The sequence below is a fragment of the Diadema antillarum genome, unplaced genomic scaffold (genome assembly GCF_040938485.1).
Source record: "Diadema antillarum isolate AM-2024a unplaced genomic scaffold, OU_Dant_1.0 seq00000715_RagTag, whole genome shotgun sequence".
Classification (NCBI taxonomy): Eukaryota; Metazoa; Echinodermata; class Echinoidea; order Diadematoida; family Diadematidae; genus Diadema; species Diadema antillarum.
Genome location: NW_027271619.1, coordinates 761,165 through 833,253, shown reverse-complemented (window position 1 = coordinate 833,253; position 72,089 = coordinate 761,165). Strand labels below are relative to the sequence as shown.

At 38.7% G+C, this 72,089-nt stretch overlaps 2 protein-coding genes across 2 annotated transcripts; one reads left to right on the top strand and one right to left on the bottom strand.

Moving 5' to 3' along the window:
* The first annotated feature begins 6,392 nt into the window (after positions 1 to 6,392).
* Positions 6,393 to 12,503, top strand: LOC139737918 (monocarboxylate transporter 13-like). Its single transcript, XM_071648585.1, has 4 exons — positions 6,393 to 6,627; positions 8,457 to 8,597; positions 9,982 to 10,962; positions 12,292 to 12,503. Exons 1-4 carry the CDS (start codon positions 6,393 to 6,395, stop codon positions 12,501 to 12,503), a joined length of 1,569 nt encoding a protein of 522 aa, XP_071504686.1.
* Positions 12,504 to 32,699: 20,196 nt separating this feature from the next.
* LOC139737928 (glycoprotein hormone beta-5-like) lies at positions 32,700 to 51,086 on the bottom strand. Its single transcript, XM_071648596.1, has 3 exons — positions 50,659 to 51,086; positions 34,099 to 34,358; positions 32,700 to 33,033 (listed from the first exon to the last, which is right to left on the bottom strand). Exons 1-3 carry the CDS (start codon positions 50,693 to 50,695, stop codon positions 32,839 to 32,841), a joined length of 492 nt encoding a protein of 163 aa, XP_071504697.1. The 5' UTR covers positions 50,696 to 51,086; the 3' UTR covers positions 32,700 to 32,838.
* Between the last annotated feature and the right edge of the window lie 21,003 nt (positions 51,087 to 72,089).

The following is a 72,089-nucleotide window of genomic DNA, read 5'->3' as shown; positions in this document are numbered from 1 at the left end:
TCACTTTTATGCTAAGACCTTTCTACAGGGAACATTACCTAAGCTAAGGCCCTTCTGCAGGGCAACCGACGAACTGTGCCCGTCTCATTTAAAGTGCTCATTCAGAGCATACATGCTTTTCTTAGACAACATAAAAAAATGACAGCATCTATGACCACCAAAGACAGGAGATTTCTCATTGGCATTTGATTATATTAAACTCATTTCCACTAAAGATATATTATTACCTTTCACTTTCTAGCAATATCAGGATGGAACTTCACTAATGCAATTCAACTGTGTGAACATTTGGCCCAATAATCATTCTCATGAAATTTCATAGTCATTTAAATGCCCACTCACCTCAAAATTATTGTGCCATAACTGAGCAAGAACCAAGACGCAAACTAATGCGGTGTACTCAAAGCACTTTGTTGGAAACTTGAAAGGATATCTTCTTATCAGTCCACCAATCTACTCTCTTTATACCAATACCCAACCCTAGTTCCGACACCTCTGGATCAAAAATATGCGTCTGTCGTTTCCTGGCGGTCGAGAGCAGCATACGTGACGCCGATACCTTTACTAGCACTTGCGTTTGATATTCTTTCAATAAATAAAGCGAGCATCGGAGCCTATAGGAATATTAGTGTGCAAATGTGAAAGGCACAATGGATCTCGTTTTACACTATACAGTAGACGGTGAGCGAGACAAAGGTAATGTCATGTAATGCATGACGTCAGAAATCACTGACGGTAACCATGGCTGCAGGGTTACCAAAATGCAACGAGGCTCCACAAGTGTCGAAACTCGGAGGGAGGGTTAGGGGGTTTACCCCCCCCCCCCCCCCCCCCTTACCAATTGGGCTGTAATGCGGTGATTTGTCGGTAGAACGATTTGCTTTTTCAGCCGGTTTGTAGAGAGAAGGGGCAGTAAACTATATGAAGTCAAAGAATTTAACTAAGTCAATCTTAACTTTTAAGTTGGACTTAAATTATTCGTGAAACACCCCAGGTCGCGAATTGTCGAACTCGACAATATAGTCCTTTATAACATTTAGGGCCTAAGTTTTGCGCTTACATTGTCGTTAGACCAGATACTGCCTAAGTAATTGAAGAATGAAGCCAAATTTGAATGATTATCTTTTATTTCATACGAATAGTATGTCCTCAGTACTCAGCAGTATAAGTAACACTCGGCTAACCTTCGTTCTGGCCACAAAAACGGAATTAAATCGAACATCGACCAAGTAACACTTACCTATAACACTGGCATTCCCTATCGATGAGGGCACATCTTTCTGTTGTTTCTATTCTTCATACGCATAATGACATACAGCACTCCATATTCATTTTCTCCCGTGGAAAGTATAAATGTAACCATTTTTAATGCGCAATTCTGATCATTCATTCATATTTGTTTTATTTTATCATTATCATTTTTTTTTTTTTTTGTGGGGGTAAAAACCTTAGCAGAGGCTTTCGCCGTCTTGTTTTTCCCACAATAAAGCTCGTCATCTGTAGGATACTGCTTGCATTATGTCCAAAGTTTGATTTTCTTATAGGGCGTATAGGTCTAATATAGCTAACCCTACAACTTTGTTTGTTTGACTTGAGTACATGTACTTTAAATTGAGTAATAGAATCTTTGATCGACAATAATCTGGACCAGTTAAAGTTTAGTCTGAAAAGAACAGTAAATTATAGAATCACAATGGTGAAAGTTTAATCAAAATTGGATGAAAATTAAGAAAGTTAAAAAATTGAAATTTGCTGTGAAGCTTCGCTAATTGTCACAAGACAGTTTTGGACAACAATAATTATGAATGTGCAAATAATAAGTTGATGATGTCATTGGCATCGCCTCACAACTCAGGCCCGTAACTAGGATTTTTTATGGGGGGGGGGGGTTCAAGATTTGAAATAGTGGACCTTTCTGAGGGAGTTAAGCAACCAAGCGGGATAGGGTCTCACTCTGGGAGGGGTATATTTTTCAAACGTAAAAACAATCAATTCTTCACCTTTAATAGTTCGGTTTGACACATGTATCAGCTATGAAAGAAAAGTTCTCTGATCATCTCCGTGCCTATATACTGCGTTATCTAATACCAAGTTCAGCATCATCCTTCTTGGATTTGTGTTGCTGAAGATATCAACCACCTCTTCCAGGTTGATCACTAAAATCTTTGTGGTAGTGAAAATGGAGAGAAGCGCAAGAGACGTTAGTCGAGTTTGGGTCATGATGGCTCTCAAGTATGTGCAAGCGCGCCGGAACACTTTTTAGTTTTTGTGTTTTTTGCTGCTTGTTTGTTTGTTTTGTTTTGTTTTCTTTTCTTTTCTTTTCTTTTTCTTTTTTTTTTTTTTTGGGGGGGGGCGGGCAAAATCTCGACGGGGGGCACACTTATGTGATGGTATGATATCATTGGTGAGGGAGCGAAGCGACCGAGCGGGGGGGTACCACGGGTAGGGACTTTTTGTAAAAAACAGAGTACAAAAAGTCGCATTTATAGAGCATTTAAAAGCAAATTTCTAGGAAATTCCACATAGTGGAAAAATTTTAGTGCGAAGGACTATGATTATAACATACGAGGTTACATTTATGTGACGGTGTGTAAGATCCTCGGCGAGGGAGTGAAGCGACCGAGCAGGGGGGACTCCTCCTACGGTGTATGGATTTTTGTAAAAAACAGTACAAAAAATCGCGTTTATAGAGCATTCAGAGCAAATTTCTTGGAAATTAAACATAGTGAAAAAAATAGTGCGAAGGACTATGTTTGTAACATACGAGGGTACATTTACGTGACGGTGTGTGAGATCCTCGGCGAGGGTTGTGGGAGGGCGCGATACCCCCCTCCCCGGTAGGGACTTTTTGTAAAAACAGAGTACAAAAGTCGCGTTTATAGAGCATTTACAAGCAAATTTCTAGGGAATTAAACATGGTGAAAAAATGGTGTGAAGGACTACGATTATGACATACTGGGGTACATTAGGCGGTGTGAGATCCTCGGCGAGGGTGTTGGAGGGCGGTATCATGGTAGGGACTTTTGGTAAAAACAGAATGTAAAAGTCGCATTTTACAGAACATTTTCATTCAAATTTCCAGGGAATTAAACGTAAAACAAACATCACTGCGAAAGACTATCATCATAACCCACGAAAACTGTTCATTTTGTTATATAGTATTGGCAGAGCGAGGGAGCCACTTTCACTTTGCCATTCGTCTGGAATGTATTAACGTGATCGCATTACATTGTTTCGAGCAATAAAAATTATTCTTATATTGCTAGAAAGCATAGAATAAAGGGAAAATGTAAGGATTACTAAAGATATGATTCAAGGGGCACACGAGGACGCGAGGCTACAATCTATACACTAAATTTACTTATTAGTAAATACTAGTGTATAGATATCATAATGTATATTAATAATGCATTATTATTTTCGCCCGTCCCGTTAGGGGCGAAAATTTTGAATTTTCAGTTATGAAATTGACAACTTTTAGACAAGTTCTGTTTTATCTTTCTAAAAATCATTCTTCTGTCGTATTTGGAGCTTTGGGAAGAAGTTTTCACCTTTTTTTTTCGTTCAAGCGGACCCTGCTCACTAGCGGGGGGAGGGGGGGGGGGGAGGGATTCGTTCGAACTCCCTGAACACCCCCCTAGTTACGGGCGTGGGTCCATCCGTTTTAGCAAAAGCGCGATGAGGGGACTATGCGTGACAATAGCACACGAACGATAAACGAACGATTACAGCAGACTAAATAAGAGATGCAAATTCAAGCAAAATGACAGACGATTTTTCAATTCGTCGGGAAATTTTAAACATGTTCAAAAATCCCGTGCGAATTGGAATAATCGCAACTGTTAATTCAGAAGGTGTACGAACCCTTACATGAAGGGTAAATATGATTTACTATCAATTACCGTTGAAAACGATTTTTCAAAAAATGCCTTTCGCCAGCCATAGCAAGTCATATTTTCAGGCAAATTTGCTCAGGTGTTGAGGGGGCCTTTAGCGATGCTGCAGCCACATGTCCACGCGCTTCCGCAATAGCGAGTCTTCCGTCGACTAATGAATGGCACATTACGATTTGCATGTGTGTAGAAAAAAAAAATCGGAATCGCCTCAGCACAGACAGACGGACACTAACCACAAACAGGGGCACGCGCGCACACACACACACACACACATACAAAGAGAGCACACAGGCATATACGTGCTCACTATAACACATCCACTGATACACATAATTCATCTTTTCATGAAAAAGAGCCATCTCACTATTAAAAGGGAGAATCCAATCCAAATTAAAAAGTTATTCTGATAACAGACAGTAAAATATGGGTTTCAAAATATTTTCTTGCTCAAAAATTCTGGTGGAAAAAATAAGGAGGTCATGACATTTGAAGTTTCGCAAAGTTTTTCAGGAAACCAGTTCATGATCGGTCACTATGAATATGCAAATAGCAAAGTGAGCATGTCATGCCCCTCACAAATTGTCATATAGTTTGTACATACACGTTTGAATTTTTTAATTTTTCATTCAAACGCAATTATGCCCGAGGCTCAAATTCTGGTATATCCACCAATCACTATTCTGAGGTTATTCAACCAGGAATAACATCATTTTCAGACTTCAATGACAAAAGCATTTTGAATTTTTGCCATTTTTTCGTACACGATCACTGGGAAATTGTGAGGTTTTGACAGGGTTAGCTCACTCATTTGCATAGTCATATCCACTGTACAAGAACTGTTTTGCAGAAATTAGCAAAACTTCCAAAGTGTCTTAACTTCCTTATTTTTCAGTTTTCAGTCAATTTTTTTTTTTTTTTGCCATTGGATTCGTAAGATTTTTTTTTCTAATCAAACTAACTTACATTCGGACTGCATTTTCCCCATTAAGAATCTTTTCGTGGCGAAACTTCTCACTTAAACTAGGAAAATTACCCAAATCTCCACCAATCTCGAAGTCTGTGGAGTCTGAACACTCGCAACTGAAAATACGCGAAGTTTGCAACGTGACCACCACCTGTTTGCGGCGCACTCGGTACCTCCGAAGCGCGCAGTCATTGGGATACTGTACCCTGTGCTCATTGTTACGTCACAATCGATCGTCAGCTGTCAGACGACGCGCGCTGCCTTACGTGAAATTGCGCGTGCGCTCCAGTGACCCAAACTTCGCGAATTGAAACTTCGAGAAGTTTGGCCGCCATTGTGAACGGACGAGCAAACTCCACGACATTGCTAGTGTGTTGCTATAGTATGACCGCCGCCAGAGAGAATGTCATATGCATGATGTCATAAATCACTGATGGTTACCATTTACAATATAAGCAAAAATAAAATCCGGTACAATGCCAATAAATGAAACCAGCATCGAAGCGTAGAAATAATATTAGACTGGCAAGTTCTTTTGTGCTCAGAGAAACCAATATCACACGTACTGGCAGATAGCCAAGGTCACATCGACGTATTGGTGAAACGTACTTAGTGTTTAAACAGAGGAAAGAAAGAAAGATCACGAAACAAATATGAGAATTAACGTCTTGGAATGATAGTACAGTTTCGGTTGAGATGGGACTTCAGGTTCCCAATGTTTTTTGATAATGATTTTTTTTTTAAAGATAATGAGAAACCTGTCGTGAAATATAAAAGAGCATATATTCATTGTAAAAGGAATTCAAAGTTTGTGTTTGATGAAAATTGGTTTTGAAATAGCTGAGATATCCCAAACTAATAAAAGTTGGGACCCACCTTTTACTATAGGATTGCTTTGTTTTACTTTGTTTTGGGATATCTCGGTCATTTCAAAACTGATTTTCATCAAAAAAAAAAGTGTGAATTTCTCTAAGAATTGTAAGCGCTTTAACATTCATGAAGTGTATGGTTTCTAAACATCTCGCAAAAAGTTAAAAGCTGCTGAATCCGCACCATCCCTTTAAGCACAATGGATCTCATTTTACGTCAGAAGGTGAGCGAGACAGAAAAAAAAAATGTCATGTAATTCATAGTGACAAAAATTACTGACGGTTTACATTGCAGAGTTACCTTTTAATGCAACGGGGCTCTTATATTCACGAAGCCCGGTCACGAGGGTCACGAGGTTAATTTATGAATCCGGCAACACGCACACAATACAAATTTGTACTCGCACAGACAAAAAGACTACCCGGGCCGGTACCCTACGCAATACGTACGCTCAAGGGTTCACCCGACCGACTCTCAAGACTGAGAAGTCGATGTTCTGCTGTAACATATAACGACGACATCAAACGTCGGTTTCATACGTAGTACTTGTAGTTCCCATAGAGAAAAAAGTGCACATTTTTTTTTTCTTTTAGATCAATGCAAACTGTAACTTCTCGAGTGACTTGTCGGAAGAACACGGTGTCTCTACTATTAGAGGTGCAATGGAAGCACACAGGCCAGGAACCGAATGTACATCAGATACGGCTGAAGTCGTCTCCCAGCATGGTGCCCGAAAGTACTTCGTTCTGGCCGCGGCCTTCCTCGTTCTCCTGCTCGTTGCTGGATTCCTAAAAGGTATGGGAATCTTCATCTTGGAATGGCAGCAGTATTTCGACGTTGATGCTACCACTGCGAGCGGCATCACTGTTGGCATTTCCTTCGTTTTACCTTTCACGTGTAAGTAAAGACAAGATTGTGTTGTGTATTTATCTGCTTCGATGATAATTTTGAATTAATTTGGGCTTGTAATGATTTTGCTTCTCTGCTGCAAAACTTACTTTGTATTAAAAGCTAGCTAGCACATAAATTAATTTGAAATCACCATGTCGCCTAACATATTTTTATTACGACTTCAGAACCTGTCGATTTTCACATAAGAAATATGTGAAATAACACTATATATGATAACATGATTTCAGAGAGGGTAAAATGACAAAAAAAAAAACGCGAAATATTACCCGAAAAGGTACACCGGTTGCAGTCGCAGTTTCATAGCATTCCTGATCGTGGTTAACGACATGTTTTATAGTCGATTACATCGATTACAATGTATCGGACCACATATAGCAGCAGCAGTATCCGTTGCGAGAGAATGAATTGCATTTCACGCAGCTGGTTAGTTGCATGCGATTCAATACTTTATACATTGTAGCACGTTTTGATACCATGGTTGCGGGAACGAAACGTCGATCTTCCTATCCACATCTGAACGGGAATGGCGCTTTACAAATAAAAGTTGGGTGCACCGACTTTTATCGTTTCACAATTGTTATCTCAAAATACTCTAGAACGACCGGGCTCATTATCCTTGCAAAGGCCGTAAGCCATCGTCAAGCTTCTCTTTTATTTGAAGCGAATTCTAAATGTTGGAAGATGGTTTTGATGCCCTTTTGAGATTTATGGTTTAGCTCATTCTTTTATTTCATTAAAAGATGGTTTCTTTTCCTTTTGTTTTCAGATGTATTAACTTCGTTTTAAGACAGGCTGTCGCTCGCTTGTGTTTCGCGACGATATGCATGAATACATCATTGATTATAATCTTAATTATTGCAAAATTGTTCGGTTTTATAGACCAATCCACTGCTACTGCGGTGTCCCACTCGGGCAGTATTTTTTTTTTGACAAGATATTGAAAAAAAAAAAACGTTTTGCCATTAACAGTCAGCAGTCATAATCATGTAGGCTCCTAATTCTAGTTAGATACCAATCACAGAACCAACTCTGTTGCGTTTTGAAATCATAAGGTCGCTTTTAATCAAACACTTGAATACTGTCGAAGTTAACTGTAATTCTACTTTTTCTATGCAATCTGCATAAAACACTGTGACGTCAGAATTCTTGTTGATCTATATATGCGTATTGAAGAGGATTAAATGGAGCGTAGGCCTATAGTTTTGGTTGAGACCTAACTTCAGGTTTCTAATATTTTTGGTGAGATAATGAGAAATCTCTCATGAAATATGAAAAAAAAAAAGAAAAAGCATGTAATTCCGAGAGGGATTCAATGTTTATTTGACGAAAATTGGTTTTGAATTGGCTGAGATATCCCCCCCCCAAAAAAAAAGAGTCTTCCTAATAAAAAGCGGGACCCATGTTTTATTAGGATTGCTTTGTTTTACTTTGTTTTTGGATGTCTCAGCAATTCCAAAACCGATTTTCATCTAATAAACTTTGAATTCCTCTTCAAATGGTATGGTCTGTACTATTTCATAGGTGGTTTCTTGGTATCTCACAAAAAGTTAAAAGCCCAAATCGCATCTCCACCAATACTGTACAATCCCTTTAAACTTGAAAGTATCGTCTTAACTAGCAGTGATCACAGTACACAGTATAAGCAATTAGCCTACCAAATGACACAGACTGGATCCCAATCTGAGTTTGGCTTCCTTTCCACAAATTATGTGATGTATAGATGTAAACCTTCAAAAAACGAAACACTGTACAAAAGTGTGGTGTAGTGCATACATTGATTACATTTACGTCCATCCATTGGTCTTGCTTTCCAGCACCTATGGCCGGCGCGCTAACACATCGTTTTGGATGCCGGTGCATCGCCATTACTGGGGGCCTCATAACAGCAGTCACCATGCTCACAGCGTCTTTTATTTCCAGTATTGGAGTTCTTCTTCTCTTCCTTTGTATTATAGGTAAGTCCAGCTTTAATAATTTCACATTCCCGGCCAGGGTTTAGCGGGAAGAATGCTATTCAGCTCTTGGATCACAACGGAACGGAGCATAACATGACTAGAGAGTATAACTCTCTCATCATTTCTAATCTTCTGCTCTCCCGCTCCAGCTTGAATTTCGCCCTTTGTAGCTGTGTGTCTCCCGCTTAAGATGTACGTTTCCACTTAAAATTTACCTTTCTCCCCCGCCCAACTTGAGTTTGTCATAAGAGTACATGTTCAAAAAAGTTTTGGGCGGTTTAAAAAATATCTGCGATCAACGCAATCGCCACGACTGATGTCAAGATCTGATAAGATCTGATTAGATCACCATGATTACCATACGATCAAGACCACAAAATTCTACCATCAGCTTCTAAGGGCCGATAGTGGCTGTGTGGCGGATCGCACGACAATGGGAAGCCTGCATAATGTTGGAGATGTAGAAAAGAAAATCAAACCTGAAGGCATGGTATAGTATTGACTGAGATGAGGATTGAGCTTCTAACCGTTTTCCGAGATACCGAGAAACCACGTATGAAATATTACTGAGCATACAATTCTTAGCGGAATTAAAAGTTTATTTGATGAAAATCGGTTTTTTAATTACTAAAATATCTTAAAACAACGCGATCCTGACAAGAGGTGCGTCTTACCTTTTATTAGGATCCCTTTGTTTTGGATATCTCAGCCAATTCAAAACCCATTTTCATCAAATAAACTTTGAATCCCTCTTAGAATTAAACCCTCTTTCATATTTCTTTAGAACTTTCTCATTATCTCACAAAAGATGGAAACCTGAAGTCCCATGTCAACCAGACCATGATATTATAATCCCTTTAAACTTGAACTTGAATGCTTTTTTTTTCTTTCCATTGTCCTTTGAAGTGCCAGAGGAAAAGTCTATATATCACTCTACTTGTGTAAAGATTCTTCTTTTTTCTTTTCTTTTTTTTTTTTTTTTTGGAGGGGGGGGGGGGAGGGGACATTGGAGGGAGATTTCGATGAGACGTGTTTTCATAATGTGTCATCCAGACAGTCGAAACTACTCTAGAATTTTGTTCAGTTTCTAAGGTGACAGTCGGGACACATGGTGTATATTAGGACAGGTATCTTTAGAGTGCCACGTTAGATTGATTTCGAATTGTTGACTAATTTCCAGCGTGTAATTCAGTCACGAACTTGGTTACCTTTACGTCATTATACCAATGCGTATACAAGAAAGCTGTCAGTGCAGCAGCAGTAGAATATCAAAAGGGTGTGATTCTTCTTTGAATATTTATCCGGCATCCCAATGTTCCGTCCAGTGCGATCAACATATTTCCCTGACAGTCTTTTGTCCATCTGTTTTTTTATTCTCACGCAGGATTTGGACAGAGCCTTGCCTTCTCTCCTTGCGTTGTAATCGTTGGCTACTTCTTCGACCGCCATCTGTCTTTCGCCAGTGGCTTCGTAATGTCCGGTATTGGAGCGGGGATTCTAGTGATGCCACCACTGAGCCAGTGGTTGTGCGGCTTATACGGCTGGAGAGGCGCCTTTCTGGTATTGTCCGCTCTCTTCTCCAACGTGATCGTTTGTGGCATGATATTTGTACCCACACCTGCTGAGTTGGCGGCTATTGGTAGACGAAAGTCTGAACTTTCGACGGGTGCGCGGACAACGAGTGGACGCGATGGGAGTCCTTGTGAGCGAGTTGGCGACGACGATGCTCGCGCAACCTTCATAGGTGGCAGTACCCTGAAACGTCACGAGGAGCATACTCTAACAGACCGGCCGACAACGTCCCGCGACTCGAATAGTGAAAATCTGCAAGTCGTGAATGCCACATCAACTCTAACGCGCATATGCGATGTAATCAAGTCAGTAGTTCTTTTCTTAAATCTTCGCCTGATCTGGACAAACAGGCGGATGGGCTGCATGTGCGTGGTAGGCACTTTTCAGGCATTGGGCTATTATTCAACACTACTGTATATCCCATCACGTGCTTTCCATGATCTTGGACTACCGAAGCAGACTGCGTCATTCATCATGTCAACAGTTGGCATCAGCAGCATGTTTGGCCGTGCTGTTCATGGACCGTTGATAGACAGTGGTATTATATCGGTCTTCACACTGGCACCCATTGCCTTAGTCATCAGCTCAGCCAGCTCACTGCTAAACCCACTTGCCAACACCTTTGTCCTCCAGGAAATTCTCGCTGTGACCTTTGGCTTTAGCACTGGGGTGTTCTTCGGGTTGCTTCCAATTAGCTGTAGGAAAATAGTGGGTGCAGACCTTGTAGCCTGTGGCTATGGACTCTTTGGCACGTTCTGCAGTTTTGGGCATCTCATCGGAGCGTTCCTGCTCGGTAATGTCGTAGCATCCGAACTGTTAAGACTATGAATGTTATAAAGATTATACAGTATGTGATATATCGGACACGAAATTGAGGTGTTAACGACGGCCATCAATATAGTATTCATGACTTCCAGCTAAAAGTGTAAATAAGTTCGATCGTAGTTTTGTTCTAGTGGCGACCTATCCCTTCAGCAGTTGGTTGATAGAATGTTAGTAGTAAAGTATGTGATGATTGAATCGTGTCCAAGCAATAGTATTGAACCGCATGAAGCTTAATAAGGCTACCTTACGCTATACAACATTCGGTCGCATAACTGACCAACTTCGGATCCGAAAGAAATCACAATAGCCTCAGAATAAACACACGTTTATTTCAGATCCAACGTCTGTCAGTCATTCGACGGAAATTCGTATAGTGTGCGGCGGCCCTCATGCGCCAGCTGCATGAGATTCAACCTAGCGCCTCGATAGTTACTGCTATAAGGTTCGACATTAGCGATGGACCGGGGGCCACTAAAACTTGATGTGGAGCCACCAAATTTCAAAAATGGTGATCTTTTGATGGCCCGATTTGTCAACTATAATTGAAACATCAAAGTGGATTTTTCACGTTTGCTTTTATTTTGGGCCTCTATATTTCTTCCGCGGGCCACCAAAATTTCAGAACTAAAGATTTTAGTGGCCCGAACAGAAAAAAAAAGATAGTGTCAAGCCCTACCTATATTATGGCCCGATGTATTGTAATTGTTGTAATCGAATATTAACATCACGAAGCAACCTTGATCGGGTATTCTCTAGGATAAAAATACTTGGGGTGTACCTTTTTGAGTAATATTTTCCATTTTCGTCATAACCAAACTGAAATCGTGTTATCACAGCATTATTCCACACATTGCGTATGCATATGTTTCAAGATAAGAGTGAAATTCAATGGTTTCTCCGGACTTACGAGAAGTGTGTTTTGCCTTTAAATTAGTCTTACTCTATGCATAACAACGAAAGGTTGTGGTACATTTCTTTTGTCTCCCTCTACTGAACTTTGGCCCCATTTCATTAAAAAAAAAAAGTTGATGTGATAACAACTCTTGCTGGAATAGCAGTTGTCATGGTAATTACAAGAATCCAGCTGCCTGGTTGGCTGTTGCTATGAGAAGTACAATGTAACTATTCCAGGAAAAGTTGCTAAACATCCTAGCATCTTTTATGAAATGAAGCCATCCACAACATGTTGAATTTGCCATGATACATACTCATTCGTTGACAAAGTGTGTATACGTGTGTTCTTAATGCGTTTTCCTCAAGCTTGCTTCTTATTTTTTTTTTCATGACTGGCTTTCAGGCGCCCTCTACGATTCCACGGGAGATTATTCAGCGTCCTTCTTTGTTGCTGGGTCCTCAACTTTCGTCGGTGTTGTTGTGACTGGTATCATGGCCTTCTTTCCACCCCGAACGCCCCCACGCGGTCATCTGGAAGAAGTCGGTTGTGATGAAGAACTAGCGAATCTGCGCGGTTTGGAAACACCGGGTTCTTCAAGAGGAAACCCATCCTAAAAATCAATAAGCCTAAACCCCAAAAGAAAGAGGAAAAAATTCCCTAGAAAGCGTTCCACAAATGGCAAAAATCGGACAAGAAATAAGGAAAATATGACATTTTTTTGAAAAACCATTTCTTGACCAATATTATGAACATTCAACTGAGCGAGTTGATAATGTCATGCCCTTACAATTTTTCATGTATATTATTTATGAAATTCGGAAAAACTGGCATTTTTAGCTCGTACAGGCAAAAGCATACTCCCATTACACCAAAATATATCAGAGTTAACATTTGTTTGTTTGTTTTTATTTTGGGTGGGTTTTAAGGGAAGTTCTATATTTACACAGCTGAAATACCAGATTTTTGTCATTTCTGTACATGAAATGAATAAGAAATTGTGAGAGCAGGACACCATCAACTTACTAATTTGAAAATTCATAACGACTGGTCAAGAAGTGAATAAAGTTATTTATGAACTTATTTGGAGAGGCCCATATAGAACAAGGCGCGATGTTTAAGTAATAGATTATGAGGAGGGAGGTTTGAAAATGCGCTGTTTAAAGTCCATGATGCAAGCTCAAAAAAATAAAATGGGGGCAGAGGCCATTTGCGTCATGTTCAAAAGGGTGGAAATGCATTCGTTAGAATTTTTTAGCATCTGTAGGAGCAGAATTTTTGTTCTTCTGCAACTTTGATGTTTCAAAGTTAATGATTGATGTTTCATGCTGGTTATTAGAGGTATTACAAACGTGGTCCTTCCTTCAGAGAATTAAGCATACCCAATCAAATAATTTGGAATAATCAGTATATTTTGTTTCATGGGAAGTCTATATTTAATACACATGATAGTAGAAAAGGTTTTTTTGAAGGTAATCGATATAGGCCATGGGCTGGTAGGGGTCAACGTGCATCCCCTCTGCACCTAACAATCATTGTTGTTTCCATGTAGCCCTTGGTCTGGAGAGTCAGAAAAGTGATGTGAGCAAAAAAAAAAGTTGGGTCCCAAGACCCGCCCCGTGACGTTTTGTGACGTCACTTCCGGAAAGACCTCTTCGCGAATATGGGGGGAATAGCATTTGGGTATTATCGTAATAAAGTGGTTCCCATGCCTTTATTTTTTAATGATAACCAAAGAGTTTGGTATTTCCAGATTCCTTAGAAGATGGGAAATATAATGCAAAGCAAAGTTTGGCAATATAAGCCCTCAGTTTGTCGTCATCGACAACGAAATGGGCAACGATGTCGACTACAAAATTTGTGCAATTTTTCAAGTTTCACCCTTTAAGTTTGTATATTTTTGTGAAAAACTTGTTAAATGACTTGAAATTTGGTCTGGATATTGAATGAATATCCCTTTTTACGAAAACAAAAGATTTTGGCCTAATTGTAATCCGATCTTCTTCTGTAGACATTCAAGTGCGCATGCGCGGTGTCTGGAAATCAGCCTTCGAAATGCCTTTTTTTTATGTCCAGTATAAAAAATGAGTTACAACGAATCTTTTTATCATGTAAATTCACAACTTTAATTAATTTTTGCAATCAGCAATCACCTGATTGAAGAAAAAAGTTGCCTTAAAATGAGAAATCAAAGGTGACCATGGTTCTTTTTGATTATGACGTTGGTCACGACATCGAAGATGAAGACGACGTCAAAGACTAGAATTACGACATAGCAGAGATTATTTTAGATATCTTTTAATCTCTTTTAAAATTTCGTAAAATATTGTAAGTCATGTTTGGAATTGGGTCAGTCAAATATGTACATTTGCTCGTTGGTAATGATTTTATCAACGTCAATATCTGATTGTTTGTTTATTCCGTTGATTTCACTGAATTGATATTCATTTGATTAATACGCGGTATGACCTAAACTATTTTGATTTTTTTTTTTACTATTTTCTTTCGAAAATTTGGCAATAGAGACTTGCAGGTCATCAACAACGAAATGGGCGTTAGTGAGGTCGACAAACTAAGTCAGCACAAGTTCTTATGCTAATTTAGAAATTCATTACTTTGTGGTTAATTCACTATGTTAATTGGAATTTAGTCTGGATGTTAAAGGATAAGTACAGTTTCGTGTACATGTAGGTGAAGTAAATGCGGCAATATTCCACATCAGTAAATGTTTGGGGAAAGCGGACAATCCATTCAAAAGTTTTGAATTTTTAAAGTATCTGCACTGTCACTGCTGGATGAGAAGACTACTACAGTGTGTAATGTCACATGCGTAGAACGATATATACAATGTAAGGAAAATATAAAGAGAATTATACAAAATCTTATTTTTTGAAAAACGTGCATATTTCTTCGACATGTCAGTGACTTATATTAAGGATATTATTCTTCCTGCCTTCTGACAGAGACAAGTCAAGTGTCCTTTATTTTGTAAGAAAAGTGAAAATATGTTGAATTTAATTTTTATTTTATTTATATCGTTCTACACATGACAGTGACATCACAAGCTGTATTAGTCTTCTCATCCAGCAGTGAGCGAGCAGAAACTTAAAAAATTCATAACTTTTGAACAGATTGTCTGATTTTCCTCAAACTCTCACTGATGTGTTCTACTAATATTGCTGTATTCACTCAATCCACATGTCACATGTATGTCAAGTTGAACTTGTCTTTTACATGAACAGACATCTTTCATTAAAAAAAGAACAAATGAGCCATTATTGTAATCCTGGCCTCTTCTGTAGACTTTCAAGAGGGCAGGAGGAGTGCGAAATAAGAACCAACGAAATGTCCCCTTTGGTGACCAGTAAATTGATATATTAACTCGTATATTTCACGTAAAATCGGAACTTTAATCATTTACACCTGCTGAAATACATTTGACTTCAGTGATGACGGCAAAGACAGCGGCGTCGATGACAAAATTCACATTGGAGTTTCGTCTTAATACCAAATTCAACTGAATTTAGCAATTACTTTAAGACGACCCTTAAAGATTAACACCATTAGCTATGAGGAAAAGAAGATTTTGATTACATCTGCATTTTGCCTTCTCAACAAACTCGAATCCTTTAAAGAGAATGTAGTATTTTTTTATAATCCTGAAGTCTTTAAGATGTTTAGTGTGCATGCAAGGTGTGTGAAACAAGCCGCCGTAAGTTCTTTTCTGCTGTCTAGCAATCAGTTTCTCGTCAAAGATCAGAAATTTCAAGTATTGTAATTTGTATTAAAGAAAATATAAAAGAAAATAACTAAGAGAAATTTGGCTTAAAATGAGAAATTGGAGGCAAATATACAGTTCTCTTGTCGCCATTTCTGATGATCACAATGACAACATAATTCTATCATAATTTACCACGACAAATCATTTAATGTGACTGTAAAGGCATGTTTATCATAAGCAATTCCCCAATTCATGGGATATTATCTGAAATGGTTATTAGACAATGATAGTTCAGTAAAAAGAGTTTGATTTCAGATCATATGAGGCGTATAATACATTCATTCTTTGCTAAAAGTTGGTTGCTGTTAGATACTCAAATTCCAATAGCCTTTTTTTCAAGAGTATTTTTTTTAGTCAGGTTTCAATTCAATTTAATTCAATTCAATTCAATTTTATTGTCCGTTTCTGGAAATTTGTTTTGTTTGCATGCATATCCGATTACATCGATACCTTACACATATACAAAGCACACTATGCATTGTAACATAGATACATAGACATGATAGACGTACAAAAGATATACATCAATACAATATCACTATCATTGTCATAAATATATAACATCAACGAAGTATTAATCTGTATAAGTCAACATTGTATTGGATGTGGTGTGCATGATTGATATATACTGGTGTATAAATAATATGTGTCAATTGATAATTGGTATGTTTGCATGCATATCCGGTTACATCGATACATTATACATATTATACAAAGCACACACATACATTGTATAGCATAGATACATAGACATGATAGACGTACAAAAGATATACAGCGATACAATATCACTATCATTGTCATAGATATATAACATCAAAGAAGTACTAATCTGTATGAGTCAACATTGTATTGGATGTGGTGTGCACATAATATATGCGGGTGTATGAATATGTGTCAATTAGTAATAACTATATAAGAAATATAAACAATACAAATGAATGCATGTTTATATGTAAATAATGATTGTATAAAGATCTTGAAGGTTACATACGTGTGTGTGTGTGTGTGTGTGTGTGCATGTGTGTGAAGGTACACAAATATGGATCTATGTGTTTTTGACCCCCCCCCCCCCCAAAAAAAAAAAAAAAAAAAAAAAATACACACATCACACCACGGTCATAATCATTCTATACTCCTGAATTAATATTTTCACTTGACTTTAACCTTTGGCCTTTGACCAAATAGACCAGAACTTGCCCTGCAAAATTTTTGTCGAATGACAAGATTATACACTGAATTTAAAACATAAGAGCAAACAAGCCACCCTTGGGGCAATTGATAAACACAGCTTCATCCACTCATACATAATAATGATACACATATATCTGATGTTTGATATGATACAGATTTGATTATAACACAAAACTACACAATCAAAATATTAAAATCTGAGCAATGTCCCTCCGTTCAACATTCTAATGGAGCTAGGCACAAAGGAGTCCAGGAACCTACTTTTTCTACATCGAAGCGATCTCAGCCTGTTCCCTGACCTCAACACTACATAATTATCATTTAGAGGATGAAGCCCATTATCCATGATTGATTTGGCCTTTTCAACAATTTTACTCCTACAAAGATCTTCGAAATGTAATTGTACCCCTAGGATCTTCTCCGCCTGTCTGACTATCTTTTTGATCAAAGAGAAATCTACCTTTCGGCAGGAGGTTTCGTAACTTATGCTTTGAAAATATCATTAGCATTCATATACTTAGTCAACACTAACCAATATATTTGTGATACCTCTTTTAAAATTTTTTTTTATTCCATCTGAAAGTATAAAGAAACTTTTTAAATGTATTTATTGTTCAGAGTAGAATTGGTTATATGATGTTTCATGAAAATAATTTGCTAATTATCATATATTTTTTCCAGCATGATTTACTTCCGATGAAATTATTGAGGGTCCAACATCGGAATGCTTCAAATGATTACCACTGGCTTAATACCGATATGTCGAAATTGATGGAGTCATCTACCAGCTCTAAGTTATCCTTTCAAAGTCTGACACTCGTTTGCCCATGAACATTGTAAAATTCCGATGTCACTATCATTGTAACTCTGTGATTCTATTGGTTAAATGAATTCATTTTCACTACTTTCACTGTCACTATCAGTATCGGGCTACGATTCATAAGTCATGGTGCCTAATAAGATGTCCCCAAGCTGATGCGGAATCATCTCCCCATCCTGTCAGTGTCTGATATTCATTTGCGCATGAGCTCTTAACCAAATCAAATTCCAATGTCCATAATGGTCATTTTGTGAGTGCGGTATAAGTTGAATTAATCTATTTTTACTCATGTCACTGTTGCCATACCAGTATCTGCTCCGATTCATCAGCCACAGTGACTTCCAGGATGCATGTCCCCAGGCTGACGCGGCAGCACCTCCCTTGAGGTCCACAGAGGTCGCATTAGATCTTCATCCTTTGTCCATCCATGTCTTTCGTTTGGGTTTGTTGCTAGCTTTCATATTCTTGTTTGATAATTGCATAGGACATGCTGCTCTAAAACCTTTCAGCAGGGCGGTATCATAGCCAGATCAAATTTTTTTTTGCCTTTGTGACATTAGCCATTTCACCGCACTTGGACTGTAAAGAGTTTGGAGGGCATTCACCTTCCTAATTCTTCTGTTACCATACAAGGCACAGGTAAATCGTTCCAGTTCATCATCTCAGCTATAACATTTCAAGATTCACCATGCTTCGGAAATACAGCATGAAATGACTCATCAGCCTCGACATTGTTTTTTACCTTCCCCTTACCTATAAGGCACTAGTGGTATTGCAGTCAGTAAATACGTGGAGTCCTAGAAATTATGTACATACAAGGGCTGAATCATGAAATGGGACAGCTGAGGTGATGGATGAACTGAAAATATTTTGCTGTGCTTTGCATGGTAACAGAAGAATTCGGAGGTGAATGCTCTGCGATTCTTGACAATACAGTCTAAGTGCGGTAAAATGATTTATGTCACAAAGGCAAAAACTTTTGATCTGGCTTCTCAGAGACGTCTCTGAACAGCATGTCCTCCGTAGCAATTATCAAACTAAGAATATCGTGAATATGGAAGCTAGCAACGGACCAAAGATCATGGATAGACGAAGGATGAAGATCTAATGCGACCTCTATTGGTTTCACCTCAGGGGAGGTGATGCCGTATCAGTTTGTTGACGTTCTGAAGGCACCATGGCTGATGTATCAAAGCCCGATACTGGCATAGAAGCAGTGACAGGAGCAAAAATGAATTCATTAAACCTATACACTCAGAAAATGACAATGATGGTGAGATTGGAATTCGATTCAGAGCTCAAAACAATTTCAGACTTTGAAAGGATGGCAAAGTGATTCGTTGTCATCCCACGAGTTCGACATCCACAAATTATACAACAAACGAGTCGTACAGCCCATGACTTCGACAGCAGGCAAATAAGGCCCAGGAGTCCGACAGTATACAAACAAGGCCCGCAAGTTTGACACTAGGCAAACAAGGTCCACGAGTTTGACACTTTTCTAAGCAACAACCCCCAAACAAAAAACAAAAAACAAACAAACAAACAAACAAACCTCACCAGTTAAAAACGATCCACGAGTTCGATATTACATCGCAGGGCCGTAAATATATTTTTTTCTCGTGGGTCTTGTTTATTACGTGTCAAACTCGTGGGCCTGGCTTGCCTGGTGTCAGACTCAAGGGTGTCGAACTCATGGGCTGTAGGACTCACAGGCAGTGTTGCCAGATGGTGATTTCGGTAACCAAAAAGGGTGAAATTTGGTGATTTTTGAAGTTGTTTGGTGACAAAATTTTAGCCTGGTAACCAAATCAAAATTTTGTGATTTTTGGTAATTTTTGGTGATTTTTTAGACCAATGGAAAACAATCACTCCAATTGAAAACGAAAATGCATTTTGCCCAAAGGTTTTCCATTATTTCCTGTAGAAGCAGAACATGTGCCCCCTTTTTGTCACTCAGCACCACTGACCACACACAGATACTCATCCATACACATCGTGCACATTTTGCATTTAGTGTGTGTGACTACGGCACGCCGTAAATTGCACCGAGACTAGCGCAGAGTGTTTGATAAAGGTTTATTTACATCATTGAAACCTTACCTGGCGTTTCTGAATTTGGTGATCTTTTTATGGTTTTGGTGATTTTTCACAAGCCTTTTGGTGATTTTGCTCTGTTGGGACCTGGCAACGCTGCTCACAGGCTGTATATTTCGCGGGCTCTATGACTCATGGGTTGTATGATTCGTGGGTGTGGAACTCGTGAAGTGTACCCGGTGAATCAGCGTCAGCTTCTTGACATCCATAGGGCACCATGGCTGATCTAACAAAAGTGTTGACTTTAAGTTAAATGTCTACAGAAGATGCCTGAATTAAGATAATGCCTTATTTGTTTTTTGTTTTTGTTGAATATGGTTATTTATCTAATATCCAGACTAGATTTAATTTCATTCAATGATATTACCACAAATAATGGATATTTAGATGTTTTAGCGTGAGAACTTGCAAAAAACTGCGTGGACTTTTAAGTTTGTCAACCTCATGTATGCCAACTTCATTGTCGATGACCTGCAAGTCCATATTCCCAAATTTTCGAAATAAAATGAAAATGATGTTAATATAATCATTACCATCGAGAAATTGTACATCGTGATTGATTCGTGTCTCGAACTCGGGTCCTCCGATCGGGAGTCGAAAGTTTTACCCACTATGCCACAGAACCGCCGAGAACCCACAAGTTAGCATTCCCCTGTTAAAAAAACAAACAAACATCAAAGTAATTTAGGCCTCTAAAAGTCCATTGTCTCGATTATGCATCATGTATAGTGTCATTTCAGTGACAAGTTCAATGTAGATGCAATTTCTGAAGAAAATAGAGGAAATATCATGTCAAAATATTATCCATGCCTGATACAGTATTATAGAAATGTGCCAGTGAATGCAGCGTAGTTGAGATAAGTGTTTTAATTGTGAAACTAGTTATAAGCCTTTATCTAAAGGAGAAATCCAGTCCAAATAAAAGTTAGTCCGATAAGAAAAAGTAAAATATTACTAGTTCAATGGTAAAATTGTGATCGAAATTGCATGAAAAATATGGAAGTTATATGACATTTTGAAGTTTCGCAATTTTTTTGAGGAAATAGCTCTTGAACGGTCAATATGAAATGACATGGTGAGCATGTCATCCCCTCACATCTTGCCATATAGTTTGTACATACAATTTTGACATTTCCAGTTTTTCATTCAAACGCAATTATGCTCGAGGCTCAAATCATGATATATGTAACATCACCATTACCAAGTTATGCAACCAGGAATTACATCATTTGTCAGACTTCAATGACTGAAACATTGATTTTTTTTTGTTATTTTTTGTACACGATCAATGGAAAATTGTGAGATTATGACATGGTCAGGTTACTCATTTGCATATTCTTATCCACTGTACAAGAAATGTTTTTGCAGAAATTAGCAAAAAATAGTAACTTCCTTATTTTTCATCAGATTACAGCCAAATTCTTACCGTTGATTTCGTAAGATTTTACTCTTTTTTTATCAGACTAACTTATTTTTAGACTGGATTTCCCCTTTAAGCAGGATTTGAGTTTATTGCAAAAAAAAATGCCAGTAAAATTGAGAATTCATTATCTTGATTTCCTTTACTGTAAATTTATCACTAAAATCAATCAATTGAAAAGGAGATTTGTAAACGAATCCCTGCTATGTCGTATTTCTAGTCTTTGACGTCGTCTTCATCTTCGATGTCGTGACCAACGTCATCATCAAAAAGAACCATAGTCATCTTTGATTTCTCATTTTAAGGCAACTTTTATTCAATCAGGTGATTGCTGATTACAAAAATTGATTAAAGTTGTGAATTTACATGATAAAAAGATTCGTTGTAACTCATTTTTGATACTGGACATCAAAAAAAGGCATTTCGGAGGCTAATTTCCAGACACCGCGCATGCGCACTCGAATGTCTACAGAAGAAGATCGGGTTACAATTAGGCCAAAATCTTTTGCTTTTGTTTTCGTAAAAAGAGATATTCATTTAATATCCAGACCAAATTTCAAGTCATTTAACAAATTTTTCACAAAAATATACAGACTGCAGCATGTCGTTTCCCAGGTTTTGATGAAGTATCAGAGCAAGAGGTACTTCAGATTCTTTCAAAATCCCCAGGAAAGTGTTGAGATTTAGGCCCAGTTCCTGCATCATTGATGAAGAAGTGCGCCACTGCAGTAGTTCCAGCTATGACATCTATCATCAATAACTCTCTGAAATTGGGTGAGGTTCCTCCTGTGCTAAAGGTTGCTAAGATCTGCCCTGTGCTGAAGAAGGCAAATTTGGATTCAAATGTGATGAGCAATTTCCGTCCTGTGTCAAACCTCTGTTTTCTGAGCAAAACCTTAGAGAGAGTAGTATCCAAGCAGCTCACAACATTCTTACAAGAAAACAGCTTATATGATGATTTCCAGTCGGCTTATCGTGCTCACCACAGTGTGGAGACTGCTGTACTTAGAATTCAGAATGATCTCCTTCAAGCTATGAATGTTGGGAAAATATCTCTCCTGGTCCTTTTGGACATGTCTGCAGCCTTTGATACTGTAGATCATGGAGTTCTTCTTACTCGCTTGGAAAGCCTCTTTGGTGTAACTGAAATTGCGCTTCACTGGTTCCGTTCTTATCTCACTCAGAGAACACACTTTGTGAGCATGCATGGTGCTAGCTCTGACAGATTGCCTTTGCAATATGGACTTCCTCAAGGATCTGTCCTGGGCCCAGTGCTCTTCTGCATGTACTGCTTGCCACTTGGAGATATCATCAAGAGTCATGGCCTTAGTTATCATTGCTACGCTGATGATATCCAGATATATTTATCAGTGAATCCTGTCCATTCTGAAGTAATCCAAGCAATACAGCGTATTGAGGCTTGTGTTGATGAGTTGCATAAGTGGATGATTTCAAACTTTCTGAAGCTTAATGAAGGGAAGACGGAGTTTATGATCATTGGGTCTAAGCATCAAAGACCAAAGGTAGGCCCTAAACGTCACTGGGATCAGAGTGGGTGGAAAATTCATCCCTCCTTCAGATACTGCCAGGAATCTTGGAATCATTTTTGACTCTAATCTTTCCATGGAAAGCCACATCTTGGCTGTATCCAGAGCAGCTTTCTTAGCTCTCAGAAACATTGGCTTGATCCACAAGTACATCAATAACCATGTTGCAGAACTTCTGGTGCATGCATACATCACATCGAGGCTTGACATGGGAAATTCAGTATTGTATTATCTGAATAAATCACAAATACACAAACTTCAGCGCCTGCAGAATAGCGCAGCTAGAGTTGTCACCATGTCCAGGAAGAGTACAAGCATCAACTCTCTTCTGAAAAAGCTACATTGGCTATGTGTTGAACAGAGGATTGAGTATAAGATCAGTTTGGTTGTGTACAAGGCACTGAATGGCAGTTCTGCATCATATATATGTGATCTACTAGAGCCATATGTCCCAGCAAGAGAAAATCTACGTTCTGCAGACAAGTACCTGCTGGTGGAACACAGAGCACACAACTCTTGGGGAGCTCGTTCATTCCGCGAGGCTGCTGCAAAGATATGGAATGGCCTTCCACAGTCTATCCGCAGAGCTCTTACCACAGAATCTTTTAAAACAGCCCTCAAGACCCATCTCTTCAAATTGGAAAACTAGCCAATGTTTAAGAATGTATGTTTACACATTTGGAGACAATTGCTTCCTGGAACTATTTCTTTTTATTTTAACTGTCATATCACAAGCGGTGCACCCATGAAATCTAAGCTGAATTATGTATTTATTTTGGAGCAAGCGCTATGAGCGCCTGATTTGGCGGATACCGGCGCTATACAAGACTTCATCATTATCATTTACTTAAAGGGTGGAACTTGAAAAATTTCACAAATTTTGTAAAATTTTGTTGAATTTTGTCGACATCGTTGCCCATTTCGTTGTCGATGACAACAAACTGAGGGCTTATATTGCCAAACTTTGCCTTGCATCATATTTCCCAGCTTCTGAGGAAACTAGAAATACCAAAATCTTTGGTTATCAATGAAAAATAAAGGCATGGGGACCACTTTATGAGGATAATACCCAAATGCTATTCCCCCGTATTCGTGAAAAGGTCGTTCCGGAAGTGACGTCACAAAACGTCACGGGGCGGGTCTTTGGACCCAACTTTTTTTTTGTTAACATCACTTTTCTGACTCTCCAGACCAAGGGCTACATAGAAACAACAATGAATGTTAGGTGCAGAGGGGGTGCACGTTGACCCCCACTAGCCCATGGCCTAATATGTTAGATGAGTATGGCCGACCTCTGCCTTGGAAGGATTGTAAGGATAACGGTTTGCAGTTTACGCAGTATTTTATTCTTCTTGATTGCTTCAAGAAGATGCCAAGTGAATGGAAGCTTTTTTTTTTCTTCGTCAAGATTATCACCCTTTTATTAAACCCCTGAGTACATAACGTAACTACAAAGCAGTTATATGATATATATGTGCATATAAATGTTATTCTTATCACTGCTGCAATACATGCATACTGTATATTAAATTTCTGTTGTTTATGCAAGTCAAAAGACTGTGTTAAATTTACTTTACATATGTGTATGATTATGTACTTAGTATGTATCGTGGTTTATGCAAGTATTTGCGTTTAATGTATATTTCCTGCATTTTCATGATTATGTAACATGTATATTGATTTGCAGAAAATTATCTATCAAACAAACATATATGTGCATTGGAATCACCCTGATCTAGTGTATTGATCGTTTTGATGTTATGTATGGCATTTTTGACGATGTTCAATCTTTTTTCAAATTACCTGCCAGCCTGAGAATTGATACAAAATTAAGAATAACGCAATATAAGATATTGAATAATTTGATTCCCGTTAATTCGTGGCTTGTTCGAATACGGAAAAAAGATGACTCAAGATGTTCCTTTTTGTAAAAGTGAACCGGAAACAACATAACATTTATTTTTTGATTACCGGAGGGTGTCAGTATTCTGGGAGTCATTGTTTAACGAGGAAAAAAGGAAAATTGATTCCTTGCAATTGCTTTCGTGTAAAAAGGTGTTATTGTCCCCGCCGAACGAGTTCGAGCAGGGGACTATGAAACGGGCTCCGTACGTGTGTGTGTCCGTGTGTGTGTGTGTGTGTGTGTGCGTCTGTGTGTTATCAAAATGTTCAATTTGCTACTTCTCTGTCATTTATGAGTCAATCTTGATTCTGTTAGCTTTATATGATAGCACTACATGGGAGCTTGAAACATCTACACAGAATTTCAGTTGTGACCTTTGACCTTGACCTTTGACCTATATTGTACATTTTGCTACAAAATGCTACTCCTTCGCCATTTCTAACCCGATTTTGATTCCGTTTACTTTATATGATGGCACTAGGTGAGGGCTTCAAAACTTCTACACAGAATTTTGACCTTTGACTTCTTTGACCTTTGACCTTGATTTTTGACCTGTATTTTACATTTGCTACAAAATGCTACTCCTTCGCCATTTCTAACCCGATTTCGATTCCGTTTGCTTTATGTGATGGCACTAGATGAGGGCTTCAAAACCTCTACGCAGAATTTTGACCTTTGACTTCTTTGACCTTTGACCTTGATTTTTGACCAATATTGTACATATTGCTACAAAATGTTACTTCCGGCGGGGACATATATTACGCACCGCGTAATTTCTTCTTTTCCTTGTATTATGGTGTTATACATCCGAGGAACGGTTTTGTGTTTTCGTGCAATTAAGCTATAATTATATATATATATAACTATATAACTATATATAATCAAGTATAAAAGTTTATGTGCTCAACGGCAACATTTTGTGCAATATGTAAAAAAAAAATACAGTTTGATTGATGAAGAAATAGCTAAAAGCAAGAATAAATTTGATTTGTATGAGGCAAAGTGGAGGAAAATAGAACACATATCTCTATAGAAAATCAACTGCCCTTTCTCTCTCCTTTTCCTTGCTCAGATGGTCTTTTCTTCCTCACCGCGGATTATACTCTTTTTTTTTCTAATTACCTCCCTCTCTCTTTCTCTCTCTCTCTCTGTTATAACGTTTCTTACATTTTATGTTTATGAAACAATTGTTCTGTTCTGCATTATTATCCCAAAGACTGTAGCATCGAATACCATCCCCCCCCCCCCGGGGGGGGGGGGGGGGGCAGGAGAGGGGACGTGAGACTTGGCATCTTCAGCCCAGGTTTGGGTGTATATATCATTGTAGAGTGAAAGTTACGGAGAGTGCATGAATGAGCTAGGTGAATAATACCTTTGATTTTTTGATTTTTTGATTTATTGGTTTTCTCAGATTGTAGTGTGTGTTCTTGTGCCTTTGGTTTGTTTTGTCTTGTCTTGGGTGATATTTAGTGTTTCCATTAAAGGCTATTTTTTCCTTTTTTTTTTCTTTCCCTACTTTTCTGTGTATACGATTCTAGAGTTATTGGTGTTAACGTGTGATAGAGAGTATAGCCCAAAAAAGGATCAGACGCCGAGTAATTTTACTATCATTGGATGCTATTAAAATGTGTGTCTTGTGATGTTCAAAATGTATATGTCATATGATTTATTAAGTGATAATAATAATAATAGTAATAACCAACATTTATATAGCGCTTTTTCTACACATACACGAAGCGCTTAAACATAATGTGTAACAAAATAAAAAAAAGATCAACAGTATTGTAAAAAAGGACAATGTTTCTGTTCTGATCAATGAAATCAAGAAGTACCCCCAAAAAATGTTTTTTGAAAAAAAAAATGACATTTCAAAACTGTGATAACTTTCTTATTTCCTATCCGATTTTGATCTTTCTTGCACTGTTTTGCAAGGATTTTTTTCTTTTTCTTATGAAATTGATAAAGTTTTTGGATTTTTTTCATCCAATGGACATTGGATGAGGCATCCAAGAACACACATACAATGTACCTATCTTCCTTGCTACAAGACACCATCACACATCATGCCATATCCCTCTCATGGATAAAGTTCTTGTTTTCATCTGATTTTGAGTTTTATATTTTGTGTTCTCTTGTTGTTGTTCTCTTTATCAGTATTGTTTAACTTTTTTGACTGGCATGTCTTTCGCACATATTGTTATTTGTTTGCTGTTTCATTTGATTTACGCTTTTCTTGTTCAGTTGTTTTTCAACTCTCCCCCCACCTAATGTTTGTTTTTGTTTTGTTTTGTTTTATGTGTCTGTTGGACTGCTTCTAAAAATAGCAATTTGCTAAGAGAGCTGTCCGTTCCATGAGTGGTGTATAAGTAAATTCAAATACAAATTCATGCTGAATGCGATGTTTCTGGGGATCATAAACCTCTCTTATTCCCGGTACTTACAATGTATTGCAAGGGTGTATCGATAATAGAGTGTATCATAATCAATGATGGAGTCGCAAATAACAATTAGTAATCATGAACGAAATCTAATTATATCCCCAGCTGAATGTACTTACAATGTATACTGCAAGGGTGTATCGATAATGGAGTATATAATCAATGATGGCGTCGCAAATAACAATCAGTAATCATGAACGAAATCTAATTATATCCCCAGCCGAATGTACTTACAATGTATACTGCAAGGGTGTATCGATAGTGGAGTATAATCAACGATGGCGTCGCAAATAGCAATCAGTAATCATGGTCGAAATCTGATTATATCCCCAGCCGAAATAGTAAAACGAGCTTTGATATCTATTTTGTCATGAAACAGCTGACGTATCGATATACTTGTAGTAAGGCGTGGTCTTCTAGTCGGTTTCACACACAAAAGAAAATGGATGCCTGTCAGCTTGTGTTTTAACCAAGGAGTTACTGTGTACAGCGATTGTAACTTCTTAATTATGCAACATAATCATCATACTTAATAGCCATGTAGCGCATTGCAGTATGCACGTGTATTTCAATTTGATTCCTTGGGCAAAAACCATGCTCGTTGTGACCAATACTGTTGGCTGGTCGCAGAGAGAAGTATTACTTCGTGAAAATACAGAGATAGTGTAGCCTCTGTGGGATAACGTTCATCATGTTTAAAGATTATGATTTAAAGTCCTAAGTATAGATACACCGGGTACCTTTGACGTTTCTGTTCCACGGCTACATCATCGCAAATTTCGGCAAAATTAACTTGGGTGGAGACGTTTATGATGTCATCTTCCCTATGATAGTTTTAGAATTGCTGACTAAAATGACCAACGCAGAACGATTGTCTCATGTGTGTACTTTACCTGACAGTGATTTTATGTGCAATGCTTGTAAAGCTTCAGAGGCGAAATTAGAGATTACAAGCTGTACAAGCCGTTTATAATTATTTGCAGCATAATTTTTCTCCTTCAAAGGTTTGCTGAAAGGACGCGATCTCAGTACAAGGACACGTTGCTCTCGCTTCTCTCTCTGGTTTAATGTATACTTCAAAATTCTACAAAACTGCATGTATGAGCACCTTCCGCGGAACGTTTGTTTGCCACTTTCTATATGTTTTTCTTCCGTTTAGTGCTGTTTACTGTCAACGTGAAATTGTGGAAATACATGTATTGTGCTGAGCTGTTCAAACAGGAAAAGATGAAATAATAAGATTCATTTCATTTTTTCTTGTTGCCCTTTGCACCGTTCAAAGTTGGTCAACTTGAATGTATGTATGTATATGTATATATATATATATATATATATATATATATATATATATATATATCATTAACATACATACATACAAACATTTATGGGTGTGTGTGTGTGTGTGTGTACATAAGTGTTAATGAATGTATATGTCTGCTGTCTATCAGAAAATTATTTGCACCGCAACGGTGAATCAAATACCGAAAAACGTATTTCTACTGAAAGGCACACGCAAAGTAACATGCACGATTCACTTTTGATGAAGATTTTTCTCCAAAAGCGCCTTAACGTACATGTACTAATGGAATGAAGTTCACATGGAGCTAGTATCATTTACTTCAAAATTCATAAATAGGATTTATTTCCTTTTAGACACAAACGAAGGTAATGAGATGTAAGAATACACAAGGTACAATGTGACATAAAGAGCAAAAACAAAATGATACGTTTGTTTCACGAAAAAAGGCTAAAAAATATTCAAAAGCCAAAATTCGGGATAAGCTTTATTTGAATCGTAGCACTGACTGGCTACTATTAGCAGGATAAGGATGTACTTATAATTATATTCTTTCTGACCAATGTGAAAACACACTCATCGAAGAAACCTTTCGCACTTTTATTCAGAGTAGTGTCTACTATCGATGTACTAACATGAAAGACAACAGATTACATAAAAACAGTCGTCATGCGCGTGTATACGATGTATTTTGCTCTTTTTTTCAAGACTCGAGACATGCAAGCTGCAACAGTCGCTCGTGATGAACTACAAACTGCGAACACAACGAACTTGTATTGCGGATGGGCCAACTAATATATATAGCTGCGAAGTGTAAAGTAGGTATTTTTATATTTTCATAATGATAAATACGATTGCATGTTGTTCATTACGAGTTTGGAATTTTGTTCTAACCGACTGCCGACGATGTTCACATCCGGCTAAAGATATCGAGAGATGAAAAAAAGAAATCAAAATATAAACAGCATTAGTCTGCTTACTGGAGTTATAACAGGAGACGCATATTGTGTTATAACATTCTTCTATCAATTCGGTCAAAACGAAGCATTAAATATGACACACGGTGCCATGAGGAAAGAATTGTATTTCGTTATTGTATATGTGAGGGAGGGGATAGGGGCTGACATCTAATTCATCTAAAAGCGCCTGTCAGTCGACTTATCCTCTTTTTTTCTATAAGATATTGTCTGAACTATCCATGTAATACACGTGTATAGATATATGAAAGTTGATAAACACCAATCAACCTGCGTTAACCCGTTCGTATTAAAAACGGGAAACTCGAACACAGAGGGAGAATCACGTAAAAGAAGAGGCCAATTTGAATACGGATAGATCGCCTGTTTCTGAACATTTTTTAAATCTACTATTAAACTCTCCTAAGCAAATGCTAAAAAGTGGGAGTGTACACACTAGCTATCAACATAGTACATGCGAATGGATTTGACTGCCATTCTCCATATTGTACCAATGAATATTGAAATGAAACTATAGGAAAGGGCGTTCAAAATTGCAGGAATTAATCAAAAAGAGACCGATAAAATACACAATGGCCAATGTCTGTTCAAGACACGTCCGTGATGTCTAGTGCTTTCGCACTGCTATATCACCACTAACAACCGATGACGTCATACATGACATCACGAACATTGTGACACATCATTATGATCCCATTTTCAGCAGTGTTGCCTTGATAGCAGAGAATGACTTCTGGCATATTATGGAATATAGAGTAAAAGACAATTTAACCCATCGACTCCTCATGAATTTTGCTGCTGCATTAACTATCATTTTGCCCTCCTTAAATTGGCAATTAATAGCCTTGATAAGACCAAAGACTGGATAGCACTGGTTAAATTTATTAGCTCTACACAAAATCATATCAAAGTCTAAAGATTGCAAATTTGAGGCAGAAAATGTATTTTAATCTTCTAATAGTGCGTTGTCGTTGAGGGATCAGTTTTGAATTTAATACTTTTGAAAGTCTCTGCAACTGAAGCAAACATTCCATACGAACGAATAAAATAAGACCTTTTAAACAAAACGACTCTACACGATGAGACATTAACAATAAATAGTCAAGATTATAATAAACACAGCCCAAAATCACAGAAACGTGGGTTTTGTGGTACTCGATGGGTTAATGCAAAGTACTGGTAAACAGGTATGCTCCACCTACATACGACAATAAACACTATTACACAATTTACGCAGTTATACATCAGCTTTGTGTGCATCATGGAAATAAGCTGATGGCTAAAATTCACCTAGTTTGTCAACAGTGGGGATTAAGATCAAGCGTGCCCCCATCCCCGCCCCCACACAGACAGACACTAACCACAGACAGACACACACACCCACTCATACACAAATGAAAAGAATTCATCCATAAAGAACCATTTATTATACAATGTATCACTAAGTAAAAATAAAATATGATACGATGTCTATAAATGAAGCGGACATCGAAGGTTATAAATACAGCATTAAATTAGCAAATTCCTTTGTACTGGGAGCAACCCAATACTGTAGCCTTATCACAAGTACTGGATAGCCAATGTCACAGCAGGACCTATTGCTTGAATACGCCACCACGCGACGAAACGTTGTGTAGTCGGTTTTTTTTTTTCAAAGGAAAAAAATAAGAAAACGAAGAGTCGTCACGAAACCACGAAAAACGTCTTCTGCACAATGGATCTCATTTGACAGTAAAAGGTGAGCGAGACAGAGAGAATGCTGTTAAGTAATGCACAATGTCATTTAATCATCAGCGGTAACACGGTGCATTCTACAAGGTATGTAAAAATGTGTAATTTTAGCACTGTTGCATTTCATTCAGTCGGTGTCGGTTAATTAATGGATGAAGCATATTCCAACATGCAGTTGCAATTAATACACAGGAGATAGAACTTGAAGTACAATGTTACAACGCTTGATTCAGTTGATACAACTGTGACAACCATGCCACTGAAACTAAAGCAGAAATTCAGCAGGTGCACACGATATTGTCAGATTACAAATAGAGTATTCTAAAAACACCGACGCCAGATCCTATCGTTAATGGTGTGCATAGGGATCCATCAAAGGAAATGACGGGGGACCCACAACGTCCTTGTTAATCAGGAACTGATGGACATTGAGTCAGATGACCCTTAAATTCGTGTCTACATGATTAGATCACCGTCTTCAAAACTAGGCAAGTGCAAATGATAATGAAAATAATAATGATAATAATAATATGATGATGACGATGATGATAGTAATAGTAATAATGATAATAATGATAATAACAATAATAATAACAATAATAATAATAATAGTAATGATAGTAACAATAATAACAATAATAATAATAATGATAATAATAATAATAATGATAATAATAATACAATAACAATACAGATTCTAACCAGAAACCCTCTTTATTAATCTAGAGCTGTAACCAATAAGTCACGTTGCTCTCACAGACAATGATAATGAATAGAATTGTAATGCCTTTTTTACAATTTAAGACAGGATGTCATCAAAAGGAAAACAGATGTCAAGTTAAGAAATAATGAGTTTAAGAGAGCCGTCCCCGTGCTCCCAAGGTACGTGCAGAGTATATATATATATATATATATATATATATATATATATATATATATTTCTTTCTCTTTCTTTCTCTTCTAAAGACAAGGGTAAATTTCTCGCATGTTTGCACCTTCCCGTAGGAATGTCGTCATAACGCTTGGCTGTGTATGCCTCAGCACGCGGCTGAATATTCATCTAGATATTTCATCACATTGATCGTGTTACATAGGACGTGGTGATGCAAGTTGAACTATTCCCTTTCTCTGCGAGAAACTTTGCATCGATTATTAGCATTTTAAGGTTGTCATATCCTATTACATTGACAGATGTCAGAATAACATTGGACTACGCCGTTCCAAACGTTAACCAGTCATCTTGGTATCGGTAACTAGAGAAAAAAAGAGAATAGACGTAAAGTGATCGTATGTCACGCAGATGTCATGATTAGGTCCGTGAGCTATATTTGATATTCAATCTTCTCGAAAATCCCCATTATATAATCGAAAAGTAGGTTAAAGTTACTGACTTCCTCACTCCAGTCATTAATACTCTTGCGCAAGAGGAATTGCCTTGTGGGATTTTTATCTTTTTTTTTTCTTCAGCTATTTGCAACAACAAAAATGGAGAAGGGTTCTGCTGTCAAAAATATTCTCTCTTCACAACATCGTCCTATATTCAAAGACTTTTCTAGGTATCTAAACGACGTCATTTTATCGAAAAGAATAAATCAAAGATTCTTCTGCTTGTACGGTAATTTTTTACGACTAAATATATCATACAACTTTGAATTTAAATCCAAACTTACCTACGTGGTAAATACCTATGCCTGAACATTTTTTGAACTAAAACAAAATTAGGCGTGAAAACTGGTAGGAAAGTTGTTTATAGGGAAAGGCCGAAACAGAATGTGTTGTATGGCCAGCAGTTTCGGCACTTGCAGCTCTTGGCGTTTTTGTACAAGAACGTCCTGTTCACTCCCGGATCACAATCGTTCAGTTCGATGGCGACCGTCTCAACCTCTTGGTATGAGCACATCTGATGGTGTGAAGACTTGAAAGGGAATTCTAACTCGGGAATCTAAGAAACAGAGCATAAAAACAAAAGAAACGAGAGAGAAAAAAAGATAAGGTCTTGAACGCTAGAATGGCAGCATCAAGTTCCAGGGCCGCGGAACATTTCTTGTGTGTGTGTGTGTGTGTTTCTTTTTTTTTTAGGGGGGGGGGGTCAGGGGTCAATGTACAAGGTACTCCCACCCCATCCTTCCCCTGAACTCTGAAAAGTCGTTTGTGATTTTCTTATCATTATTTTTTTTATTACTTTTCCTTCGAGGGGAGCACAAAAATATGGGGGGGGGGGGGAAGCGCACTAACCCTACTACCCTTTACCCGTCCCCTCGGTTCCGCGGCCCCTGCGTACCTGTTTTGAGCACCGGAAGATTAAAGTCCAACAAAGACCAACATAAAAACGTACGGAAAATACATAAATGTTACAAATGCAACATCAAATCGAACACCTTGGCTCTTAGTAGACAAAAGAGAAGTCAACAGGTCCTTTAAGACAAGCATCCACCTCATGAGTTTGTATCAGTTTTCAAATTCGGTTGATTCTCATATCAAGAGTGAAAAGTTAAGACTTTGCAGTGTACAAACTTTGCTTTTCAAGAGCATTTAGTTGTTGTGTTTCAAAACGAGCAATGACATTGACGATGGCGGACCTTCTAGCGATTGCTATGACTGTGACTAGATGCGCCCTATCGACGAACATTATGCAAAACGTCGGTGAATGATACCAAAACGTACTTGTCAAATTTTAGAATTAGCGGTAATACACGATAACCAACACATATTTACACCAGTTCATATGCTGACTACAGTTCACTGACAATTTAAAATCAATCAGCCCTTTATCAATAAAATTCAGTGTCGACCGCTTCTGTCTGAAACTGACTTTTGACATGTTTCATACTGCACTCTTGTAAAATGATTGTAACTTTCTATATTGCAATATTTACAGATGATAATATCATATCCTGACAACTTGCAGAAACCTACATAACTGAATAAAAATAAAATGTGCGCTTGAGCTTTTCTTGAACACTGCCTGCTTCCAGATGCACACACAACTCCTTTCCCTCTCCCTTACCTCGTACGTGTCGCATCTGCCGAAACACGCGTCAACAACGATGTTCTGTGGTCGGCATCCGCTCTTCTCGGCGGTGTACTGCAAGTATTGCCTCACGTGGCAGCCAAGCCTTGCGTTTGCGGCGCCAACAGCCGTCGGACATAGCACGCAGTAAAGGACAAGCGCCGTGAGAACTGTCCAGGTCAGTACCGGATGCAGTTGGTATGTGTTCGTTGACACCGATGCAGCTTTCTCTCTCCCCTCTGACTTCATGGCTAGAGCTAGAGTGGCGAAGATTGAGAAAGGAGAGATTTTAAGCCATTTATTATATCATGTTATAGGGACGGCTCTTTTTTTTTCGGGGGGGGGGGGTAGAGGGGAGGGGTATGTTCCCGTCGAATGTGAGAGGAGACGTTCTTCCAGAAGACGTGAAAGAGTATTTTGCAACCTTGGTGGGGTAAGACACGATATTTGACTTCATACTTTGAGAATAGGTTGTTATCCTTTCCACTTCGATGCTGTACCAACTGGTTGATTATGTTACATTCCTACCTAATAAATGCGAGACAGGCGGTTACATCAACGGATTCCGGACACATTTAAACATAATACGATGGATGGACACTGAAGTGTAAGTATACAGTGTTCATGGTGAGACCACAGTTATATAACTCGATCACGCTGAGACGGTAAAGATGTAAGACAGAACTCCATCCTTGCAGTGATGATAATCATAACTTATTAGTGGGGAAGCATGCAGCCTCTTACCCAAGATGATGAAGAGATAGTCTTCTGAAGAAATGATCCTGACACCTGTTACAGATCCTACTACCTGTAGGCTATAAAACCCAGCCTCACAGCATGTCATTTTAACTTCTTGTGGGCGAGCTACTTCGATCTCTGGACAGTATTTGTGTGTGTGCGTGCGTGTGTGTGTCGGTTGTTGTTGTTGGTCGTAACCCTTTGTCAGTGTTTGTGTTGATGTATAGATGAGATACTGGGGGATGATCAGAGTCTTCTGACCTTTTGATATGTTGTATTTAATGAGTTGTAGGTGAGAGGGGGCGGTCGAAATTCGAGACCCATTGCCGTGAAGTGATCGAGATAGAGAATAAGAAGTGACAATATGACTTATAGATTTATTTACCACGCAAATGGTTCAGGAGGAAAAAAACAGGTGGATGACCTTATGCTGGCGTGTGTAGGCCAATATTTACTATTATGTCGTGAGATCGAGACGTTAAGCCATTCTGATGTTGGGCAGCGAACCTTTATTTTTGATGAGTTTTGATGGATCTAACACGGCCGTTAAAGTAAATTTTCTTCAGTGAAGGAATCTCTCTGATGTTGTTGGTTTGTTTAATCAATTTTATTGTTCCATGTTCCATGTTTTACGTTTTCCAAATAAACCATAAAACATAACAACAACAAAATTGAACGTGTGAATTATCTTATACAACATATAAGAAAACCAGAGTACAGTCTGACGGGGCTTTGAGTGATAATGAATAGCGCTGTCCTTGTATGTAGAGCCTTCTCAGAATCACATAGAAAATGCCAGCTTTTGTGAGGGAATGACATTAGTTTTGCTCAGCATAGGCCTACAGCACAGTGGATGTCATGAATTCACCCAGAGTCATCATATTAGATGACTTGCTTGCATTGTTATGAGACGCGCAATTCTATTTTGATTGTTCTATCACAAAACAAACGCGAAAAAACAGAAACAAACGGAATTGTTTTGAGAGATCTGTAATGTAAGCTCCGTTTCCCAAAAAAAAAGGTAATAACAATGAAAAAGCAGAATTGCTGGTAATACTGCTACGCCATGGAGCAAGACACCTAGGGTTTGCTTTCGATGGATTCCTCTTAAGGGATGGACAATAATGACTCTGTCAATCAGGAAGCAGGAGGAATATGTCGAGAGATATAAATTGTCCCTCTCACAAAATATTCCTGCGGGGGTAAACCGATAGTCAAAGCAGAAAGAGAGCGGGTGGCTCGGGAAGTTTCGACTCCACGTATCGCATAGGACGCCATCTTGAGCGCGAGAGATACTGACAGGCTTACATCACCAGGTTTCGATCATCAGTATACGCACTAACGTTATCACATGAGCAGTGGTTATTACTCAGTAACAAGCCTTTCAATGCACGACAACAAAATGTGACGACCAATATTACGATATTCCGCACCAATTTCGCTATATTTCTGTATCCGTCTCATTTCTTCTTCACGGTACCTTCCAAAATTAAACTGTGACAGCTCATAAGATAGCAGGTAAAGCCCATCCCGCTGACTCTGCGATTATTCCTTGCACCGTTTTTCTTCCCCTTCAATCATTACGCTTATCGCGCTTTTGTCAAGAAAACCTAGACACCATACGTGCGTGTTTCCTCTTAATTTACTGATTGCATCTTATCGGCCTTATATCCGATTAAGGCTGCGTGCATACGCTTCTGTACCTCTGAATCGGGTATTAAAAATCGATTATTTCTGGAACGCTCTGCCGTGTGTTTGAAGAATTTGGAGATTTTCTCACGCATGGATTTTTTTTTTTGTCTTCCTTTGAAAGGATTGCAGGTCGGTGTGTTTGAATGGCTTCCAAAATTTCGTCATTTATTCCCCAAATTTATGCGCTTCGTTTTTGCCTTCCCTTCCGTGGTGCATAATCAATGCGAATCGGGTCATATGTATTGAAGAGTTTATCAGATGCTTATTAGAAAGACCTTGTGTAATTCCAACCGTTATTGCGCCTGAATGCATCCACAGTACATCAGTCCTCTTCTTTTCCTGTTGTTGCAACTGTTTTGGATTTTAATTCTGAATGAAACCTTTCGGATTTGTCTCATTGTGTCCGTATTGCGAGCAATGTGTATCTTTTAATGTTCCTTTGTTATAGTGTAATGTACGTGTTTATGTGTGTTTGTGTTTGTTTGTCTGTGTGGTTCTGCTCACTCAAGATACATTTGAGAGAACAAGTAATAAAGACGAGAAATGATAGCTGCTACAAGTTTAAAGCTTTTTCTTTCAAACAACAACCCCAGTGCAGACAGAGAATTTATCATACATGACGTAGACATGCAGCTGTCTATATAGAAGAGCTCTATTAGAACTGTTTGAAAGGCGGCACACAAGTGTTGCCGTCTTTCAATGAGCGGAAAATCAAGAAATACTACCAAGACCACACCAGGAGCACATTATAAAAGAGTTCAGTCGACAGGTTTCAAATTTTGGACGCCACGTCCACCTGGGGCTGCCACAAGACCAAAAAAGAAGAGGAAAAAAATCTAAACAGGAAAAAAGAAAAAGTTAAGAACAGTTAACAATAATCTTCCAGTTTTAAGGCCTCTCAGGCTTCCAGGACATTTCAGAGCTGAAACACTTGTGGAAATAACAGTTGAATATGTCCTTTAATTGAATTAAAGAAAGCCCACACGAAATCATAGCTGTATAATGGCTAAAAGTGCTGGTAGATTCGTCTTCACTGTAGATCTTGCGGCCAGCCATTTTGTTAATCCCTGCTGAACGATCATCAGTTTTATCTATGTATACACTTGTCTTGATACAAAAAAAAAAAAAATATATATATATATATAAGTAAACTATCTCCCCATAGCCTTCCCGCTCTATTTTCAAGTAGGCCTTAATGAAAAGAGTAAATTTAAACAAAGATACGGGTAGAAATGTCATCAAAATCGAACAGGAAAAAAGAAATTTCAACAATCATGTTTACACGCAACTGTCAACTGCGACATTAGTCACAGCCTCCTATGCAAACATGCACATGATGATGCAAATTTCACCTCTCGGAATGATATGCACACAGGTTTTGCAATAAATGTGGTCTTTTTACATATGAAATTAGAATCAACATTTTGTCCTTTAAGTCTAATAATTCTTGAGCTTCAGCATTTACAGGCCAACAAGTAATAACCATGACCTTTATGGAGGAAAATCGGTTGTAGGTGCAAAGTGATCGGCCTAAAACGCCACCTCTTGTACAAACCGATGAGAAAGTTGTGAGGTGATGACATTATCATCTCATTTGATTTGCACACTGTGGTTTTGACCACTCTTAAAATCGATAACTCTGCAATGCCACACGTGATGAGGCATGTGCAATTCTATTTGATTTTGTTGTATAGGACAGCTAAAGGCTCGGTCACAAATGCCTTTAGGAACTGCTACGAATGCCGTAAAGAAGGATTTTCAGAAACCATTCTTCTTAAGAAGACCGTACGAAACCAGCGTTCGTAGACCTTTCGTGAACCGTTCGTAAGTTGTCTGGTCGATGGACTTGTCAAGATTTTTTCCACATCGTACGAAATTCCCTCTTTCGTATTAAAGGCGGCCGTACGAACGTCATAAGAACAACGTAAGAACCATGTAAGACTTTTGTAGGTTTCGTAGGGTCGCGAGACAATTCTAGAAGCCTCAAATTGTTAAGATGAGCGTAAGAACGCTTTAAGCTGTTCACAGAGGGCTATTACGGCGTTCGTAGGAAAGCGTTAAAGCCCGGTCACACAGCTCTTTACGGCTTAATCACGGCCAAAACACGTCAAAAAGTGGTCTCCTGTGAAGCAGACGATGTTGTTTGTGTTGATGTCGAGTCTAAGACGAGCTACGGTCTATTTATAGACGTGGCAGGACGCGGGGGAAAATCGGAACGGCGTGGGACGCGGTAAAAAGTTTTGAACTGCTCAAAATTTTATTCCGCGGACAACCACGGGCGGCACACGTGGTAAAGACGTGCAACACACGTGAAACACACGTGATAATCCGTGTTCCGGCAGTGATTAAAACTTGGGAAGACGCGGTAAGACGCGAAAGTTTAGCGGTCTGTCACGGGCAGAGCACGGTCATCTGACGCGTGTTACGCGTTGGTATCACGGAAAATAGCGTGTGTTCAGCGGCTTATCACTGACAAATGGATTTTTCCACGTAGTTACACACACGTGGCTGGACGTGGTTAGCCGTGCTTAGGCAGTGCTTCAGCAGTGGAACAGCCGCCAACGGCCATACCCCGTACAAAATACGGCCAAACCAAAATTGACCAAAAAAATCCCACTTACGACCACGTCCACCAGATTTTCATAACTTTTTGTACGTGATTTAGACGTGGAGTGCTGTGTGACCGGGGCTTTACTAACGGACACAATTTGTGCAATTGTTGAGTTTTAGGGAGCATAACGCCAAACGCGCGATGTTTAAATCGTCATTCTGTTCGTGGTGTTCGACGAAGAAGCATTTCCTGTCGAAGAAATATGGGACCAAAAGGAAAGCCTATTAAAGGGAAGAGAGCGAAGGGAAAAAAAAGAAAGGGGGAGCTGCTACAACCGCTAGATTTTCTTCCTCTTCCAACTCTACGTGTAGATACAGCTGCAGTTGTAGCCTCCTTGGCACTCATGTCATTTTGACGGGATCGAACTTTCAACAGTCACAAAGGTTTTAGCAGTATACACGGCAGCGCTTTTTTTTTTCTTTTTGCAACCTGACAAATTGTACAAAAACTCGTAAGATCTTCTTACGAATGACTTGAGAATGCCGTGAGGTACGAGTATCTTTCGACAACAAAAAATCGTAATGGCTCGGTCACAAATACCATTAAGAACTGTTACGAACGCCGTACGAACGATTTTTAGACAATTTCGTAAGATCTCCTTAAGAAGGCCGTACGAAACCAACGTTCGTAGACCGTTCGCAAGTTCGTAGCTCGGTCGATGGTCTTGTCCAAGATTTTTTTTAACTTCGTACGAAACCCTCTCTTCGTAAGGCGAACTAAAGAATTCGTATGAAAAGTGACATTCGTACGAACGCATCGTTCGTACAAACCTTTGTGACCGTAGCTTTAGATGGCGTAAAGGCTCGGTCACAAATGCCCTAACGAACTGCTACGAACGCCGTAAGAACGATTTTTAGGCCATTTCGAAAGATCTTCTGAAGAAGGCCGTACGAAACCAGCGTTCGTAGACCTTTCTTAGGCCGTTCGTAACTTCGCAGCCTGGTCGATGGTCTTGTCCAAGATTTTTTTTATCCCACATCATACGAAACACACGTTTTCGTAAGGTGGCTGTACGAACGTCATAAGAACAACGAAAAAACCACGGAAGATTCTTGTAGATTTCGTAAGGTCGCGAGACAATTCTAGAAGCCTTAAATTCTTGAGATGAACACCTTAAGTTGTTCACAGAAGGCTCTTACGGCGTTCGTAAGAACGACACATAACCTTCATAAGACGTTCGTAAGCTGCTCGTAAGGAGTACGTCTACGAATTGTGCAATTATTGGTTATTAGGGACTATGAAGCCAAACGGGCGAAGTTCAAATCGTCATTCTGTTCATGGTGTTCGACGAGGATGCATCTCCTGTCAAAGATATACGGGACTATGAATAGTCATATTATAATTGTGACCCTGCATCACAAAACTAACAGAAAGTTTTTTTTATAACCCCAAACTTAAGAATAATGTAGACGAAGAATAGCTCTTTCAGATAATATGAAAAATTCAACATTGACTTGGATGACCTGTTTCACCTTTTTGGAGTCCTCACGTAAAATCAAGGGATGCAACTTTCTGTTCGTTTTCTGATGCAAGGTCATGCCTCGGTCACAACCCTCCGTACTTGCAAGTGCGTGCTGTCTACTCACAAAAACGTGGGCAAAATTCGGGGATCCGTAGGCAGTAAGTACAGCCCCGGTACGGATTTGGGAGCACGCAGACACGACGTAGCACTTTTAGTGCATGCAAAACTTTCGCTGCGTTCGAGCTGCGATCGGGCTACAAATTCACCCCCCCCCCCCCCCCCCCAGTAGGGGTGACGCGCGTGCTCTGTACAGCCGACTTGCACGCGCTTACAACAGACGTGAGCAGCACGTGTAAGTACGTCCTTGGTACGACAACGTGCAGTCGCATGGAAATCGTACGTTGTAAGCACGTTCAACTTATCACGAGCGCAACGTGTGATGGACGCGACCGCTTATGGCACGTACTTACACCTTCCGCAACCGTACTCCCTTCCTGCTTTTGCCACTCCTTCCCCACGTTTCCAGAAAAAAAAAAAAGAGTGACCGCCGTGGCCTCCCCATAACACGTACGGGCGATGGGTTGTGACCGAGGCTTCACAATTGTCGACTGTACACGGCAGTGTTTGTTTGCAACCGGACAAACTATGAAAAAAAATCGTAAGATCTTCTTACGAATTACTTGAGAATGCTGTGAGCTCAACGTACGACTCTCTTGCGACTGCAAAAATCGTAAGATGGCCGTAATTATGACGCAATGAGAACTCAGGCATTCTTGGGAAAAACGTACGAATTCTAAGGACATTGTAAACCCGATAATCACTTCGTTTCTCAAGAAGATCTCCAAGATATTCTTGCGAATCAAACGGCGTTCGTACGAACTTCGTCAGAAGGCCGTAAAAATCTATGCCCCATCTACGAATCTCTACGATCTGTTGAACGCATCCTTCGTACAAACCTTTGTGACCGTAGCTTAACTTGAACATGCAATGCAGATGCACTTTACGATCTTTCCATCATTGCGAGTTTCGTTCTTCTTTGTTTAGGATGTTACTGTGTCAGTGAATCGAAAGCATCTTGTGTGGAATTAGAGCTTGTAATGCTTTGATTTGTATATAATATAATATGTATGTGTTATTGTTTTATTTGTAGTGTATTATTTGAATGGAAATGAATAAAGACCACTGGAAAAAGTATGGGTGTGTTTGTATGTTTATGTGTTTGTGTGTGCGCGCGCGAATGTGTGTGTGTGTCTTTTTGTTTGCATGGATCTGCACGAACTCATTGTTTGAATTCCTTACATTGCGAAAACGATGGAGATATCGAAGGAAATTCGAATAAAAAATATTCTCAAAAAAGTGTGTGTTTGTGTGTTTGTGTGTGTGCGCGTATATAGCTTAATAATCAACTCAATACACACGCGCCTATGTGAAGACAAAGACAGCTGAGAGACCTACAAGCCATAGGCTTTACTGCTCACTCGGAAGGTGACAAATCGACAAACCAGTGCGTGATGGAGTCGATGCTAATATGGTTTCCTATACAGAGTCGTAATGTTTTAAGTGCCAAATAACGCCAACGTCTAACCGTCCCCTGAAGTAGCACTCGTGCATCAAGTGCTGCCGGCAAAGATACAGTCAAGGTAAACAGTGCCAAACCACTGTGACAAACCCAGGTTGAGGGGTATGGGCATAACTGAATGACGTCACCGCGACCTTTTAACTTCTCGTCCTACAGAACATCTCAAGACGTGAAGTATATAGCACACGTTAGAGATTTGAGCATTTGCACAGTGATTCCGTTTTACTCTCATGTTTATACGGTTACAATTCGCAGTTCTGAAGGTCCATTGTTCCGAAGATTCATTGATTCGAAAATCGCAATAAGGTTCATTATCATTATATAAACCTAACTGTTCGTTATTAGGCCCTACGCACCTCTATTTTGATATTTGGATTAACGAACCTTCGGAATAACGCCACAAATGTTCGAATCAATAAACGCTATTTCGTTTTCGGATTAGTGAATATCTAGGTACAGAAATTCGTGTGTTTCAGAATAACGAACCTTATTCCATTTTCGTATTAAAGAACCGTCGAAATATTAACCATTACCCGTTTAAACATTGCCATGGTCAAATTGTAAAACATTTAAGTTTGAGAAGACCTTTAGCAGTAGTCTTGGTTTTCAAATCATGACCTTCCCGACCTGATTGAGTTTGTCAGAATATGAATCTCGGACATTCATCATTGCAAATACATGACATTACAGCTGTATTTTAAAGAATAAAGAATATTTCTTGGTTCCGGAAATTTCTTACAAAATCTACTGACTAAAGGCAATCACAACCTGATTTTGTCACACTACTGTACCTTTCCGTCTGGGATTTTTCAATAAGAAGTTGTCTGGTAGACGCAGCAGCTCTGCTCTGTCATGGAGTGTAAGGCATCAATCTAATTTCCACAAGATTTCACCAGTTTTCTCTGTGCGGTTTCAGCACAAAGTCGATCAACCTCCGTACAAAACCACCACCTGACACAGCGAATTAGAGTTAAAAACATTACTTGGATTTCTCCTTATATTATGTGTGTGTGTGTGTGTGTGTGTGTGTGTGTGTGTGTGTGTGTGTGTGTGTGTGTGTGTGTGTGTGTGTGTGTGTGGTGTGTGTGTGTGTGTGTATGTGTATGTGTATGTGTGTGTGTTTAATTTCACCAATCGTCCTGCCCCATAGCGTTCTTTCAGGAGAACCTCTACGAAGCCATGCACTGCTACATAACTATGGCTTACACGTAAGATGAGTCATACACTCTATGCTGAAATGAACACATTTCCTTCTCTCGAGACTCATGATATTGCGCAAATTAGGGGCTAATACAGGAGAGTTTACAACTGTCATTATGTGCTCGCTCTCCATACACACCCCTTTTCATCTTGTCCATCTCCCCTCGCCATCTCTCCTGGCCATCTGCGGACAAGAAGAGGAACTGGGAGGAAAACTGCATCTTTTGATGCCTGCATCAGCGACAGCTGCTGCGAGTAACGGTCTACTCCAGACGTCCTTTTTCACTCGTTTTTAGCAAAGTCCAATAGACGTCCTAAACTCGTTTGGCTTCATAAGTTAAACACACACACACACACACACACACACACACACACACAAACGCACACAAACTACTTCACAGGAAGTTTCAACGTCTGCGCCTTGAAGTGGATTTGCATCATCCTTTTTCCTTTCCCATTAAAGCAGGTCGAGATTACTTCGATTTCAACTCCCCTTCCCGCCATGCATCGTCCTCGATTCAAGGAAGTCAGATAATGTGGTCACAAGGAATGGAAAGGAGATAAAGGAAGAAGATAAGGAAAAAGGATTGGCGTAAAGCGAAAAAAGGAGATAGAGGAAGAGATCAAGACGGAGATAGGGCAAGACTTAAATATCAGAGGAAAAAAAGAATGAAAAACAGGGACAAAAGTACGAGAGAGAAAGGTCATCATTATTCAATTTTGTGTTTATCGCAAATGCATGTCTATGATTGTATGCACACACACAGACATACAAAATAGAAATATGTAATCATGTCTTCATATGATTATTCATAAAAGTAAAATATATACTATTTCTAGATGAACACGCACACTATAAGTCGAAGAGAAAACTTAGTATCGAAGGTAAAGAGTACGCGGAAAGTTATCCATGCTCTCAACAATCTTTGTATTCAATCTACTGCCACTTCCCTGCGAATGCAAGGAATATTATCGAGATGCTATGCCACGGCAATCCTCAAAATGCGATAATAAGTTAGATGAATCAGCGCGTTCTTCAGTCTTCATATGGAGCAACAGATACTTCGCATTGTAGTTCAGAAACTTAGGGGGAAAAGAACTCGAAGTAATCAATTTGTTGTTGTTGCTGTTGTTGTTGCAGGATGACAAACTTTTATTCACTTTCTCATCAACGACTAAAATGACACGCCTAAATTTCGCCGAAATTGATCTGAAATTCAACAAAGAAAAAGCTAAAACATAACGGCGACAACAACGAAACTAAACAAAACAAAACAGACGTAGAAAAATAAGCAGTGGGGAGATGGTCTCTTTTTTTCCTACAAACCTTCATGACGTTCATTATGTAAAACAAGGGACACCTAGAAAATATCACCCCCACAAGGTCTGCCCTAAATTCTACCGATGAATTGAGTCAAATGTGTATTTTCTGTAAAGGCATGCATTCTTTTCAAAGAGAGAGAGGGGAGAGGTGAAAGAGAAGGGGTGAGAAAAGAGATGGGGTTGGTAAGATGGCATATAATGATAGGTTCACACACATTTGCATCGCAGTGAGCTCCGGAGCAATAGCACTTAGTAAAAACGTCCTTGGAACTACCTCTCATTTGCGATAATTAGTTCGCTTCCCAAACCTCAAGGATATATTATATTCGCCTGCTGGTGAGAAGATAGCTCCTTAAGATGGGTGGTATAGGGAAATTGTACCCGTTTGCGACTATTTTCGTGTTCGCGCGCGTCTATGTGTGAATTTCTTGGTGTATAATGCATTAGGGCGTATCTGTGCCGCAACTGCAAGTATACTACTTTGGGGGGGGGGGGGGGGGGGGGGGGAATGTTAGACGTTGCAGGCAAGCTAGACTTCCTACTTCGGGATCACTTTATCGCTGATTTGAATACAATATCCATATACATTATAGAGATTGTTCCGCAATTCATTCCGTCTGAACGTATTTACTGACATCTCATTGCGGGATTTAGAGGGGATCTAGAGGGAGATTTCTTTCAAGCGGTTAGGCTTCATTGAAAGTGATTCCCTTCTATAACGTCTTCACTGGCAAAAATTGATCAGATTTGTGCTTGTTTTTTGGCTCTCCTGTCGCATGCGGCGACGCATATGCGAGCGTTGCTCTCTGCATGGAATAGTTTAGGAAGAATGAGAACGAACATATCGGACAGAAAGACAGCGGAACTGGAATAGAAAGAGATGGGGAATGAAAAAAAGACGTACTCGCAGGTTCACCCACAAAGACAGTCAGAGAGACCGAGGGACTGAGGGTGGGAAAGAGAGACAGATAGGAGGAAAAAGAGAAATGAGAAAGAGAGGAAAGGAAGAGAGATTCCGAGAGATGGAGTGGGGTGGAAGAGAAAGGGAAGGAGGCGGAGAGAGGGAGGAGAAGAGAGAAGAGAAGAGTATGTGTGTGTGTGTGTGTGTGTGTGTGTGTGTGTATGTGTGTGTTGTATGAACAGGGAGATGGAGTTCTCCCTACCTCCCTGGTATGAATGTATGTATGTACGTATGTGTGTGTGTGTGTGGGGGGGGGCTGTGAGTGTGTATATAGGCCTATGTATGTGTGTATGCATGTATGTCTGTATGTATGTATGTATGTATGTATGTATTGTGTAACTGTGAGAAAGACAAGAAAAAAGAAAGATAGGATTGTGTGTATGTGTAAGAGAGAGAGAGAGACATATACAGACAGACAGTCCATAGGAAAGGAAGAGGGCAAGAAGGAGAGAGAAAATAAAGAGAAAAAAAAGCGAGAAGAATAAGGAACTCCGATGATCAGGCGCAGCTGTCAAGGAGGAAGTTCATTGCATGAGATTAAGCGGCTTAATACGGATGATTCGCAACTTTCAAGCAAATGATTATTGTTCTCGCCCACTCTTCGTTTAACTTGTTGATACCTGTCATTTATGTTTTTGCAGAGGTTCAAAATTCATTTAAGTTTAAGTTGAATTATCACTGAAAAGTAATGACAAGGTTAAAAACGTTTGTCACTTCTTTGCATTGTACCGTCGATAACAATAATAGCAAAATCTGTTGGCCGTTTCAGACGATCTGCAGTATACTTGCTACTTGATGCTATAAGCTCATTTTTTCAATGTGTGGCAACACAAAACATTATCTTCTCAAAGATGAAAAATCAAACAAAGGGGGTGTACTTGGCTTCGATGTAAAGTTTCGCATTCGTGTGCCTGAGATTTTTGTCATTTTCCTTTTAAATGCTTTGGTATACGTGCTTGTGCTAGGGCAGTGACAGTGGAATGAGTTGAGGCTTTTTTTTTTTTTTGGTAAATTTGTTTGCCCTTTGTTCATTCATCTCTCAATTCACAGAAGCATTAACGTACCAAACTATCAGTTTGGCAGAACAAAATATCCTAAGAAGAAATATCAAAATTGTATTCTGAAGTGAGAGGCCTGCAATTAGCGAATCAAAGATCAGAAACGTGCGAGGGAAAAATGACCACGTGAGCTATACAACGAAGACATCAGAACTAAACAACCGCTCCCAAAGAATGATGGAAGAAAGAAAAGGGAGGAAGGCAACTACGCACTTGTAATCATCTGCCAGTCAAATTCTTTCAGGGTCATAGAAGATGGGGAGGAAAAAAGTAAGACTTATTACGACAAAATTAATTCAAATAAAAAAGTGGTATCTGCCTGCTCGCTTTTAAAGAGATGGTGTAGTTTTAATTGAGATGAGGATTCAGATTTTAACGTTTTGCAAGATGATTAGAAACCACTTTTGAAATATTAAAGAGCATACAATTCTAACAGGTATTCAAAGTTTATTTGATAAAAGTTGGTTTTGAAATGGCTGAAAAATCCGAAAACAAAGTCAATCAAAGTGGTCCAAATGATCTCTTATTAGGACCTCTTTGTTTCTGGAAAATATCTCAGCCATTTCAAAACCAATTTTCATCAAAGAAACTTTGAATTTCTCGAAGAACTGTGTGCTCTTTCATAATCATTTTATAAGAAACCCCATCTCAACCAAACCTATACCATCCCTTTAAGGTGAGGCTTCGCGTTGTCGAACACGACTTGGCTTTGACCACATCGTTCGACGACTGTGACTGAAGCACTAGCAGCAGAAGTGCTAATTGTTATAGAGGAACTTCTGTTTGTTCATATTCTCCTCGTATGGTTTATGTATGCATATAAATTATGGCTCGCCAAATAACCTTGAATCTCTTGCATTCTACAAAATATATCATTACTAAGCTTGTTATTGGATAAACTTGTCATAATAATTATCATGTATCATTACTAGGCTTGTTCATTGACCTATATGTACAATAAGAGGGAAATCGGTCAAACAGTTTGATCTACTGAATGAAAGAGGTTAAAGGCACTGTTTACCATTTGCAGATGGAACAAAAACCCAGCTTTAGGGCTTCAAAATAGTTCTAAAATGTGAGTTAGGATAGAAATAACCGATGAAAAATTGTTGCTCAGTATGGTCTGTGTTAAGTATTGTTGAATATAAAAATGTGAACAATAGTTTCACTAGAACTGTTTCAAGAATAAACCGTCTACAGTTATGGTTTATTGAGAAAAATAGTGATATCTCCTTATATTTCAGGCTTTATTGCCAAATTTTTATGTGGTAGGATGTTTTGTTTCAGGTTTTGTTTTGTTTTTCAAATCACTGCTCCCAATGGCAAGCAGGGCCTTTAATGAGAATCGTTTTGAATTAGGTCCGTTATACTCAATTTGATTGCATATATATAAGTACATCCGCATTAACGTCGGCTGTTTGTACTGGGGTATGCTGATGACGATAAAAGAAAAGTAACTTTTTTTTTTCCTCCGACCTAATTTGACATGCATGTAAACCAGCCAATATACACCTTATGAGAATCCGAATCGCACTCTTTCGATGCTTGTTTCAACAACCAGTAAAGTACATTCACACCTCTACCCTAAGTTTGACCGCCCTGTGTTGGCCCATCACAGTGTGAAAATCTGCGACGGCTAGTTTTGAGAATTTCCCTATCCCTTTTGTAGCGACACTTGTTTTACACTTGTAGGACGCTTGCTCAGTACTTTCTCGAAAGACAGAGAGAAAAAGAACTAAAACAAAGTAAAACAAAGACAGACAGATCCCTGGACAGATTATTAGGTTTATCGCCCCATGGTGCATTACAACTGCCGCTGGGATGATAATAAAGTGAAATTAATAATGTGAAAAAGAACGGAAGCTGATATCGATCTGCGCATTGCACATGAAGACACGCACACACACACACTCACGCACAAACACACGCACACACACACATACACACACACACAATCAATCAATCAATCTTTGCACAAAATCACAACACACACGTACACATTCAGTAGCACAGACTTCTTTCCACTAACGTGACGAATGAAGTTACTATCATCCAGCTGTAGTGTCAGCTTTATACATTCTGACGGCAGGGCATTGACAATCAAAATTATATCCTCAATTTTCAATTGCAATTATATGAAATCCACGACAAAAAAATTACAGAAAAGCTCGCAAAATCCAACTTTATTTAGTTTCATTGTGTATTAAAAAAAATATAAACATCATTGAAGAATTGAATGAATATTTTTGTATTGGAAGCATAATTATCATTTGAGTTCACGATTTTTCTTCAACAGCAGTGTACCTGAGTAGCAATTTTGTAAAATTGAGGTCTTTCTTTAAAAAAGACAACAAGTTTTTAGGCATTTCCCTTAAGTATCATGCAATTGAAGACACTTGGTACTAAATACCATAGTGCAGAATGTTAGCCTACTCAGAATAAATCGTTTTGTGAAACCATTTAATGACTTTGCCTTGTAAGTGCCCTCTTAAGTACCCATGACCTACGGCCGTGCACTTAAGCCTCGCTTACTAGCTTCCATCAAAATATTTGGCGCTACTGTGCCTGGGTTTAACACATCTCGATGACTTGGGCGGATAGCTGGCCCTATTTTAAATTTAATTGGTACCATAAATGCTCGCTCATTCCACACATCCAAATAGACCATCATTGCTGCTAACAAGCTTTACTCACCTTTGTAGCTGCTTTACCGCCCCGAGACGCTTTTGCGATAGTAATCAAAGGTGATACGAACGACAAGGCAGAGTTTTTGCTCCTGCCTCACTCCGTTGCGGAATAATTTATAGCTTAATTTAACGTGCGTTAAAAGAAACGGCTGCCTACATCATATTATGTGCTATACAGACTTCAAAACAGCCGTTGTATGACACCATCACCAACACGAGCGTGTTGCTTGGCACGTATACAAGACGCTGATTAGACGATGTCTAATCTGTTGTTTTTGATTATAATAGCTGGCAGAGTTTTGCTGAGCGTCCGAGCTAAATATACAGCACTGAGATTCCGCGTGCATCCGCCTCAGGCGAACTAGCCAAGGCAATATTAGGTTTTATTCGATTTATAAGAAAACAAATAACAGCATGCCTCTGATAATTAGCACTTCAAGGATGCAATGCAGAAGACGGATATTAAGGATTGGTGGAGGAAGTTTGTTTTGACGTCTCTTATCTATTTGTTTTTCAAAGACTTCATTGTAATCTGTACTTTATGATATTGAGTATTGTTATAAGATTATAATTACGTTAAGCACACTGAGCTTCCCGCTGTACGATATTGGGCTCACATTAATGTATAATGACCGCACATTCTTCATTCACATTCTCCCATCATGCTCATGAGACCAGTTTTGGACTATCAAATTGCACCCTCTATCTATTTATCTAATATCCATACTTGGGCAATAATGTTTTAACACTGCAGCCTCTCTTTTCTCCCCAAGGATGGCCCATTTTGAATAAGGGGTCAATCCTTTAGACCATACATTACCCCTGGGGTAGGGTTCCTCCTTTCGCAAGGTTATTGTGCATAAATATCAAAACAAAAAAAAGTCATGTAATTATGTATTATTTGAACAAAATTATCAATACCTTTATGGCAGACATTTTACATTTCATTCCCAAAAAATGCATAAAAGTACACAACTGCATAACTGTACGACAGATAAACACTTTAAGTTACCGTGTTCTGAAAGCCATGTACAACATGAAACGTGAATCCCTTTGGGATCTCGAAAGAAAAAAAAAATCTATTCTTTGAATTGCATTGTAAAGAAAGGCCATGTACATTACGTTTAACGTTGGGATTAATTGTAAACGAAGAGCGGACAACCGTAAGAGCCGATGTCATGTTAGCTGCTATATGCGTACAAGTGTAAGCACTTCATGATATTGAGAGTAATAGCAATATACTTACATGTATGAGTTGTTATTGCGTATCCAACCGAAAGCATAAACCAGCTATATTTCGCCTCCTTTCTCCCTGGTGCCCGGCTTTATTGCCTCAGATTTAAGTCGACCAAGACAGGCCACGACAGCCCGTTGGTTAGGGCCGCTTTCTCGCCTTGTTTTAATGTCAAACCGCCGCCTTTTTTCTTCAGCAATGTGTTGCCCTCTCAGCTTTTCCCCCACAGCGGAGGCTTGTCCAATAACTTCTTGCTGGAGAGCTGAAACGGAAAAGGGATGAAACGAAGGGGGAAAGGGTTGAGTTCTCTATCCCTGATGCACGCCACGCTGGATATTTAATTCATGACTGTGAGCTTGAGAAAGAAGATCTTTCAATTTTTCGTGGTCATTTCGCGACACGGATCGGTTTTTAATGATAATGTATTCATCGCGTGTTATTCCATGCATGTACTCACATCGACTGCCCACGCCGAGAAAAAGAGACCCCTAATAGCGTACTGTGTTGCCGTATACACATATAGTGACGTCACACAGTAACGCTTATACTAGCGACGGCAGTCCTTGCGTCGAAGGGTGATATACTTCCGTTGTCTTGAAGATCGGCGCAGTTATAGGAAATTCTCGTGTTATGAACAAACTCGGCAGTAGTGTTCAGATTACACCCAGGGCGCTAGACAAACAGATTTTCCTCTCTTTTTTATTTCAGAGTCGAGACTTAGCTCATGAACTGGTACGTTCCACTTACATCTTGAGAGTGACTTTTAGGCAGATTCGATTTTTATGCGCTCATACAGTAAATGATAACATCATCACAGAAGGGAATGTGCTGAGACGAAAATAAACCAAAGATATGAGCAACTTGAATTTCTGAGGAGATGAATGAATTTAAGCGTCCCTATTAATGGACCTTAATGATATTTTATATAAGTATTCTTTTTAATGGGATGTAGCTGAAACTGAATATTGCGCTTTGTTGACTCGGCAGTTTTAACCAGTTCTTCATTTAAATCACATCTGCCAAGCGTTTGCTGTCAGTGTGAAACGAAAAATTTTGTTTCTTATCCTCTGTTTCAAGTGGTCATATAAAATCAACCACATGACATCCGAAATTGGAACCAACATGATCAGGCAATTCGAAACGATTCGGAACGTTTCGTAGTGGGAGGGAGAGTACTTGGGGTTAGTGGTCAAGGGTAATGCTCGTGGTTGGGTCAAGAGTCAGTGGAATCTCGCCCCACCCCCCCCCCCTCCACTGGAAGAATATCTGGGAATGTAATGGGTTTTCTTCTCATGATGGTTTGGTTTTGGTTTGGTTTTGTTTTTCTTAAGAACCGAAAGTGTGGCTGGCTTGAGCACCCAGCCTCCCCCTCCCTCCGTCCCGCGGCCCCTGAGTATCATTCAGCTACTTTTTATTCATCAACTTTGAATTTGACCTCATGAAATTAATATAAAAAGTCTTCCATGTAAGAGTTATACCGGCATGCATACAGAGGTGGGGGGGGGGGGGGTGACGATGCCGCTAATAATATTGTAATTTTGATCGGTGATTAGGATCATGTGATGAAGCAACCGCTGGGCACGTGATTTCTCCGCCAAATGAATGAACCCGCTGGAGCTACTACAGTGAATGGCACAGCGGGAAACGAAAGATGAGAAGGGGAGCCCCCCTGAAAGTAGAACCCTTTGTTAAACACCATCTTTTTCTCCCTCGTCTCCCTTCTGTCTATCTTTCTTTCATTCTTTCCTTCTTCCCATCATTCTTGCTTTCTTGACTACGCCTCCATCTCTATGTTATCTTGACTCATTCCACTAATATCTATTATACTGCAGCCTCTCTTGGCTCCTTGCTCTCTCTTTTCATTTTGGCGAGTAGAGTCACCCAAATTTTCCTCCTCTTATTCTTTTATACAGGCATCAGTCAATTAAGGTTCATTTACCAAACATACACAACGTTGTCTTCTAAGCGTTTTCGTTCTTTTAATCTATTTTTTTAATGTCAAAAAATGCTTATCCCTGAAAAGTAGGCCTAAATGTAGAGATCTCAGACATATGCGTCTGTATTGTATGCTTGTGAGTGATCACCAACATTTAATTTCATGTGTGTAAAAACAACAGTTATATACTTTGTATATATGTATATATATATATATATATATATATATATATATATATATATATATAAGATTAGTGTGGGAGGAGTTGGATAACGGTGTCTCTTGCCAAAAACCTCGATCAGTCCTATTGTTCTTTACACCCACTGATGCATACCCTTTCACTTAATATCCCACGCATTTTCAAATCATAGAGACTGTCTCAACAAACCGTATACAGGTATAACCCAGTCTCTCCGAACGCCTTTGACCGCAAGACGCGACGTCAATGCTTCGACAATATTTGGGCCCACAGAGATCTGCACGAATACTGATTGATGTGTGCTCATGATTGTACTTGCCATTGAGCTGTATAGTATGATTTATTCATACAGGGGAAATATATTAGTAGACTTGGAACTGAAAAGAAATACTGCACACTAAAGACTGAATAGCTTTAGCATCTGCGTCCCCTGTCTGCACATCATAAGATTATGTAAAGTTTAGAAGTGAGAGAGCAGGAAAAATTATATATATATATATATATATATATATATATATATATATATATATATGATAGCAGGTAAGCAACTGGCTGTTTATATTGTATTATATCGCTTCCGCTTGGGGTCACTTGTCTCGAGCTGAATGTGTGGACTATGATGAACTCTTTCTTTACGGGGGCGAAAAAAACCCTGGTCATTTTACTTCAAAAAAATAGATAACATCTCTGTTTCCAAGAATAGGATAAACCTCACTGAATCCCTGTGATATATTGCTGTTGATGGAATCGAGTTTCAAAAACATTAAAAAAAATATAATCCTGAGACAGGAAAAGAGAGATTGCTATTAGTATAGATCGCAACATAACAACAACAACGGAAGCAATCTTCACATGGGAGGAAAAATATCAATAGAGGAAGTTGTTATTGCCATATAGATTTATTTACCCATTCAAAACTATTAACAATTTGTCATCCACTTTTATGGTGTCTTCTTTTTCATATAGAGCAATAATTTCTTTAGAAGTTATCATTTTCCCTGTACATGATTCTTGTTGTTGTTTTTTGACGTATGAATTGAATGAATTTAGATTCAAATAAGTCATACGGTGTTCTTTGCAAGAAATTACATTCAAAAGCTTTGAACGTGTTTTTTTTTTTCAGGAAAAGACAATGATTCCTGGAATAAAATGATATTTCAAAATAAAGAGCCATGTAAATTTACCACATGGCGTCAACTTTCTAAAATCACATCAAATGCTTTGAGTAGGTTTTCTACAAATATTCGAAACAAGATTGATGACAGATACAATGAAATTAGAACGTGGCAAAGTCGAATTAAGACCCTGATAACTAAACAATGTAATCTTGGCCAGTTTGTACTAGACTCCAATTCCAGCATTGCGCCGTTTGTTCCTACGCCATAAAGAGCTCCGCTGGCCAAATTCTGACCAGGGTAATAAAACAGTCCAATGGCCTAAACAACATTGAAATTAGTCAGACCAACACTTCGTTACCATGGTCACTACCAGGGAGGAGAGTCCAAAAGTCAGAAATCTCCCAAGTGTCAGGTAAGTGATTGCGGGTTTTTTTTCCGGTTTTTTTTTCACTCTTATTCCCCGGATACCGAATATGCATGTTGTTTAACCCGATGATTATAAGTACAGTGATGCAGGTCACTTTGTTAATCTGCCCATAAAGGCTGCGCGCGTTACTCTTTAATTTGTGCACGTTTCACTCATTGACACAGGTAGAGGTAACCTTCCAGCTTTTGCGATAGCTTTGAAATGAGCAGTAGTTTGTCTAGTGTCTGTATTTGCATTGACTTGATCCAGAGTTTGAATGAGGATGTAAACATAATCACTATCTGAAAACAACTCAATAAGAAAACATAGATTTAAAAAAAAAACTTTCAAGAACAGATAAGACATTTTTGTGCGTAGATATGTACAAAATTATCATTATCATGTAATTAACTAAAATGTTAAGCACATGAATAATTGCTTAGTGATGTAAGAGCTTTGATGACTGTCATCTTTTAGTCGTAACAACGAACAGGCATGCAAACAAATAAATCTTCTTGATATATTTTATATCTGATCTCTCTCTCTCCCCCCCCCCTCTCTCTCTCTCTCTCTCTCTCTCTCTCTCCCTCCCATCGCGCACGTTAACAAGGATCTACATCTCCTCTCATAATCCGAGCAAATATAATACAAAGCCTGATGAATTGAAAGGGCACCGCCATTTTCACATCAAACAGAACATCTTTGAACGGGCGGTAAACATTTAAGGAGAGCGCAGGCGTCTAATCACTCCTATTACTCAAATTTCCCTCACTTTATCATCTTTTTCATTTATTTCCTCTTGTTCGAAATGTTAGCTAGGCGTAGCTAATCTGGGTCGGGTAAGAAGCGAGGGAGGGGGAAATTTAAGGTATAGTCACGGCAAATGGACCAGTTAGTCTTCATCACCAGCCGACATCAAGTCAAAATGGGTTACTCCTCTATTCGTCCATTGCACCGCCCCACTTCCAGCTCGAATCATCAGCAGATGATATCCGCCGAGTGGCTGTCGTGTGAGACAAACGTCCCTTCCATTTTAATTGACGTGAAGCGCATTAATTTGACGCATATCATTATGATTACAGCAACAGATAGCAACCATGCAGTGATCGGATGTAACATGAGAAGAATATCGGAAATGAAAAGTGAAAAGGATATTTCTCAGAAGCGATGATGTGGAGACAACAATTGGGACTTTCACTGGCCGGAAATCAGGCAAGCTGTGAAATTATTCGATGAGGGACGAGTATACGCTTGAGAGAAAATGAATATAGAATACCGGATGAGGGAGAGAATTATGAAATAACCAATTGCTGATGTTTCATTCATTTGATTTACAGGAATCGCTATAACTCGGAGAAAATTTGTTAACTTTTTGGAAATGTTTACAGACAAGTACTTGGCCTTTCATGTAATATGTCAGTTCATTTCAAATTGACTGCACAATAATGAGAAAAAGAAAAGAAGAAGAACTAGCTGAATTAGGAATCAAGCAAGTATAGAGCACAAAACGGTTTGATAAAAAAAAAACTGTTTAAAAGTCACCGATGCCAAGTTTTGAGAATTTCATGAATAATTATAACCTGTTCAAACTGGATGAATAGAGGACAATATCCGCAAAGTCAACTTTAATGCGACGGTCATAAAAATCAAATTACTCCGTTTACATAATTTGTTTCTACAGTTGTCAGATGATGGCATCACGGATACATGACAGGAAGCGGTAGACCATCAGCCAAGTCATCCATTACGTTTTTGAAGGAAGATATTGCACATCATGCGATGACAAACAAAATGCCGTAAGGATATTTTTTTTTTACATTTGCACTACATGCTCAAGAGAGACATAAATATATAGATGGAGAATAGAAAAAAAGAAAAGAGAAATAGATAGAAAGAGAGAGAGAGAGAGAGAGAGAAAAAAAAAAGAGAAAGTGCGGTAAAGCGAATGCACGCAAGCGCTGACACTAGCGAGATCCTGACAAGAATGAAATTATATGGGCAGAGATAGGCGGAGATATCATAATCATCAGCATCATATTGGTCCTAGTTTGACGAAAGTGATTACGTCAGATCACGTTGTGTTTTTAAATCTTTTGATAAATGAATTGCGTGGGAACATGCTGGGAGATATAAAAAAAAACACATCAGTTTCCTTCCTATACACTACCCGCTAAAACTGAACCTATAAATGTCCTTCTCTGAAGAAATGATGAAACTTTTCCTGAAAAATGCCACTGTGCTTGTACACGAAAATTAGTAGTGCAGTTTCGTGTGAGTCAATATTTGATGTTCAGTTCAGTTCAATTTATTTTCATAGTTCCGTACATCTTAAAGGAATTACTATTGCTTTGACATTGTTACAACAAATAAGAATACATATGAATACAACCACGCGTTTGGATTGCACATTGCAACAAAATAAAAGTGCGTGCAGAACACAAATGTTCAAGGTCATTTTATGATACGATGATGTCTCGAAGAATTGATAGAAATATGACGGGGGCCTACATAAAAGCTAGCTTGTAAAACTACAGATCCCACAATTGATGGGTGTGAGCAATACGGGGAACTAAAATGAATGTCTCGACCAATTAGAATTATTCAAATAACGTTGAAGAATGGTCTTCTATTGAGCACGTGTTGCTTCTACCTATATCTGTTGAATACAGTAATTAGGTGCAGTTCGTGATACATGGTAATGATTAGTACTACATTGTAGGAATCAATATTGCCATAAACGTAACTCAGAATAGGTGCATTTGTACAAACAAATAACAAACAAAAACGTATATTATAGAAAAGGTGATGTATTTCCCATAAGAAATTATATTATACTACTGTGTTGCCCACAGTCGCTTTGTCGCTACAAACTTCACTTCAAAGCTTGCAGGGCAAATGCGATAAGACGGATACAATGTATTTCCTTTTTGTCAGTCTAGTCCTGCAAATCTTACCAAGGTCTTTTTTAACCTTCATATCTTATTCTTGTGCCTCTGTTTTCTCTTTCATTCATAATCTTTGCATTGCACATCAACTCGTCAGCGAAATCTAATCAGCTACGATAGTCAACATCTAGAGTCAATGTTCAAAGTCTTTGGAAGGCGTGTTCTTTATTCATACTGATTTGCGAGAAGAAAAGGAATGTAATACTTTCATTGCAACATCAATTATTAGTCTTCATCGATTTCTATAATTTCAAATCCAGATATACGTGATATTTTCTTCTTTATTTTCAGATGGAACATCTGGGGGCAGATGTTTTCTTTTCTGAGTTGAACTTACATCTCGTGGGCGGGACAGCCCTGCTGGGGGTAAAGAGAAAATATTTTCAGTTCATTTGAATTATTGAACGTCGTTGCTAGCACGAATTGGGACATTAAAGTACTTTACCTCAAGGTCTCCTTGGGTCATCTTCCTCCCACAATATCTTTTTACGTTCGGTTATCGATAATGAAGGCACAGGTGAAGTCTATTTAGGTATTCATCCGCGTTTGTTCATCGGGTCAATAAAATCCTGACAGCTATAGTCTATACTAAGGGAATGACTTCCCATTTCATTGTCTGACTGACTGAGGCATTTTGTCACTATGGCGTGTGGTGATCGGCTTTCACCCGCCACTGGTTTTTCGGTTTCTCAACCAGCATGCATGGACGATTCCATGTGTAGGTAATATCCACTTAATGCTACTTGATATCGAACAACGGGGTCATCGGGGTTTTTTTTTTTGTTTTTTTTTTTTAGTGTTTTTCCAAGCACACGCCAAAAGTGAAATGTCCCCATTACCTCATATATCACACTTGTTGAGCGACACGCCTTGACATACGAACATAACGCTACATTTCGTGGCGGAAGTTGGAACTATTATCGTTGACATCCACTTTAAGTGTCACAATAATCATGTTTGTAGAAAATGCGTCCTTGTCTGATTTCAGGGACAAACTGATTTTGTTATCCAGTGAATAATGGGTTAAAATGAGGCATAAAACCTGTAATATCACTCCGCATAACTCATCACTCACATCTTGAAAGCATATTTCCATTTCTAGTAGCAATGGGCAACCAAGGTAAGAGAGTCAATGTAGGAATATCGTGATAGCTTGTGTTTACTCGGGGGGTTGGGTCAGAGTAACTTGTCAAATTCCTCTTCACTCGTTTGGACATTCTGAGATGATGAAATTATTGAACTGATACCTATTTACGTGATGTTTTTTTTTAATCATCTATTTGTTGATAGAAAATTACAAGGCTTCTGCACGGATGTGACCTAACCTGAAGTGGATAATTTCTTGTCCATAATATTTTGATTTGGCATGATTTATTTTGATTTAATATCTTGACTGCAACATACCTTAATGCTTTGACGACGTGATTGAACTTGCCTGTGCAGTTACATAAAAATTCCAAAGTCAAAAGATGTAAATGTATAAGGACTTCAAGTTTTCACAAAGACATAGATACACAAACCAAAACACTATTGGTAAATGAATATATTTTGTTCGCTGTTTTCAAAAGTTGTCTATTTAGTGCAATATGTGCGTGCATATAATCTGCAACACATGTGTATTTAGCTCTTGCGGCAGAAAGAATATTCAGTCATTAGAGTTCAGAGTTCAGCGATTTGTTTTGAAAGTATAGAAAGAGATGGTGATTCAAAATTTATCGCAAATGACACAGATTCATCCTGGAAAATTGAATTGTCGTAATTCCACCTGTGTGTAATTGGTTCATCATATCTTAACTGTAATGCCTGCAAATGGTTTCCCCGATAATCCCATCATATTTTCCTGCTCTGATCCTCTTGTGGTGGACAGTTTGTTCATCCTTGATGGAAGTACCCCTGCTCCACTCATAATGGTACCCCCTCGCTCCGACGAATCTTTTTCGGATTCTTCGAAGGGGCGATGTACCTTGTGAACGACGGCTTAATCTTCCATTAAATCGATTTTTCCCCCTCGTCTTCTCAGCTGAAGATGGGGCGACGACTGCTAGAAATATCGATGCTCCCATAAGTTGAAAAAAAAAAGGAGAAGAAGAAGAAGATGTCAAGCATCGGTGATCCTAAATGGCGTTGATCACCCGTAGACAGATCGCATCATCATTTCTTTCAATTTTGCGCTCAGATAAGCTAGAAGGAAGTATTTTTTCTTTTACAGTCTGTAGGATTCTCTTCGGGCTCCGTTTCATTGTACTTGGTCCAGATTTCGCCGCCCACCACTGCTAAATGTAGTGCGTTTTTATTCACAATGTATTGAATAATGTTAAGGTATATAATGACAGAGTTTTTATAGGAATGATATATAAACCTAATGGTAATATATAAATCAAATCTACTTACCATACTTTGCAAACTTTGGTGCATATACAAAAAGCAATGTGTATATTGATATTATGTCTTCATAACAAGCACGCTGGAAGGAGCCCCCAAAAATGAACGACTTTAGATATGAGCGACAAACCTCTGCAGTCCTCGATCACCGTCAAACTTTGAGGAAATGAGAAACATAATGAGACAAACTATGCCTGATGTAATGTGTACATGAATGTCTGTCATGATTGTGACCAGTTGCATCTTTGTATGTATGAAACCATCTTAATTTGAGCGGTTAAAATAAATAGATGATGTCAACATAACACACTATACATAAAAAATCATTCCTACCCTCAGTGGAAAGAATGATCTGCGTTTCTTAATATTGATATTCCCCCCCCCCCCTTGTCCCCTTTGATTGATTCCAACATGAATAGACTCCTGACGTCCCCAGCGAACTCAATATATCTCGGATTTCCCTTAGATATAATGATTGTGACCAATGTGACGCACAAATCTTATGCCCTTACCAAGAATCAGCATAAAGTGTTGAATGGCTGTCTGGTCTACCTGCGGCGTTTATTGTGAAGGATTAGATCTTGTAAACAGAGGGGCTAATTTTAGACGGGCTTATATTCACCAGTTCCGTCCCGAGATTCGAGTATATATCTCAGCTCTAATGCAGCGCACATATCAACGCTTAGATTGCAGAATATCAATCATTCAATTCGAGGCTTCCTGCTGGGAGTGAATGATTTCATTTATTCATTCAAACTCTCCAGCTAAGCTGCAGTGAGAGAATGAAATACAGCACGGTTTCAGGAAGGGAAAAGGGTTTTTCTATCGCTAATAAATAAAGAATGGTGCATGTTGCGTTTTTCCGCTTCATCCGCTACCAACCTTTTCAAAATTAGACGTCACATCTACAAATCATTTTGGTATACTCCAAGCAAATCGATGTGCCTTTGAAACGTAAAATAAAAACCAACCAGCCCTTTACATATCCTTACAAGTTATAAAGAGATAGTGACGTCGTTAACACACACAGGCCTCCTCCACAAACGTACACATACATACTGTACATAGTTTTTTAATTGTATGCACTTAGCTGTTTGTGTTGTTATTATGATTTCCATTAAGTGCGGAAGGCAATCCTTTCGAATTATGTATATTATATCTCTATAATCGATCTTCTCCATAATTTATCTTGATCTACATGTTTATATGCCTAGATATACATATATAAAGACAAATATTGATGAAGATAAATTTTATATATAGTTATGATGTAAACAAGAAAAAAAAAAATGAAACAAAACTTTCCGACCTCGTGACCTCTTATTATTATAATTCAACGTTATATGATAACTGACGTTTGTTTGTTTGGTTTTTGGGGGTTTTTTTTCTTTGTTTTTTTTATCTTTGCTTAGCCGTTTAACGTATCTTTGAACGTAGATGTGATTAGTCTACTCATACAAAAAGGAGAACAATTGCTTAGATTCTTCGGAAGGTATCGATCTGTTTTACAACGTTTACATTGCCTTTAAGAGGTGTAATGTAAGACTTGACATTCCCGCGGAAGTCAAAATTTTCCCAAGAGATAATATTTTCCTGGTGCATCGCTGAGGGAAAATATTGTCTCGAGCGGAAAATATAACTCCCAAAGGACTGTGAAGTGTTATTATTCATCATTTCATTCTAGCCCCGTCGGCAGCCAGTCAAACTTTAATATCATCTAAAGTGACGTCACTGCTCGCAATGTAACGATAGCGATCCTCGCTGCACTAGTCACGTGATTGTCATGTGACCAATCACCGACCAGTAATTACGCATCACATGATAGTGCAATCAAAGCATGAACCTCCTATTCCCTCCCTCCCCCCCCCCCCCCCCCTGCGAATATCCCTGATTGACACCTTGGTCATTAGTTATTTATGGCTGTTAATTAAGTTGCATTATATATCATGCAGTTGATATGTCTCATACTATACGGGTTAGTCGGAATTATGCAACACTCACCTGCCCAAAGAGTTTCCTATTGAGGTTACCCAGGATGCGGTCAATGCTTCGTCATACTTGCTTTGTGTATAGGTTGATGACAGTTACAATATTTACAGGATGAAAGGCAACTATGATCTATCTCCAAGGCCTGATGATACATATTTAATTCCCATTTTTTTTTTGTGCGTGTGTGTGTGTGTGTTTACGAAAGAGTAACGTTCAGGAAACGGACGTGGCAGAATCGACAGAAACCCGCGGAGTGTCGTCAGTGACTAAGAAATGACGATCGTTTTCAAGGCGCAGCAAGCTGCAGATAAGTGCTCGTTGAGAAACCATTAGAAGTATGTGTCAGAACACATAATCATCATTACGGCAGTACATTGACATCATTAAAGAGAAAAAAAAAGAAATAAGACTTGACCATCATATGAAACATAATTTATGAATATGTCTTTAATTGGTTATTAAATGTCTATTCACGTGAAAAAGGTTTCAGCGGTTATTACGAGTGCATGTTTGCCTGAAAATCCACATGCTTGTGAAAGGTGTTTTAGTAGCAGAAATCCTAGCCAATTGAGCCCGAATGAAACTGCGTCTTTTCCCCCATCCTGAAAAGCCTCTCACGTTTGTATGGAGTGAAGGCCAGTCAGCTTAGAATTCCTATCCAGCCTTTCTCCTCACGATTTCAGTGGGTGTAGGCTCCGAGGAGGATCTATAGAAACAGGTAGGAGGGTCCACCAACCTCGTCTCACGAGTCCGCCTAACACGTATAATCACCAACACAGGTTACAGAAGATGCTTGAATGTAAACAGCCATATCTTATGTCATGAAAAGCTGGATGATAAGACTGGGTTTTTAGCGAGGGTTAAAAGGTGTTTTTTTTCCTCCCCTCCCACCTCCTTTCCAACCAGCCAAGTCAGAAAGGAGCTGAATTCAAAAGATGCATTTGATGAATGACCTACGTCTTTCAGCCACCCATTGTGCCACATGAAAGCAGATGCTTTTTCCCGTATAATACCGAACGTTATTTGCAAGCTTGTTTTCACTTTACAGCACATGCATTCAGGGTATATAAAGTTTAGAATTCCTATTCGTATTTGTAAGTGATAATACTGTAAAGCATCTGTAGCCATCACAGTAGCTGGAATTGGTTTTGCAAAATGCTTCCACAGATGAAAAGTAGGAGCATACATGAAAGACATTCGTTAGGAGATTAAAGAGATAATGCCCGTGCCGGTAACCATGGCTACCGTCCTTCCATTCAGTCTCTACCTATAGCTGTCATGAGATCTTGAAAACGACCTACATATATATATATATATATATATATATATATATATATATATATACATTCATTTCTCGCTAGCCGGTACTTGTCAAAGGCTGCCGAAAGACCGATTCCACTCGCATCCAATGATGGTATTAAACTCCTCAAAATAAGTTCTGCAATTAAAGTTTGATATATCATATTTCTCTTATACCTGCATTGTCTTCATTAGATATGACATTATAAGAAAGCCTGATTAATTGTCTTTAAAATGACATCTCACTTGCTATGATTGAGTGTTCTTGGAATGTGCAAAATAGCTGAGTATGGGGACAGATAAAACCCACAGGAATAAGCAATGCTGAAATGAGAGCACTTTCAAAAACTCCCATTTTCTAGACATTAGATGACTTTCGGTCAACCTTTATGTTTGATTTTGATCTGCAGATACTACTGCAGTGTTTAATTCATGGATGAAGCGTGGAATCTAATGATAATCTCACAATGCATTCTTTTCAAGCACATTCCTTCCCTGAAACGACAAAGCAAAGGGGAACTACACTGTTTGGCATAACAGGTTTGCTCCATTTTGCAACATTCACATTTGTGACCGGCGACAACGGTTTCAGGCAAAAGTCGGGAATTTTGAAAATTCATTTTTTTTCACTGAATCACATTGCCCATTTCCTAAGCTTTGCGTTGATATAAAACACTTGTATTCTTCGGCACCATAAGTGGGCATAGAAAGAGAAATAAAATGCACTTTTTAAGTTGTTAGCCTGACAAAATTGCGAGACAACAGGCTTTGAAGATTCACCTCTTTCTCAAAGACAATGTCCGAGCGGCGATGCGAGGGGAGACTCACCCATCCGTACGATGGTGCCAATCGATGTTAAGCTCCGCCTCTAGCAACCACATCGCCTTCTGATTGGCTCACTGATAGAGTCAAATTTCCCGGGCACCTTCCTCGGAGCTCAGCGTATGGAGCCGAAAAACAATGCATTTCGCTCGGGTTTGTTTACCAGTACGTCTTTTAAGATGGCGAATACGATAATTGCACGTATGGTGTACATGTACAATGTGCATGTGTATGGTGCACGCATTACGGAATGGCATCCACATGCCACTGCCGTGTGCACGTAACAGGAGCGGTGGCGAATCCACACATTTACAAATCGCGTTTTCATTGTGGTGCCTTTTGAAGGCAGAAAATTGCTAGTACTGGCAAGGGTCACGCTTCCTCGTTGTTTTGCTTTTACAAGACATGCATATGTTGCTTTGTTCGGTGGTGCTAATTGAATTAAAAGAAAGAAAGAAACAAACAAACAAACACGACTCGTTAGTTTGGCGCGATCTTGACGTGTAGTATGTGAATATGATTGGTTACAATGTGACCGCTCCTTTCCTCTCATCTACATGTACCTTCCATTGAGTCAGCCTGCTGTCATAATTTTTACTGCATGTACAAGTAGACAAAATAATTTGAGAATACTTAGTTTTCTTTTCACACGATTATGTCACGCTACATGATTTTTGTTTCACTTCCGTTGTCGAACATTGCGGTAGAATAGTTTGGATAGAAAGCCAAACGAAGAGCACGCACTACAGAGCGAGCGTATATAAACCACTACATAGGGAATAGCAAGAACAATGGAGCATGTAATCGTGCACGCGTGGACAAAGCATTCCCCAAACGCTGCAACTGGTGTCTCCGAAAGCCGAATTATGTAAATGTATGCGACACACCAGCCAATCGCATGCGAGACCCTGCTCCGTAGCAACGCTGAGGATATTGGCGCGGCGTTCGAAAGAAGCTCGAAACTGACGAGTGCGATCCAACATAGGGTGCTTAAAATTCCATTTTCGATAGGAAAAACTTAGTCTTATGCTCTGAAATTTAGTGTAGATGTAGAAAACATATCAAAGATTCGATTTCTGCAAAAAACCTAAATCGACAAAAATAATGGTCAAAATCTTTGTACCCCGCCTAGGAGAGAATTTGCTCTTGCGACTTTTACCTGAAACCGTTGTCGCGGGTCACATTTGACCTTTCCTCATACTCAGTCATATATACTGTGCATTTCAGGAATGCATAATGTAAACAAGTGAGTTGTCGTTGTAAAGAAAATTAATCAGGCTTTCTTATGATGTCACATTTGAATGAAATGATGTAGTTTTAAGAGAAATATAATACATCAAATTGGACTTGCAGAACTTTTTTGAGGAGTTAATTTTGTGAAACACGTCCATATCATAATACAGGCAACACTGGTCCTTGCAGTTTCTTCATTTTGGAGGAGTTTAGAGTGCAGGTAAAAGCAGCAACGGCAGCAGCAGCAGCAGCTTCAAGAAATGAAATCGTTGAAATCGGCTGCCAGTTACCTATGCTAGTTAAAGATAATATCAAATTTCGTGATTTTTGGAGAAAACAAATTGCCGACAGGAGGATCGGATATTGAGGTTTGACTTATGTACAATGAATATACAGAGCAGATAAAGTCGGTGGTTTGGTTTAGAAAAAATAAGCAAAAACGACATAGACGGAAAATCGATTTTTATTTTTTTATAAACAAGTATAGGGAGAAATATTGAAATGAAAGGGAAGCGGGAGAAAGAATTACATTGAAGCACCAAGAACAAATCATAGATACAAACATAAAGAAGGCATATTTAAGAGACAGACAGGCAGACAGTCTGTCCAATCAGAAAGACGGACGAACGGACAGACGGAAGTAGAAAAGAGTAGAGTGAAAATCCTGGCAGACAAATCAAGTTTACAAACTTCCCTTCTTAGCATAACTCTTCCAATAACCAGCCAATGTTACAGAATAATGAGGATGTACACAATATACTGAAAAAACAGAAATGCGTTAAGTGGAGAAAATAATCAAATGCAAGGAATCTTCTGATACTAGTGTCCACCCTTCACTGAATACATGTATATACTATAAGTGTATGTGCATAAATATTGATCTTACAGATATTTCCTCCTTGAAGGTGCCATGTGACAGGTTGATTTCCCACAAGAGATTACTATTTCCTGAAGTGCGCCGCGCCGGGAAAAAAAAATGTCCAGAGGAGAAAATGCAACTCCTAAGGAACTGCATGTCAAGTCTTTTGAGTGGGTACTTCCACTTTTTCGCAGAATGTATAAATATGTTTGTATGAAGAAAAATGCCTCCCTTTGTATAATGACTACTGACAAATACATGTTATTCTTTGCTATGTATGTATCATTCCTTCAAATGCATGTCGAATTTATACTTTTTGTACATTCTGTTGAAAGAAGTGAAAACAAAAGCTTTGAAATGAATTGAATTGAAGTGCAAAGTCTCAATAAAAGACAAGGCAATATTTGTTATATTTTGATGGTCAAGTGTTATCTCCATCAAGGATTATCATTCTATCACCGTCGGCAGGGAGTCAAATTCTTTGATTATATCACCTGACGTGACGTCACTAACTGCTCGCATTTAAACGATTATGATTCTCGCTGCATTGTAATTATTGTCGCATGATTGCACTATACCAATTACCCTTTAGTATTTATGTAATCTATTTTTCTCATACGTATGTATATAAAATATAAGAGAGAGAGAGGAAAAGAGCGATGAAGAGATATATGTGTGTGTGTTTGTGTTTAAGATTTCTACTTTTCTTTGTGATTGATCAAAATGTGCATTACTAATTAGTATGTCCTGCAGAAATTTGTCCTGTTTGTGACATCACAATTATTGCCCAATTAAATGCATATCCCTAATGCGAAGTGAAGAGGCATACTAAACCGCACCTACAATCACGATAATAGCATCAAAAGATCTGTCACCGTGTAACCAGGCAGAATCGTTATATGATAATTCGACAGATGCAAATGGTATTACTCGACATTTTGACATTCGCTTTGCAAGCTAATTCTCTTAATAGATGTACTTATCTTAATAGATGTCCTCTTAATAGATGTGCCTACATGTCCACGTTGCTTGGTTCATAATCCAAGTCTGCTGTGTATAATATTAATCGTTACTTATAGATCCTACTTTTTTCATTAAACCCTGCATGTACACTGTCATAACTCTTTGATGATGTCTTCAGCATAACGAGAAAACCGAAGTTGTGTGTGTGTGTGGGTGTGTGTGTGTGTGTGTGTGTGTGTGTTCACATAGGTCAACATCCCCTATATGTTCTCGAAGGTGGTGACCGTTTGATCCATTCCAAAAGCAAGAACTTATTTGACAAAGTAAGCATGCAAAATAAGACAAGGGCCACGTTTTAACAGAGCCCTGTTACCGCGACAACGTCAGGGTAGCATCCGGGTAAATTTTTCTTTTTTTTACCCTGCCTGTTAAAACGGTCCCCGCAAAATGTTGTTCGGACATTATCTCGGTAACTTTTGCTTATTGCTTTGTAATTTCCTGCTGTTTTATTGTCCGAGGCGAGGAAATTTGTTCTCCGGACGTTGTCGCGACGTTGCCGTGGTAAGGTCTGTTAAAAAGTAATCTACTTCTTCCAATACAGTGCAGAACTTCCTTAAAGGATACTCAAACAACTCATGATTATCATGGTTGTTTAAAAGAGAAATCGGCATAACTGAATTTTGTGACGTAGAGTTGCAGACACAGGCTTGATCCGCATATCACACAAATCTACAGGTCGGAATGCATAAACTGGAGTGATTCTAGTCAATAGATTATGTAAATTTTGATTGTGTATCAATGCGCATAACACATCACGTTCATCAACAAACATCCAATAATAAACCCATGTCGACACAGGCATTATTCCCAAGCGATCTATATGCCTTTGTCCAATTTCATCACTCGATCTCGTTCACAATATCATATGGATTTGTAAAATAAACTATTGGAAGCAGCATTAGCCCACGTGATTATGATATCGACTTACAGAACGAATACCACTTCAGAATAAATTTCCAGAATGTGAATTCATTTAGCAAGTGATTTCACTTGCTAAATAGTAGCATGTGCCCCTTATCGTCGAAGGACAGGTGTCATGGTGACGTCACTGTCAATATGTTTCAAAATTTTTGACCAATGAAATTGTCTGCTGGTATATCCTGTAACTCGAATATATTTCATTAAGAATTATTCAAGTTGCTGTCTGAACATGGTTCCGCTTCTGCGATACCCGTATGATACAGAGCAATATTATGGGAGACGATACTCTTACTTTCTTTTATTGTACAGATGTTTTACCTTGACTGCTATAATCAGAGTACTTTTGTGTGATTTCAGTCAGTCGGCAATATCGGTTGATTTATGGAGAAATACTGAAATATATAAATAATCGAATGACGCAGAAGGGATAATGTGGAGTACGCTAAAAAAAAAAAAAAAAAAAACGGAGAGAACAAAATTGATCAAAGGCAGTGTGTGTCTTTAATGTACGAAGTAAACATTATTTCTACCACACGTGCGTAGTCTGTAATAGATTTATATAGTCGAGTTAGCCTTTACTGAAACTCTGCCTCACATGATCTAAGAAATGACGCAATTGTAAGAGCGCCGTCATTGTTTGCTAAAAACTCTGCGCCGCACGATTCTTATTCTTATGGTATCGTCACATCCATACATAGTCTTTCTAAGACTCTGTGACAGGTAATTATAATGCCTTGATAAGTAGAATCTTATCATCACAGATCGTTGTCAAACTGAATGCAAGGTCTAGTTTTATAATAATTGAGTTATAATCATAGTAACGTGAGCCTTTTCCCCGCAGCCATTAGACCATACTAGCTTATGGGAGGTGGAAGTATCGAGATGCTCAAACTAACCAAGCCTAACTTCTTCACCCCTCGTTTGGAATACTAATTCCCCGGGCATAGCGATATAGAATGTCGTGTCGCTAGCCATGATTCCATAGTAATCAATGGAGGGGAGGACGCTTTCACTGCCGTGCCAAGGCAAAATGTGCCCGCTGTTTGTAAATTTGCCTTAGGAAGCCTTGTAGGAGGAGTGCATGATATCTGTTAGGAGAAACCGGAGGGCGATACGTCGCTGAAGAACCTGGCGGGAATCCATCAGAAGAAAACGCGGGAAGGACCTGAGGGAAAAGGAAACGAGATTTACCTGATTACAATGAGCCATTCAAGAGGATAGGAGAGGAGAGTCAAGAAGTCCCTCCCCTCTCACCCCCCCCCCCCATCTTACTATTTTTGTCAAGCAGGCCAGGGGCTCGTATGAAGCACGCTTTTTTTCAAGTAAAAGAAACGCCATATATAGAAAATGTATACATTTCGTCTTCCGCCGGATGTCTTGAAAACAGATAAAACAAGAGTGCGAATTACAGGCAGTATCATAGGGTCCTCGTGATACGCCTGCCTGTAAGATTTATCACCTTTATTAGACCATCATACAATATTGACCTCTTTCCAGGCTGGTTGCCATGGATACCATCAACTGCCTAGCGCCTTGCCGCAAGACAAAACTCCCTCAAGGTGGTGTCACGTGATGGAAATCTTAAATGATGAGACCAATAATAATTACTCACGTTTCTGTGAGTTGCATCAGCACGTTAATGTCGTAATAAAGAGTCAGCGAAGGAGCGGTTTCTCCACACCAATTATACCTAATAGCAGTAGCATATGCCGTATTAAGGTTCTATTTCGTTGTTTTTTGTTTTATTTCATTTTGTTTTAATGAAGATTGGAAAGCCATACACGACTAAGATAGTGTCCAAGCTTTGTCAAAACATGGAGCTGTAGCTTTATGGTCAGAACTCCGAGACTTTGATAATGAGCAAATGCATTTGACATCTCTCGACCGACATAAATGCCTTTCTACATTTACTCCAAAGACAAAGTCTAGAGCAAACTAGGAGAGGCTTACTATACACCAATTGTAATGTAGTCAACAAACACTGTTTTCTCGTATGGAGCATTCTAACATCAATATCTCGCTTTGAGACATGGTTTCTTTAATTTATAGTAAAGCTAGTTGTAAAGAGGCAGAGTAAACTATGTAATACGTTAGCAATGTGGAGATTATCTTGGAATTTCCTCTGGTATATAACTGCTTCCTTTATTAATGAGGATTAGAAATTAAAACATACTAAAGGTCGAGATGATAATGTTCAAACTTGTGGTTTGCAGTCTGATACCAAGAACAAAACGGAGGTGGAAAAGTATGTTTAAATGTTTATGTGTGTCTGCCTTTGCGCATGTGTGTGTTTTTTGCTTGATCTTTATGTCCATGTAAGCGTGTAATATATGTGTGTATGTGTGTTTGTTGATGCTAGCGTTTGCGATCAGTGTAATCTTGACTTCGCATTCCCTATACCAAAGACTGTTCGGATGAATTTGCCCTCTGGCGTGTCGCCACGGAGAGCATCAATAACACAAGAGTCCACACGAAATTAAATTTGACTCGTTTTATGTGCTCTAATGCAACGAAAACCTGCCCGGCTAAGGTGATGTCAATCCTGGTGGGATCTTTCAAATATTTGCAGTTGGACCTATTATGATATACGTACAAGGGTTTTTTTCCTCATCATTTCTATTCAAGGCTTCGTGGCTTTTATGAGGGCTTGGAGTGAACAATCACGAATCTCTTGTAGCAGCCTCGCCGTTACTATTTTCTTGTCTCAGATACATAATCCAGAGCCGACCCGGGGAACCCATAATTGCAGCAAACCGAGAAATGTGGATGATGTGTTTGAATAATTGGACCAAAGCTACCTTCTGTTGTGATGACGGTTCATAATATTTTCATTTTGGAATCTGTCAAATCAAATCTACCGTCAACTAAAGCAATATTTTTGCAAGCCTGATGATTAATGTGAATACGAAGTAATATATAAATCAAATATATGAAATATGCGTATATACATAAATATATGAAATATGTATATATAATTATATATATAACAAACTTTTCTTTCATACAGTAAATTAACATCATTTTATGATTGTATTTCATTACACTATTTATTCCCTTTTACGAAATGACCCTCTTTAATTTCGTATAAGGATGTATTTGCAAATTTTATGCTAAAATTATACTTTGTTGAAGTGAAATAACTGAAATTGTCTTTTCAGTGGGTCCCTCCTTTTTTGCACAGTGAAGATTGATATTTCACTTTATTTCATTTTACTTCGGTCTCATTATTACAATGTATTGTTGCTGTAAGGTTACAAATATTGTTTTTCACTCTGTTCAATCCACATTGTTTTGTTTACATGATTTCGGTCACTAAAGAGATAGAGATGTATATTATGTTATTGTCGAAAACGGAAATAAATTTGAATTGAATTGAATTGAAATGAATATAGGGTTGCTGTTTGCAATATAGTGTTTTATGCCCTTGTCATGCAAGTGTTTGATTAAACATCTAATGAAGGGAAAAGTAAAAAGAATGAAGCGTTCAAGTAGATTTGGATCGTTCAGGGTGGAGCCTCGTATCATCATTAATGAGCATTCTTTCCAGGGTATTTTTTCTTCATTTTTTAAATCTTATTTATTTCCATATCCAAATAATATAAGATTATTGCAAAGCAAGCTATTGACGATTCGTACAAGAAAGTGAGGTGGGGCATAAAGCAAAAACAAAAACAAATAAAACTATAACACCCTGTTATATACACACCTGTACCTACATGCATATTCAGATTCACGTAATATTACAAATGTTTTGATCTTCATGAAATCCATGTGAGTTGGAATATATAGCAATAGGTAGTAAGAATACGGGGGAAACTTGCAACAACAAAAAAGCAGAGATTGAACAATTAGCAAGTCATCATCTAAAACACAAAGGTCAATATAGTAAAAGAGCCATTTCCAATCTTACTTTACGATGTACGAAAGCGGATTATGCTATCCTTGGAACTAAAGTCAATAAAGTGGTGTGTGCTGCCTCCCTCCCCCGATTCCTTTTTTTTTTTCTTCTTCTTCATCTTCTTCTTTTTTTCGTTCCCTACCCAGCATCCGGAAAAAAACAGGCGACAAAGCAAGATGTAATATTGAAGACTGCACATGTTTTCATAATGCTTCACTGTAAGGCGGTGACGGGTTTATTTGACTTCGTAGTCGACGATGCGGCTCAAAGACGCTCAGGCTGGAACTCCCGAGCAGCAGAAAATGATAGTTGCGAGGGGAAAGAAATAAAAAACAAAGAGAGAAAGGGAAAAATATAGGAGTAGTGAGACTCTTTTCCAGTGTACTTTCGATGCCTTTGCTCATATTTCGCCC

Excerpts from the sequence above, each read along its gene's own strand:
- LOC139737928 (XM_071648596.1), bottom strand. The coding sequence starts at position 50,695 with ATGCTTTCGGTTGGATACGCAATAACAACTCATACAT. Across the intron at positions 34,359-50,658 it reads CGCAATAACAACTCATACAT|CTCTAGCCATGAAGTCAGAG; the intron begins GTAAGTATATTG and ends TCGCCACTCTAG. Across the intron at positions 33,034-34,098 it reads GCAGATGCGACACGTACGAG|ATTCCCGAGTTAGAATTCCC; the intron begins GTAAGGGAGAGG and ends TCTGTTTCTTAG.
- LOC139737918 (XM_071648585.1), top strand. The coding sequence starts at position 6,393 with ATGGAAGCACACAGGCCAGGAACCGAATGTACATCAGATACGGCTGAA. Across the intron at positions 8,598-9,981 it reads TCTCTTCCTTTGTATTATAG|GATTTGGACAGAGCCTTGCC; the intron begins GTAAGTCCAGCT and ends ATTCTCACGCAG. Across the intron at positions 10,963-12,291 it reads CATCGGAGCGTTCCTGCTCG|GCGCCCTCTACGATTCCACG; the intron begins GTAATGTCGTAG and ends ACTGGCTTTCAG.